Source organism: Prunus avium, chromosome 2 (assembly GCF_965620075.1).
Source record: "Prunus avium chromosome 2, drPruAviu1.hap1.1, whole genome shotgun sequence".
NCBI lineage: Eukaryota > Viridiplantae > Streptophyta > Magnoliopsida > Rosales > Rosaceae > Prunus > Prunus avium.
Genome location: NC_142285.1, coordinates 11,689,394 through 11,761,482, shown reverse-complemented (window position 1 = coordinate 11,761,482; position 72,089 = coordinate 11,689,394). Strand labels below are relative to the sequence as shown.

The 72,089-nt window shown below is 41.9% G+C and overlaps 3 protein-coding genes across 11 annotated transcripts in view; 2 read left to right on the top strand and 1 right to left on the bottom strand.

The window, feature by feature from the left end:
• Positions 1-34,051: 34,051 nt before the first annotated feature.
• On the bottom strand, positions 34,052-69,287 carry LOC110772695 (uncharacterized). 4 transcript variants are annotated; one of them, XM_088248048.1, is made up of 6 exons: positions 68,990-69,287; positions 68,613-68,824; positions 64,465-66,556; positions 63,030-63,166; positions 40,293-40,903; positions 34,052-40,200 (listed from the first exon to the last, which is right to left on the bottom strand). In XM_088248048.1, the coding sequence occupies exon 6, from the start codon at positions 38,277-38,279 to the stop codon at positions 37,197-37,199; it is 1,083 nt and encodes a 360-aa protein (XP_088104174.1). In that variant the 5' UTR covers positions 38,280-40,200; positions 40,293-40,903; positions 63,030-63,166; positions 64,465-66,556; positions 68,613-68,824; positions 68,990-69,287; the 3' UTR covers positions 34,052-37,196. The 4 variants fall into 4 exon arrangements, 3 of the variants coding, with proteins under 3 accessions (XP_088104174.1, XP_088104173.1, XP_088104175.1); XM_088248047.1 differs by having other exon boundaries at positions 63,030-66,556; XM_088248049.1 differs by having other exon boundaries at positions 63,030-66,556; positions 68,613-68,731.
• Positions 54,068-62,821, top strand: LOC110772693 (uncharacterized). 5 transcript variants are annotated; one of them, XM_088248046.1, is made up of 11 exons: positions 54,068-54,459; positions 56,107-56,159; positions 56,341-56,425; positions 56,959-57,051; positions 57,850-57,934; positions 58,118-58,190; positions 60,273-60,707; positions 61,489-61,752; positions 61,977-62,298; positions 62,375-62,407; positions 62,490-62,821. In XM_088248046.1, exons 7-11 carry the CDS (start codon positions 60,277-60,279, stop codon positions 62,595-62,597), a joined length of 1,158 nt encoding a protein of 385 aa, XP_088104172.1. In that variant the 5' UTR covers positions 54,068-54,459; positions 56,107-56,159; positions 56,341-56,425; positions 56,959-57,051; positions 57,850-57,934; positions 58,118-58,190; positions 60,273-60,276; the 3' UTR covers positions 62,598-62,821. The 5 variants fall into 5 exon arrangements, with proteins under 5 accessions (XP_088104172.1, XP_088104169.1, XP_088104171.1 ...); XM_088248043.1 differs by lacking the exon at positions 56,107-56,159; XM_088248045.1 differs by lacking the exon at positions 56,959-57,051.
• Positions 69,288-71,123: 1,836 nt separating the features above from the next.
• The window catches only part of LOC110772700 (protein FAR1-RELATED SEQUENCE 5-like), a 3,027-nt gene continuing 2,061 nt past the window's right edge, over positions 71,124-72,089 (top strand). For both annotated transcript variants that reach the window (XM_088248056.1, XM_088248057.1), the window contains exon 1: positions 71,124-71,611. In XM_088248056.1, coding sequence (XP_088104182.1) covers positions 71,477-71,611 — 135 coding nt within the window. In that variant the 5' untranslated portion in view covers positions 71,124-71,476. The remainder of the gene's footprint in view (positions 71,612-72,089) is intronic.

The following is a 72,089-nucleotide window of genomic DNA, read 5'->3' as shown; positions in this document are numbered from 1 at the left end:
TAGTGGATTTATTTTGGATTAAGGAGTCCCATGGATTTTCCCTGGACTAAGGAGTCCCATGGAGTTTCCCAGAGGTGGGGTTTTACCACGTAAAATAAATATCTGTGTGTTCCTTTACTTTAAGCTCTGCACATTTCAGGATTGACAAGCCATATCAATCCTGCTTCGAAAGTCTTTTTTTATTTATTGTTAATAATCTCGAATTAGACTATTCACCAGCTTCTAGGCATTTTTAGTCATCCTACAAGTAATTTCAATTGGAATCAGAGCAGGTTGCTAAACACACTCAGTGAGATCTGACATACTTTGGATGGATCGTGTCGCGGGCTCAATTGTACATCCACTATATTTCGATGGCAACAACTATGGCGCTTGGAAGGCTCAAATGAAGTCGTTTCTCTGGTCCTTAGACAAACGTGTATGGAATACAGTGGTTCATGGATTTCCTGAACCCACAAAGAAGATCAAAAAAGGAGATGAAGAAACCACTGTTCTCAAAACTAGAGAGGAGTTTACCACTGTAGAAGTCACACACAGCACTAATAATCAAAGGGGGTTAAATGCTATATTTACTGTTGTCTCTTCCAATCAATTTGAATATATATCTGGTTGTGATATTTCTAAGGAAGCTTGGGATATTTTATAGGTCACTCATGAAGGAACAGATACTGTCAAGGGAGCCAAGCTTCAAATGAACACTTTACAGTTTAAGACAATCATAATGGATGAGAATGAAACTTTTTCTGAAATTTATGCTAAACTTTGCATCATTGTGAATGCATGTTCAAGTTTAGGTGAAAAAATTCCAAAAGATAGGGTGGTGAAAAAGATTTTAAGGTCCTTGCCTCAACATTTTCAACCAAAGATCACAGCCATTGAAGAGATTTGTGACTTGAACACTTTGAAAGTTCGTGAACTCATACGATCGCTTCAAACCTACGAGATGAAGCACCTAGCTTCTAAAAAGAGTAAAAGTGTTGCTCTCAAAGTGGTTGACAAAGAAGATGGTGAACACCAATCAAAAGAATTCAATGGAGAGGAATTTGCCTATCTTTCACGACAATTCAATAAGTTTTTCAAAAATCAAAATTCCAGAAGTCACGAATCGAGAAATCACTCAGGTATAATTTAAAATCTCGTAGGTTCATTGAGAAGAAAAACACTAAAGAAAGAGTCAAGTGGTTTGAATGCGAAGGATATGGACATATTGCGTCTGAATGTGCCAACACACAAAAGAAGCAAAATGGTAAAGCCAAAGCATTGAATGTAACCTGGAGGGATAGTGACTCAGAATCAGAAAGTGAAGAAAATACCATTGTGTTAATCACCACAATCAGCTTGGATGAGGCACAACAAAACAATGCGAATGATGAAGGACCAAATATTGACTATGTGCTGGAAAAGTATGATGATCTGTTGGCTACCTCTTATAAACTCAACAAACATAATAGAGAGCTTGCAAAAAGAGTTGCTGTGCTGGAGCTTGAAAATAGTAGGACTGCCAGGATGTTGCAATCCTCTGATGCTGAACCAGAAATAGTTGGTAAAGATATGTATGAGAAATTGGAAACATTACAGAAAAACTGCATTGATCAAAACAAATTAATTGTTTCTTTGACTTCTGACAACTAAGCCCTTGAAATTGAGCTTAAAAGTTCAAAGGATAGGATTATTGCTTTGACAATTGGTGCATAAAAGGTTGCAAAATGATTAGCATGGGTCGAAGTGATGGAGACAAACGTGGCCTAGGATTTGATTCAATCAACAAGTCTCCTGCTGTATCCGTCACAAAGTTTGTCAGATCATCACTTCCTACTAGTGCTCCAACTTCTCAAACAACTTGGAGATTCATACCCACGTGTCATTTTTGCAGAGCTCTTGGGCACATCCAACCAAAATGCAAACTGCTCCAACATATTTCAGTAAGTCTAAAATCCACCAAGGAAGGACAGGTAAGAATCCAACACAAGATTGCATATCTTGTAAAAGAGGCAAACAGGTTGTCAAAACTCTCTCATTCCTTATCTTTACCAAGTTCAAATCTAGTGTGGAGAGAAAGGAAAATCAAAATTGCTTGCTAGCACTTTCAAGTGATGTATATCAAACTAATATTGGTGGATTTAGCTTTATGCTTATGCACTCTATATATGAAGGGGGAAAAATAATATAATGAACTAAATAAATAACATAATTTTGGAGATGTGAAGCCCGAAGGCTACACAGAGCTCCTAGACAAACTTACTTGACACAAACTTCAATAAGATTGATACTCTTGATACTCACTTGATACACACGATACGCACACAATACACACACTACATAGAGTGGATACAACGCCTATTTATAGGCTGTAATATTAACCCAACATTAAACATAATCATAAACATTTTACCCACTAAACCTCACATTAACATCCACCCATAAACTAGACTTAATAGCTAAACCCTTTAGATTCTAACCTTTTATTTCCTTAACTCCTAACCTTTGAAATTACCCCAACAATCTCTCCCGTAATTTCAAAGCTTATTAACATAGATATTTTCCCCCTTACTCTTCTTCCATGTCGCTTATGTTCTCAATAATTTGTGGCTGGTCAATACCATTTTCTTCTAGATTTTCATCTTGTGTTAGCATTCCAATCTCTAGCTCTAGATCCATCACTTGATCTTGTAGCGTCTCAATATCTTCCTGCAGCTTTCCACATTCGATCTTGAAATTCATCAACGCATTAAAGTTGACATCGAGCACTCTAATGATGCCCTGTTCAATCCAATAATTCAGACAAAAATATGCCGCCAAGTGTTCTGCCTCCTTCTTTGTATTTTTCCATTTGCTTGAAAAATTCGGATGTGCGCCTCCATCAAAAACTAATATGACACATGAATTGCATTGCATGAGCTGGTCCCTTGGTTACAAAATTAAGATGTGGTTCAACATTAAGGTTGCGTGCAGCTTCAATCATAATGGGCTTGAATGGCACAACAACTGATATACTCATCTTTTTCTTTTTTCTGGCTGCAAGAGAGAATGCAATTAATAACCAAACAATTTCCTTCATGAATCAAACAACACTCCATTTTCTATCTTTCTTTTTTCTTATGGGTGCACATTTGCCCCAATCTTCAAAGGAACCATTGTCCCTTTTTTTCTTTCGGCATCCTTGTGCCCTTCTCTCTTCCTTCAGCATCCATGTGCCTTTCTCTCTTCCTTTCGGCATCCTTGTGCCTTTCTCTCTTCATTTGGCATCCATGTGCCTTTTTCTCATTGGCATCAATATGCCTCTCACTTACAGCCAACACACAAAAAAAACATTTTTTTTTCTACACATCTCAAGCCCACGGTAAAACTTTTAATAACAACAAAAACCATTTTCATCATGCCAACACAATTAAAAAAATAGAACCACAACCAACGCTTCATGCTACATGCCAAAAACATTTTTAAAAAAGTAATTGGACCATGCTCCAAACGCCACATCTCTTATATCAATATAGGTCCACATGACCGTATTAGCTCTGATACCACTTATTGGTGGATTTAGCTTTATGCTTATGCACTCTATATATGAAGGGGGAAAAATAATATAATGAACTAAATAAATAACATAATTTTGGAGATGTGAAGCCCGAAGGCTACACAGAGCTCCTAGACAAACTTACTTGACACAAACTTCAATAAGATTGATACTCTTGATACTCACTTGATACACACGATACGCACACAATACACACACTACATAGAGTGGATACAACGCCTATTTATAGGCCGTAATATTAACCCAACATTAAACATAATCATAAACATTTTACCCACTAAACCTCACATTAACATCCACCCATAAACTAGACTTAATAGCTAAACCCTTTAGATTCTAACCTTTTATTTCCTTAACTCCTAACCTTTGAAATTACCCCAACAACTAATGCTCCTGAAATCTTAGATGTGAAATGTTTTGTTGCTCTTTCTACTCTTTCTGACTCTAAATCTAAGTCTTGGTATTTTGACAGTGGGTGTTCGAGACACTTGATCGGTGACAAATCATGTTTTTCAGAAATCTCTACAGAATGTGTGAGTGGAATGGTCACTTTTGGAGATGGAAGAAAATCCAAAATTTTGGGCAAAGGAAAGATTATGGCAACTGGTACACCTAGCTTGGACAATGTTTTACTAGTTGAAAATCTTCAAGAAAATCTCATTAGTGTAAGTCAACTTTGTGATGAAATAGGTGAGGTAAGTTTTACTAAAACATAATGCATTGTCACTAATAAAGACAGATCAAATGTGATGATTGGAAAAAGGTCACCTGAAAATTGCTATCGTTTTTCACTAATGAAGTTTCTCAAGTTTGTTTTAGGACAATTGAACTATCAAGACTTAATTAAATTGTCCAAACATGAATCTATAAGAGGATTGCCTAATCTTTCAAGTAAACGTGAGGGGGTTTGTGAAGGGTGCGCACTCTTTTCTTTGTAGTACCTTGAATATCTCCTCTCTTGCACTTGTCTCTTTTTGGATTGCCATCACACTATTGTATGTAAGTATTGTATGTAAGTTGTTGATATGTTTAAACAAGAAAAGAAAAAAAGGTGGTGACTTATCATTGCTCAGTAACCGGGCCTCTTGAATATCTCCTCTCTCGCACTTGTCTCTCTTTTCGAGTCAACAGGCTGTGATGGTTTGCTATCGTTGTTTATCTTTGGAGCCTTCATGATTCGGATCATCTGGCTTGAGCACACTGATTGACCATCCGCTACATGGATCATGTCGAAAGCTCAATAAAGTGAGCCATCAAATAAATAAACAAAAAATAAAAATAAAAAAATAAAAAAATAAAATTCAAACCCCAAATAAACTGATCATCATATACTTACTATGCACTCAGTGGATGTGCTATCTTAGGTGGGATCAGTCTTGGGTAGACGTATTCTTTGTGCTTAATTGAAAAAAGTTCACTTCACACCTTTGCTTCTTGATGGTAGACTCATTTGGTGTCTTTTATCTTTCACCATGATTGTGGTATGCCTCCTCTTTTATCTGTGAGTTTGTGCATCTCGTGTGCTATCATGCTTTTGTCCTCATATGCTTTGCTTCACATACGTTTAAGACAGCGATGGGTCTGCTGCTTCTTTCTCTCCTCACCCACAAGCTTGGCATGTTTATGAATGGAAATTAAGTATATCTACAAGAGAGTTTTGGTTTGCATCTGCAGTTTGTTTTATGTGTTGATTGTTTAGCTTGTTTTTCTTTTCCCTTTTTTTTTTTCTTGTTCGTTGTTTTTTTTTTTCCAAATTTTCATTATTTTTAGTTTTTTTTCCTCACCAAAAAAAAAAGAAAAAAAGAACCGTACGGTGCGTTTTCACACTGGTTGTTTAAGTTGTGCAGCATAAGGTTGTCTTCCTCATTGGTCAGATTTGATCCCCAGCACCCATTGCCGCAACCCAAAGGTTCTCGTCTTCCACTACTCACTACTTCTTAGCTCTGTCACCTCACGATGGTCACCACATGAAACCGCTGGCCTTTGTCCTCCTCCTCTACTCCTAACCACAGCCCTTTTCGCTCTGTGCGCCGCCAATCTGCCGCTCATCCTTTATCTGTTGTCACGCTTGCTGCTTCCCAATCATAGCCTTCCTCCTCACGGCACTCATTTTCAAGCACTGACTCTCGTGCTTCCCACCATCCTCCTATCTCTCACTTCGTGTCTTCGGCGTGCTCTACTCGCTACACTACTATGGTTTGTCATCGTCCCTTGCGAATTGAAGAGGACTTCGATCTCTCTAGCTTTGGCTCCACATTCTTCAACTTTCTCACTCGGCATCCTTTCTTACCATTGGTTCGTGGTTTGCCGCTGCCCAACTTCCAGATTATTCGTTAATTTTATGCTAACTTTCCAATGTTTTCGCTGCCTCTACTTCTCTGTCTGAACTTGTTGTGCGTGTGCTTGGGATTTCTATTCTGCTTAGTTTCCACATTATTTCGGCTGCCCTTAGTCTGGCTCCTCGTGTGAGCCGATTTGTAACATCCCGACCCAAATTTAAGTATTCGTTTAATTTAATTAATTTTATAAATTATGAAATTACAATTTTGCCCTCGGGGATAGGGTTAATTTGGATATTTTTTAATTCGAAAGGATTTTGGAGAATTGAATGGTACTATTGTGTAAATCATGTCGATACGAGTTTGTAGACACGTAGTGGGCTCAAAATAGATTTGAAATGAAGAAGTTATGATCTACGGAAGCCCAGCGGCAAAACCGCAAATAATTCGAAGTCCAGTTTTTTAAATGAAAATTTTCTCCTCTCTCTCTCAATAAAGGGAATGAGAACATAAACACTACAAGTTCTCGTGGAGCTTCTTGAAAATCATTGTCAGACCCCTAAACCAATATAGCCTAAAGTAAAAAAAATCTAGAAATAAGCTTTAAATTACAGCTTTCACGTATGAAGTTATGATTGTTGTATATATAAAACTCATGTATCATTTTTCAATATTCAATTCAATTCATATACACAACATTAAATTATTTACACAGAGAGAGAGAGAGAAAGAAAGAAAAGAAGAGTGAAATTGCTTGAGAGAGAGAGAGTTGAGTAGGGGCCTGGGACCCCATTGGTCCCTACATGGCTCCGCCACTGCCCCCCCTCCCCCATTTGACAAACCGGCCACATTTTTGGCCACCACCACCTCATACAGCCACCAAATCAGGCGGGATCGGTACCACCACGACCATTGGCCACATTTTACGTAAAGTTTCCGACGTTCGTTCTAGCGATTCCGGCCACCAATTTCTTCAATCTAGGTATGCTTTCTCATTGTCTCAATGTGTTAGCTAATGGTTGGGTTGATTAGGATCGATGTTTGGGTTTTGGAACAAGTTTTATCGCTTGAAGTTTGGCCAGTTTTCAGCTCGTGTTTCCGACAAGTTCCAGTCACTTTTTGGGCATGGTCCAAGAACAAAAGCTGCTCCACTCGTTGTCCTGATCATATAGGTATAGGTATTGTTGGGTGTTCTGAGAATTTTCCAATAGCCGAAATTTCTCGAGGCACCCACGCATTGCCGGAGCGTGTGGCGGTGCGTGGGCGTTGTTAGGGTGACCCATTTGGTCCTAAAATGATCCTCATGTCATCCCAAGCATGACGGTATGCTCGGATTTGAATTTGGTTATCGTTTGATTGTCGGTCGAATTTCGCATATTAGGCGTTATCCGGGTTCGATTTGTTCGGACCGTTGGATTGACTCCAATTTCAAATATGTTGATATAGGCACCTTTAGGATTGTGTACGAATTCGCGGATCGTGAATCGGAGTCCCGGATGCGTCAATTCAATAATTCAAACTTGAGGTTTAACGATAACCATCCGACTGTTCGATTCTGACCAAACCTGCAAGACATGAATAATAAACGTTGTTGAACCCATAGGAACTTTCAGATGGGAAATCGAAGGCCGTGGGCCTCGTGGGCCTGGTTGACCGAACTGTTGACCAACTGTTGACCATAGGTCATGTGAGACCGTTTCATCTTTTGGAAAGGTACTAGAATGGCTTTGGGACCTTTCGAAGGTTGTGTACACACGTTAAGTTTCTGGGAGTCATGGGTTAGGGTGTACATTTTGATTGTAGTCTTACTGTAACAAATAGTAATACTGAGGTTGTATGCCAATGATAAATACATAGGATTTTGAATGGTGGTTATGGCATATTGTCGGGAATGCTTATTATTATTATTAGTAGTAGTAGTAGTGGTATTATTATTATTATTATTATTATTATTATTATTATTATCATTATCGTTTTATCATTTCTATTATTGTGTATATGGTTTTTGGGTACCTTCATAAACCCACAGACTACTCCCGCTAAGGGTCTATAGTAACACCCCGTCAAGGGTGCCCAGGTTCTGATAAATCCAAACCTGGGCACCCTTAACGGGGTGTTACTATAGAACCTTAGCGGGAGTAGTCTGTGGGCGTAGGACTTGTCACAGGCGCACAAGTATTGAGGATTCTGTCGTGCGTGCTGGTGAGCTCAGTCCCCTAGTTGTACGGCTTGTCCCCGGCCACACGGTTGTTGAGGATTCCTCTGTGTGGTTCAGCCAAACGATTCCCACGTTGGATTGTTTTCCCCGGTGCATGATGTATACTATCATATGTACCTTCCCTTGGATACTAATACTTGGAAATAGTGGACATGGATACTTGGATACATGGAAATGGATAGCTGGGTAGTCTGCGCTCGCAGGACTTGTCACAGGCGCAGAGTATTGAGGATTCTACTGTGCGTGCTGGTTAGCCCAGTCCCCTGGATGGACGGCTCGTCCCTGGCCACATGGTTGTTGAGGATTCCTCCATGTGGTCTAGTCAAGCGATCCCCGGATGGGATTGTCTTCCCGTGGTACACGATGATGGTGTGAGGTGTGATATATATATATATATATGTGTGTGTGTGTGTGTGTGTGTGTGTGTGTGTGTGTGTGTGTGGATTTGTTTTCGGCTTAGATTCTTGAACTTGTGCTTCGTGAGTACTCTACACAGGTATGAATGTTTAATTCATGGTTTGGAAAGTGTTGTTCAGCAACATACGCCTTGGATAGGGTATGGTTGCAGGAGGGAACTGATAAAAAGGAAAGGAACTAATAAAGTGTTCGGTGTGTGCCTTGTCGAATTTGAAGTTGTAGATGAATCTAAATATAATCGTTGGTATTACTTTAAATAATCGTATATTGTCTGAATTGTGATTGTTGATGTAAGAACTATGTGTGGCTTGATCCCTCACCAAGGGGTACGTAGGTAGCCTGGGGTTTCACCTAGGTGCAGCCATGACTTAAGCTATTACTTCAGTTGGGCATTTCTATTTGTTAATTTTCATCGAACTTCATTTCGGTTGTAAACTAAAGTCTTGCTTACAATTGCTCTATTATAACCCCTGTTAGGGATGAATGTAAGGCCGGAGGCCTATTATGTAAATTGTGTGCTATTGTATTATGCCCGCTGCTGGTTGAGCTTATAACTGTGTTTTAACAAGTTGAAAATTTTGGGAAATGTCCATTTTTTAGGAGAGACTCTGCTGAAATTTCGGCAGAATGTCTCGAACTTCTTTTCCTTTGATTTGGAGAAGAGGTTTTGGTTAATAGGTGGTCCCGGCATCAGATTGATGTCGGAAATACTATAGGATTCATCGCGGATTCCAAGGAGTTCGGGGCGGGTCCTGTCACGGTTCCAGATTTCCTTCCCTGTCATTAGCTGGTGAATCGACTCTATGTGTCTCCACCCGAGGTGCTTCCCACCGAGCTCTCATCCGATATGATGTCCTAGTGGACCTGTTCTCTCTATATGCTTGTGCGCAACTATTTGAATCCCACTTCCCATAATGGGAAAGTGAGTTGGAAGGCTACTCATATTCTCTTCCAGCTTGTGATTGAGCACTCTGTCAGTGTCGAGTTCTACATCCGTGAAAGCCTCATCGTCGTTGGTGCAGCAAATGCCACTATTCTGACAACAAGTCTTGTTCTACCTCGGATTATCATAGCTTTGGCTGCTCATGCTGGTGTCCCTGCACTGTCTATCGATGATATTGGCTCTTCCGACACCATCAAAGTCAACAATCAGGTTACTTTACATCGCAGCGATGCTCACTATGCAACATGCCCTTTTGGATTTGCTCTCTGCATCCCATCAAGTGACGCATGCGCTTCGCCGCATTTGGGATCGTCTTGACACCTATGGTGAGTTGTTCCTGACACTTGTTGGGCATATTCAGCCACCTGATCCTCCTTGTCCTACTCGGGCTCACAACCTCTAAGGTTCATATGTTCTGCTTCTGGATTTGTTCATCTTTTATAGTTATCTCTGTGTTCCTTTGGATTTCCTAAACAAAAAGGGGGAGAATATTTTGTGTTACATATGGGATTTAGGGGGAGTAACTTGACTGTTGAAAGTAGAAACATGATATTTAGGGGGAGATAACTTTCTGTTTTGTTTATGGGATCAGAACTTGTAGTGACTTGCTTAACCTCCTAACATATGAAGGATTGTTGTTTAATTGTGTCAAGTTCTATTTCTTATTTTTCAATTCTATTATGCTTCACTGGTAGTCTGTTTGTTGGTGTGTAGAAGTTACAAGAATTGGATGTGTAGGTTCTTTTTGTAAACGTGTCTGCAATGTAATCTGGTGTTTTGTCTAGGAAATGCCAAAGGGGGAGATTGTTAGTACAAAAATTGTGTTGGCATTTCCTAGACTCTAGCATAGGTTGGGAATTAGTGTGTGAATATTATTTACTGGACGTTTTGGCACAACACATTCAATCCCATACTTTCGAAGCATGACTTGACCGATATGAGAAACTTGATTTCAGGTAAATCATGACATAATCATGCATTCACAATAGGATTCCTAGTTGAAGTTATTTTCAATGCCATTGTGATTTAAGTTAAAATATTAGCATTTCCTATAGTGACATGCACCGTGCTCATCTCCTAATTAACTTGTTTTAGGAGATAAATGTTTCTTCATAAAAGTGGTTGTTTGGTGTCATCACTTAGAGTCCATATTGAATCCAAACTAATATCCATAATTGAACAGTATTTGGCTCCATGTTTTGACGTCTTTCACTAGTCCTTGTTGGATTAAATTTGGAGTCATAATTGAAGAGTGCTTGTGGACTCTTTGGTCTCTGTCTTACTAGGAGAGTGAGTTTTGAATAAAAGAAGTGTGCCTCTCTTTTGAGAAGACACAGCTTTCGACATATTGTTTTTTGAGCATATTGAAATTTTAAGAGAAAGTTGTTGTGCAAATTTTTAAGATAAGTGATCAAGTGTTCTTTGTTTACTTGGTGATTTATCAAATCCTTTCATCATTCATATTGCATTCATATGCATGTCGGTGACTCATACGGTTGAGGGCACCAAGACCGTTGTGGCATTTATCCTCCGGCGAGCTTGAAGCAATCGCGACCAATATTGCGTTCAACATAAGGAGTGTCGAAGATCACTAGTGACAGAAGTTGAGTTACGAAGAAGTCGGTATACTTTATCTAGATTGTGTCTAGGATAAGTGTGTGAGTACTTCTTGTAGTCTTCATTCTATAGTGGATTTGCTTTGGACTAAGGAGTCCCGTGGATTTTTCCTAGAGGTGAGGTTTTACCATGTAAAATAAATATCTGTGTGTTCCTTTACTTCAAGCTCTGCACATTTCAAGATTGATAAGCCATATCAATCCTACTTCGAAAGTCTATTTTTATTTATTGTTAATAATCTCGAATTAGCCTATTCAACCCCTTCTAGGCATTTTTAGTCATCCTACAGGTAATTTCAAGATATATAAGATAGTTTGTACAACAAGTAAAATAAACAACAGTAACTAAACTATCTAAATCGTCATGGTATTTAACTCCAAACGACGGTTCCTTGCAAAACCCGACGTAGTAAAGGATTTTAGACGATGGTAAATAGACACCGTCGTCTAAATCAAATGCAAAATTCAGAGAAATACAAAGCGCAGAGAAAACCAGCATTATTTGGCAAAATTACACAGAGAGAGAGAGAGAGAGAGAGAGTGAAGATAGCTTGTAAAACAAGTAAAATAAAACCGTCGTCTAACTTAACCATCTAAAGCGTCGTGGTATTTCACTCCCAACGACGATTTCTTGACAACACCGACGTACTATTCCATTTCAAACGACAGTAAATAAATACCATCGTTGTTTGAGATTTCTAACGACGGTGACAAAAAATAGCAACGTCTAAATAAAATTCAAAAAGCAGAAAAACAAAAAGTTCAGAGAATTTACCTTTTCATCTTGTTGTGCGTCAGCAGGATCAAGCTTGGGATTTTCATCCTCTAAAACAAGGGTTCTCACATGGGTAGCACCCGAGCAACTTGCTTTGTCAAACATTGGATTTTTGGGACTTTGCTCTTGAGCCATTATTAGAATTGGGGTAATTGGTTGTTTGAGCATGCTGGGATCAAAATTGGGAATTAGTTGACTGAAATGTTTCATCAAATAATCCCTCTCAGCTTGTAGCAATTCCTTGGTTCGAGCCTCCATCGTGGTGCCTTGTTTACACCTTCCTCGTATTGTAACGGTTGAGTTGCAAATTATTAACTTTGTATAAATTACTGTCAACTGGATGTGTGCGTATTGTATGTTTATTGCCCTCATATTGGCACCATAATGTACGTATTTTACGGTTTTATTGCTACTTTATTGTGTGGGGAGCCATTGCTTTTACAAAAGGATTTAAGAGATTCACAACTCTAACAGCAGCATTATCATTATTTCATAAAGCTCTTCGCTTCCTTATATCCGGTTATCCGAACATAACTACATATGAAAGCGATGGTTATATCAACTTCATACATAAACTTAGGTATAAATAAAGTAATGAACATTAATACAATCTAGAATGCAAGGATGAAACTCTTTTTACCATGTTGCATTAACAAGGATGGGCGACTTTTGTACATCCATCAAAGATAACCTCTACATCTGTTTAAATATACAGCTGTAAAAACATGTGAAGTACAGAATGTCTAAAAAACGCATTGTAAGAAAGGAGAAGTGAGTACAGCCCTTGTGGTATGGATTACAAGTACTGGCGAATTACGTTAGACAAATGAACAAGTGGACCATATTCCTACTACAAAATGACAACACTTGATCTGCCATGTGTACAGAATGTCAAAAATGGTGGCATGTAAGGCAATACATCACATTAGGTTTCAGCATTTACAATATGACGAAACAGCCTGCAACTTCTTTCACGTAGGTCCACAGAATCAGTGAAGTCAATACGCGTATGAACCTGGAAGGACCACCAACATAATAAGGACACATGTGCCACATAAACATTCATATAAAGGGAAAATTGAACATCCAAAATTGTAACTAATAATTGTAATAAGTAATTGTATTAACCTTTCATAATGAACGTGAAACAAGTTTTGGATGATACACAGTCGGAGTTCACAACATATGAGATACTTAAATGCCACTTGCAAAAGATGTACGTTACCATCTATAGTTTTCAATTCCCCAATACCCTAAACTTTGATGCACAAAATTAGGCGTTTTTGTTCATCAAAGTTGTATTAAATGAAGACTGAATTCACAACTCAGTACTTAAGACTTAATTGAAATGAGGTAAATTGATACTGAATTCCCAAGGAAGTACTTAACAGTGAATTGAAATGAGGTGAGATTTGGACTTTTACCTCAGACATAAGCCTCCCCCCTAAAAGCCTCGATTGCAAGCGTCAATCAATTGTAGCCAAACTTCGATGGGTCAATGGTATCAAAAGAAATACCGGCACTTAGATACTCAATGAATTTGACTGTTGTTGGCACTAAAACTGTACAGATAGAGATAGGTGCAACTTACAGGTGATGTGGACGATCAGGGATCGATTGAGTGCTTTGACGCAGGTTCTTTCCGTCCCGGGATGCCGATCTTGAATCAAAAGGAGCCGAGGCTCGTGAGGTCTATGGTACCGGTGTGGAACCAGCCTAAGACCCTCCGATGCCGAAGTAAGTTTCTTTCTAAGAACTCTGCCACTGACAATGTATTTAGCATAAAAATCAAGCTGAGAAGTCTTACCCCTTATCTATAGGGAAGGGGCTTATTTATAGAGGGCATTTGGGATGCTCTTAGCACTTAGTTTCGATGTGGGACTCGTGGGAGGGTCTTCTGAGGTCAACACGAGTCTGTGGATATCTAGGCGGGGCCTTCGAGGTTTGTACCGCAGAATCGCCGATGCATGCCGATTGTAGGCTTTTGCATGTTGATCGGTAGCCGATGCCGAATGTTGGGAGAGCTTACCATTCCACGTGTCACAAACAATTGTCATAAAGCCGCATGAGGTACTGCCCACCCAAGAAGTAGAGAAATTAGAAGTGCACGTATTTACAACGTCCACAAAGTCTACTAAATTAACACAGCTTACCCATCACTTTGTTGAGGAACATCTAGAATTCTGCAAATTGTGAATGGGTTAAACTTGGACATGTCAATCCCCTTTTTCTTCTCCGCTTCAACCTCTGATTTCTCATAAAACCGCATTTCGTAAAGCACCTGTACAAGTGTATGGGTAATAAGCTCCATAGATCTAACAAGCATCATGTTGGAGGTAAAAGCAGTATACAAGTCATACACAGTGAGAATATGTCTGATAAAGTCGATTTTTACAACCACCCAATGGCACTATCGAACATTATACAGGACATAGACCTTGCGCACTTTTGTCCATACTTGCACATACCCATGTTGCCATGAACCGTGGACAAAGTGTTGTATATTTCTGAGGTAGTTAGGTGGAGGGTCAATGGTCCTTGAAGCAACTTCTTTCCTCGTAACTCGTTTCGTAGGAGGCGTTGTTAACGGCCATAAAAATTGCTGCAAACAATTATGAATGTCACGTTACATAAATAGAAACCAATGCACCGAACACAGCCAATAACATTACTCCCACCAATGCAACAAATGCAATGAATTGATTATGTACATATTAATACCTGCAAACAAAAATCGGCAGTTGTCCACTCTGTTCCAAACACCAAAGGATGACAAAGTTGTCCTTTGTGTATTAGAAACATGGCTATGTCCAAGTGCTGACATTTCATGTCACAAAAACGACCTCAATATAACAACAAATGACACATACTCAAGGTCATAAAATAATAAAATCATAGAAATAAAGCAAGGTTTAAATTGTTATCCTGGAACTCATCCACGCAGTTTCATCTAAAAGTTTGTAAAAAAAATCTGCCCCAACTACAAGTGGTTCGAGCTCCAGCTCCGCACTACAAAAGCAAAACTTGCAAGGGTAAATTTTTTAATAATTCAACAATTGGAACAACTTGTATAATATGAGAAGGACACACACATGTATATTATAGCTACCTATATTTTGTTATTGTACACGACTGCATAGTACAAAAAACATGTATATTAGTTTTGCCAAGTTAAAAATCCAAACCTTATGTTAGTTTTCCAAGCCCTGCAAACCTGTATTACTGCCTTCACATCATCCATGGCCATCGGTTTTGTTGGATCAAAACGTGTCTCGGGTGCCAGTGCGTCTAAAACAATAAGTGTCCTCTTTTTCATGTAGGGATCAATGAATGGACTCAACAATGTTGTCGATGGCCGCTTCAGTTTGCACCATTTGCCTCCCGCATCTTCTTTCTGAACCGTAGCAGTAGCTTCCTTGTTTCCTTCATCACCACCCACAGCTAAATTGATTTTCATGGGAGGCCTCAGCTTGCCTCACACCACCTTAATTTCTGTCTAATTCCAATCCTCTAACAAATTTAAGAGTGTTTTCGAAATAACTCTATACCCATCCCCATCTTTCGGAGTAGGAAGGTTCGCATCTTCAAGAGTAGGAACCTTCACATCTTCAGAAGTAGGAACCTTGTGAGGTTGTTGGTGCACTTGTTTGTCCCCAACTGAAGTGTCAATTTCAGCGCCTTCGACTTCCATGGCTGGGAAGGCTTCCACTCCATCACCAGGGACTTCTGCTTCCATTTCAGCCCCTTCTGTATGCACAGCTGGGAAGGCTTCCACTCCAACACCAGGGACTTGTGCTTCCATTTCAGCTTCTGCTGAAGTTAAACTAATAGGTTCATTTAAGGGTGACATCTCATTTTGCCCTTCTTCATTCATCTGAGGAGTACACACTTCCTCATGCCCTTCTCCACCATATTGTTTTTTTAACTCCTCCATCTCCACCTTAAAATAGTGTTTGACTGAAGCAATTGTGTGGGTCAAATCCCAAATAGCCTTTTTATTTTTTTCACACTCTATTCCTAAGTCCTCGATTTGAAGTACCTAGCTTTGCCAACTCATCCTTAGTGGTTTGTAATTGATGCTTCAAACTGCGCAACTCAATAAAAGACACTTTGCCCTGCATAAAGTTATAATGCAACAGTTAGAAAGCTTAGAAAATATAACACAAATATTTCCACTTCATTCCTATTGTATTCTCTAAATTTTCATAACATACTGATTTTATATGACCACCTTTAATTCAATAATTGCCAAAATATTGGAAAAAGATCATTCTCAACTTAGAAGAGGAGGGAAGGGTAGCTGTTTCCTCAACTTCCTCATTTTTCGCTTCATTGGAAGTGCTGGTATTTTCTTGGGCCTCATCCCCAAACAATTGAACAATTTCTTCATTGTTCTCAGCATCACCCCAACTCCAGTAAGGTTGTTGCTTCTCAATATCAGTGGGACGGAGAAGTTGCACATCAACTTCCAATTTAAACAGAAATAATAAATCAGTGAACTTATTACTTTTTCCTATGCATAACATGATCCTTACGAACTTAACTAACCTCAACGTTTTCAAAAACTTGACTCATAACCTCGCGAAAACAAGGCACCGTGTTGCTCCTCCAATGTAATATTCGGGGATGTGCCCATTGTCTTCATGCACCACGAAATGCAATGCTTCCAATGCTGGGAACTTCAAATGCCCAAATTTGTTTACAACAATCAAACATCAATCTCTGTAAATGTATTTAAATGAACTAAAACATTTTTCGATATTTGTTCACCTGAAGAGCCAAGCCAAACCCCCTTATGTTGTACTCCCTTAGTCTACCACTTGTCATTCTTGTCTGCACTCTTTTTCCACTTCTTTTGGTAATTTTTCTATTTTGGGGCACTTTAACTCTTTGGTAATTTGCAGAAACTGCCCTCAAAAGTGAAGCATTTGTCAACGCATATGACACGGCGCCCCATGGATACTTGTCAAACTCGTCTAGGTCTTCGGCCAACTTCAAATAGCGCATGTCAATGTTCACATGCTTTTCAGTACCCATAGCACAAAAACGGCAAAATAGACCATTCCAAGCTTTACCGCATCCTCATCATCTGTGCAGTCGATGTGTGCAGTGTGTAGGTCCGAAAGGGTGGTAGGTTTATTGGTGCTGAAGTATTTTCGTTTCAAAGAGTAGTTTTCATTTGTTGCCTTCAGAATGAAAGGGAGCTTTTCGAACCTTAGCCCCGTGATGAGGCAAAAGTGTTGGGCAGTGAATTGTATCAACTTGTTACCCACAATGAATTTTATCTCATTCACCTGTGTAATAGTCTTAGGATCAGCCTTCCTCATCAACAACCCGTGGAAAATTTGTGAAGCCCACTTTAGGTCCTCTATTAGTAATAGATGACCAAAACAACTGCCCTCGAACCTCTGTAACTGCTGCCTACTGAACTTCGCCTTTATTGTTGTAATGGCGGTTCTTGCGTGTGAAAGGGCTAACGGCTTTCCTTGATACTTGTCATCCTCACGAATCATAAGCTTTGCTTTACAAGCCATTCTTGATTTCCCTGCACAACAACATCATACATATGGATAATTAGTTACCCATATTTCATACGTACATTACTCAAACCAATCCTTTTAAGCCATTTAAATATATGTATGTACATATGACAAAACCAAATTTTAGTTTCTTTTCTACTCTCCAACTCTCTCCACACTCTACTATTATCTACATTCCCTTCTACCAAATGTACATTCCATTCCATTCCATCTTGAAACCAAAGACCACCCAAGTGTGAAAAGAATTTCATGACCCAGGGATCCACTTGATATAGGGTTTGGGTGAAATGGCTAAACCAACTGCCCCAACTGCATCAATGCCTCGTAAAATCTACTCATCACCATAGTCATATACATGTCTAGTCATATGAAATGCAGTAGGACACATGGAACATCAATATTGACAGTTATGGACTCTGTGTACAAACTAGACACATCAAAATGTTACTGCAACTGCAACTGCAAAACCAAGATGGATGAACATGAAATTTCAAAACAGATAATGAAGCCCAATAAAATACAAATTTCAGACAAAACCCACACAAAGTAACAAAATCACCATCAACACTAAATGAAGGAAACCAAACCAATCAAACTATAAAAGAAGACAAGTTTTTGGACCTCGACAATGGAGTTCACCTTCGTGGTTGGAAAATGTGCGACTGTAGCCGCTTCGAAACAAAGGCCTAAATGATGGAGTTGATGCTGGCTGTTGAGGCCCAAAAAAATCCATGGTCGGGCCCGAATAAATCACCGGCCCAATACGACACATTATTAAGAAAAGACCCGATTTGGAGTACGCAAAAGTCTACCATGCACGAATCACAGTCCACATGCCGCACCAAATAAACAATCTGTCATGCTAGGAATCAAGATAAAAATATATTAACTCCACAAGCCCATGCTAATTACCCCGTCAAGCACTACGATAAAAAGCATGGCATGCCAAGTGAAAATTATTATTTCACACCCAATCACACTACAAGCATAAGTGGGCCCAAGCCACTCAAATGTCCGGGGCTTGCTTGAGTGGGTTGTGGTATGGATGGTAATAAGTTGTCATGAGGCCCATTGATGGGCCGAAAAATGGAAGTCCCGGGTTGCTTGGGAGCCTCGGGACTCAAGCCCATTTCTTAGGCCCAAACGTGGATAAGCACAAGGGAGAAAATAGCCCATTACTTCAACCACAATAGCCCAACCAAAAATAGCCCATTACTTCAACCACCATAGCCCAACCAAGAGTAGCCCATTGCTTCAATCAAGACGGCCCAACACTTGATAGGGATAGCCCATTTATTTAAGGGTTAATTACAATTTAGTACCCTGTACTTACACCGTTAAGGCATGTTAGTCCCTGTCTTTTCAATTTTTACAATCGCATACCCTTAGTTTGTAAATTTTTTGCAATGTGGTTCCGCCGTTAGGGTTTCTGTTAGATCTCTCTGTTAACTGCCTACGTGTCATTGTGGGTCCCACATTTTTTAATTTTAAATTGATTAAAATATGAATAAAATATTAAAAATCAAAAAAATCAAAAAATCAAAAAATTTCTCTCTCTCTCTCTCTCTCTCTCTCTCTCTCTCTCTCTCTGCGTTCTCTCTCTGCAACGAACCCAGAAACCCAGCCTGCAATCTCTCTCTCTCTTGCTTCCATTGTTTCCTTCGATCTTGGCTGGTCTTTCTGCTGTCAGAAACCTGTTTGAACCATTTGGATCTTTCATCATCTTAGCTTTTGTCCCATTTTTCTGTTAAAGTTGGGATTTTGGGGTCAAAATTCACAAACCCATCTTGAAATCCAGCTGCTCTCTCTCTCTCTCTCTCCATGACCAAAGCTCGGAACCCCAGCCCCCATAACCCACAGAACCCATCCCCCCTCCCCCCTCTCTTTCTCCCTGCATTCCCCATGACTACCACCCTTCAAACCCCACGAACCCAGAACCCACGACCTCAGCCCCCACGAACCCATAACCCATAACCCATATATCTCAAAAGTAGGGTTTGAGATGAGCCACTCGTTAAACCCTATAACTGCCCGGCCGGCATCAGGGGACAGATTGAGCACGGACTGGACCAGGGAAGGAGTCGGGGTGATATGGGAGAAGCTCAATTGTAGGCGTTGGGTGACAGAGAGAGGATCGGAGCTAGGGTCTATGAGGAGTTCAGAGGAGAGAAACTGAGCTAATTGGGATTGATCTGAGTCTTGGGCTTGTGAGGTTGAGGAAGAAAAGGGTTTAGAGACACAGAAATGAAGAGGAGAGAGAAAGTGAGAGCTTGCTGTTGTGGTAATGACAGGTTGGGCATAGTGGAAATGGGTGGGTTTTCTTGAGTGAAACAGAATGTGGGTTTGTATAGTTGGAGAAGAAGATGGTGATGAAGAAGAGGTAGAGAGGTAGCGGAGCAAGAGTCTCCGGAGTTACAGAGGCTGTAAAGGCCGCATTTTGACAGAGACGGAGGTGAAGAATCTCACTGTGAGAGGAGAGGTTTTGATTCTTGAAGGAGGAGAAAGCAAGAGAGAGAGAGATTGCAGGCTGGGTTTCTGGGTTCGTTGCAGAGAGAGAACGCAGAGAGAGAGAGAGAGAGAGAGAGAGAGAGAGAGAGAGAAATTTTTTGATTTTTTGATTTTTTGATTTTTAATATTTTATTCATATTTAAAATTAAAAAATGTGGAACCCACAATGACACGTAGGCAGTTAACAGAGAGATCTAACAGAAACCCTAACGGCGGAACCACATTGTAAAAAATTTACAAACTAAGGGTATGCGATTGTAAAAATTGAAAAGACGGGGACTAACATGCCTTAACGGTGTAAGTACAGGGTACTAAATTGTAATTAACCCTTTATTTAATAAATCATATTGTTGTCTTAAGAGGCCCATACAATTAGAATAAGGGGAGCAAGAGCCTCAACACTTGGCTGGAGAACAAAAGCCACGAAAGGGGGCTGGGAGGACCACATGTGCAGAGCTGCTGGGAATCTCCAACACATAGAAAAGGAACAAGTTTCAAGCAAAGACATCCAAAAGACCCAGGGACCTTGGCGCGCAGACTGCTAGGAGGGAAATCACCCTTTGAACCAGCATGCATACCCATTTCTTTCCCTCATCAGATCTGGCCATAGAAGAAGGAAGGAAAGAAGGAAAGGAGATAGCTAGAAATAAGAAGTTCTCCCCTGTGGCAGCTGCGGGAAGAGCATTGAGCTCCCAAAATCCCTGATTTTGTGAGATTGGACAGAGGAGATTTTTCCAAGATAAGATAAGTCAAAAGAGGGGAGGAGAAAGGAGGGGAAGAGCTCGGCCAAATTGGATTGAACCAATTAGGGTTTCTTGGGAAATGACAGCTTCCAGCGGCTATAAAATGAGACCTCTTCAACCCAGCAAGCATCATCCACATCTGGAGAGCAAGCTTCCTCTCTTACCTGCAAAACTCAGCAAATTCGTGCTCTACTCACCCTTCTCCCTCATTTTCTCCCTTTTGGCAGATTGTCATAACACTTGACAGAGCCTCTGTCAAGCTGCCAGAAAAACACTTAAGCCACCCATTCCCATCTCTCTCCACCAAACCCTCCTACAAACTCCTTCTCTTCTACCTTAATACCTCCCCTTTTTCCCAGAAACACATAGCTTTCTCTTTAGTGCTAAACTCATGACAATTTTGCTTTCATGCTACAAGCCTTTCATGCCAAGCTAGAAAATCTATCTGTAAGTTATTGTTATTTTCATTGGTGAAGGTAACCGAGGTGTTTCCTAAGGCTTTACTACCCTTTTGAAGCATTCTTGGGGCTTAATCTTCGAACTCATACACAAGGGGGTAATTCCACCAAATCGCTCCTTACGGCGGCCCAGCTCATTTGTAGCTGCCAGAAGAAAAAGACCCTTACATAAATTGGCGACTTTGCTGGGGATTAGGCCATTATCTGCACTAATGCCTCCAAAGAAGAAGACAAGAAGCAATAACATGACTTCCCAAGATGGGCCAAACCATGGTGATTCGGAATCAAGGCAAAATGCATCTTCTAGAGAGGAAGAACATGCAAGTGAGGGAGCTTTCACCCTCTCATACCTCATTGCTGCCATCCATGCCATGGGAGAAACTCATAAGGAGATGGCAGACACGATCAAGGAGTTGAAAAGCTCAGTCTCCAAGCCAAGCGAAGAAAACGAGAGACACCTGCAAGAGGAGTCTGCTGCTGCTGGAAAGGGGTCTAAACAAAAGGGACCATCTTTTGTCACCCAAGAGGATGTCATCGCTATGCTGGAAAAAGAACTAAGCCGAAGCCAGGAGGATTGGAAGTATATTCCTCAACCACCGTATCCATCAAGCTTTGTCCTCTTCGATGGGAGGAAAGGGAGCCCGAATGAGCACGTCAACCATTTCCTTGATGCCTTAGGACCACATGCTGGCAACCATAATCTCCGACTCTGTGAGTTCTCAAAGAGCCTTACCGACCGTGCTTATACATGGTACACGATGCTGGCACCAGGCTCTGTTCGTTCGTGGGAAGATTTGGCAAGCAGGTTCTGCAAGAAGTATTTCCAGCATGAGGAGAGAGTTACGACCACTCAACTCAACAACACTAGCCAAAAACATGGGGAGGATCCCGTGGACTTTGTACGCAGGTTACGGGGACCTAGCCTTAGACTGCTATGATGAGAAGGATGAGGAGGCGTAGGTCTAAATTTGCATCAGCAACATCGTGACAGATTATAGAGTTTATTTGGAAAACATTGGCATCAGTCAATTTTCTCGGCTGTTGGAAGAAGTAAGAAAGACAAGTATGTCTATCAAACCAGCTGGGCAAAGAAGTTGGAGGAGTGAGAAGAAGGAGGCGCATCAAACATTGGCTGTGGATGACAAGCCATCCGATGATTACAACTCACGCAAAGGAAAGGATAGAGACATATCCACCGTTACCAGGCAAAGATGAAGAATTCCACGCTATCCTTGACACCATGATTGCTAACGGTGCAATCAAACCTCTTAGACCCTACAAGGTTCCTACTAGAGAAGAAAGGAATGATCCTAGGTATTTCCGTTACCACCAATTTGTGGGGCATCCAACCACTGCCTGCCAAACTTTAAGGAGGATCTTACATGCTAAGATACATGAAGGAGTCCTTGAGCTTCCCTCTAGGAAGCAAGCCATTGATGATGATCCCTTGCCAAAACGAAGGGGAAAAGAGATAGCCGCTGTCATCACATGCTCCGGCGACTTGCTCGACGATAACAAGTTGTGCCGCCCATTGAGGAATGACCCAAAGCCACCGAAGGCTATTTGGGAAACTTGTGGAAATATGGAGAAGGCTTACTAGTGCAAATATTCGAAACCTTCAAGCTATAATACCCCATGGACACTTGTTGATGGATGGGATGATAGCACAGGTAATGAAGTATTCTCGATGAATATGCCGGAAGGATGCTACTTGGGAGCCTCGTCTGTGCAGCAGGAAACCGCTGCTGTAACGTTTCACAATCTTACGGAGGCCGAAACAAGTGTGATGGAGCGTTACCTAGGTCTGAAGCAGGTACCCACAGCCTCACAAGTCCTCCAAAGGAATCCAAAGTTCAAGTCACTCTTTGACCAACTTGGCTTTGGACCACAAGCAAGGGAAGCAACTGTTGTAGCTCTCATAAATATCTCTGCAGAGTCTAATCCTCATTGCTTCGCTGCCCAACCACAGAGATCGTTCTTGGAGAATGACAATGTTATTGTCTTCATGGATGAAGACATGGAGGTCCCATACCCGGATCATAGGAGGCCACTTTACTTGGAGGGACAAATCAACGATGTGTTTATAAGGAGAGCTTTGGTGGATACGGGCTCTTCTGTCAACATATTGCCTCTATCTGTGCTTGCACCAACTGGCATCCCATTATCCAAACTTGTGCAGTCCCAAACAAGTATCAGTGGATTCGGGAATAAAAGCGAGGTCACCATTGGCTACATACAGGTAAACTTGAAGGTGGGGCCGATCCGGTCACTTACCAAGTTCTACGTGGTAGATGTGGATGTAGCTTATCATGCTTTACTTGGGAAGCCATGGCTCAACAAACACAAACTCGTGGTTTCTACTTACCACCAATGCGTGAAGGGGAGGATTGGGCTGAGACCACTTCGCATACTAGGGAATCAAGCACCGTTCAACCAAAACGAAGCCCATTATTCAGAGGCGGAGTTCTACACCGAATGCACAGGTGCTGGAAGCAACCCATCTAAGGCTTTTGGAACTCACCTACCCTCTTGGACTGAAGTCCGTGATCTTAGCAAAGAGGAACTCATAACAATTGTTGATCGAGAAAGGAAGAGATACTCGGAGGTCAGCAACCATGCTTATGATCCACCGCAATGCTCAAAAGTGACGTTGCCCGATGGACGCACAGTATATCGATTATGACAGGTTCGGGGGCTCGACCGTATTCTACGGGAAAGCCCCAAGTATGGAGGAGAAGTGATATAGACGGACGGCCACAAAGGTCCAGATGGCGAAGCACCCATGCCTTGCGCTTTCCAGGAGCCTATGACGGCACCAAGGCACATGTAAGATGGTTCAATGGCAGTTGTTGAGCAGCTGGAAATGATCAATTTGAGTGATGACCCATCTGTCCAAAACCTCATCTCCATCAACGTGCACCTAGCAAACCAAGAGAAGGAAGCCTTGACCTCTTCGCTTGGAGCTACAAGGAAATGCCTGGCCTAAATCCAAACTAAGTAAGTCATACTTTGAATATTGAGCTTGGTACAAAACCTGTTGTGCAGCCAAGAAGGAATTTCCATCCTGAAATTGAAAAACAAATCAAAGTGGAAGTTGAAAAACTACTAGCTGCTGGGTTCATCAAACCAATCAAGCATCCAACGTGGCTAGCAAATATTGTCCCTGTGAAAAAGAAGACCGCTGTAATTAGAGTGTGCACGGACTATCGGGACCTCAACCGAGCATGCCCGCAGGATGAGCTCCCGCTACCCAACATGGATATTTTGATCGACTCAACCTCGGGGCCAGGTTTGTTGTCATTCATGGATGGTTTTAGTGGCTACAATCAGATAAAGATGTCACCCAAAGATGCTGAAAAGACAGCTTTTCGAATGCCATACGGGAATTTCTACTACACGGTCATGCCGTTTGGCCTTAAAAATGCCGGAGCCACTTACCAAAGGGCTATGACAGCTGTGTTCCATGACATGATGGGGAAGGAAGTCAAAGACTATATGGATGATCTTGTGGTGAAGTCAAAAACTAGAGAAGGCCATCAAGAGGTGTTAAGGAAGGTGCTGGAAAGGTGCCGGCTGTACGGATTAAAGATGAACCCAAAGAAATGAGCGTTCGGGGTTTCATCCGGTAAATTCTTGGGGTTTCAAGTACACCAACGTGGCATAGATGTGGATCCTGAAAAAACTAGAGCCATAAACTCTCTTGCACCGCCTAGAAATCCAAAGGAATTGAAAAGCTTCATGGGAAGATCCCAGGCCTTGCTGCCACAATGAGTGTTTTTACTCCCTTACTCAAGAAGGGCAAGCCGTATGAATGGAGCAAGGAGTGTCAAAAGGCCTATCTGCAAGTGCAACAAATAATCACCAAGCTGCCCACCATGAGAGCGCCCATTCTAGGACTTCCACCCAAACTTTATTTGGTTGCAACGAACGCAGCGGTTGGGGCCTTGCTTGCCCAAGACAACCACGGTGGGGAGGAAAGCCCTATTCACTATGTGAGCAGGCAATTAAGGGGAACTGAAACAAGATATCCAAAGACCGAGCTCTTGTGCCTTGCCCTTGTCTATTCTGCGCAGCGCTTGCATCATTACTTTCTCGTTCATAAGCTACAGCTCATAGTAAAGTCTAACCCCGTAGGCCCCGTTTGGTAGGCTAGACTGGACTGGATTGGATTAACCTTTCTTTACTAGACTGGACTGGTTGGGATATGACTGGATTTTAAGCAGTTGTTTGGTGCAGTAACACCAAGTTGAGATTCTCTGGACTGATACAAAATTTGCAGAATAAAAAAATTACAAATAAATGTTTAAAAATTATAATAATGCATACAAATCTACCCAATTCGCATATCCAAGAACAATCATAATTTTCACAAAATCGACACAAACAATGACATGCAAAATATTTCATTTACAAAAACAAAACAGAAGAAATATATTATTTGCGTTGAGATATGATACTGAACTGCTGAGAAATCACAAGAAATGAAAACAAAAATATATCTCAACTCAATGTTTCCTTTAGATTGTCTTTTCATAGCAATTGTTTTTTTTTTTTTGGTCATATCATAGCAATTGTTTCTCAGGAAACAAACAGAGAGAGAGAGAGAGAGCATACGCAAAGCGATTCTTATAATGGAAAAGCTTGGCCAGATTGATGGGAAGCGGCGACGATTTGCGCGACGCCCTCTTGTTGCAGTTCCTCCATGCCTTGGTCTGCGCGACGCCGCTGTTGCTGCAATTCTCAAAGAGGAGGCGTCAAACCAGAGGAGGCGCTCGCTCGAGCAAGACGACGCGGCTTCTAAACCCACGTCTGGGCTTGGGTTTCATAACCTTAGTTATTTAGGACTTGGATCCAAAGGTCCATATCCAGTCTAAGATACATTTAAGCCCACCAAACAATGGTTTGGATCCATGTCCATTTTAATTGAAAATATCCCATCCAGTCCTGCCCACCAAACAGGGCCGTAAGGTACTTGCTCACAAGACCGGTGCTATCTGGACGTCTTGCACGTTGGCTATTACAACTGTCCGAATTTGATATCACATGCACAACTCCTAGGGCTATCAAAGGACAGGCCGTGATTGACATGCTGGCTCTATTTCCCGATGTAGAAGAATCAATTCTTTCTGAAGAGGTTCTGGGAGAGCTGCCGGAAATGGCAGCTGTTGTTACAAAGGAAGAACCATGGACCTTCTACTTTGATGGTTCTTCTACAGATCCCTGCCAGGAAAAGTTGAGCAAGGGAAGTGACATCAAAGACTTGAAGGACTATGCAATTATCTTCAGGGAGCTTTACAGATGCCTGCCATGAAGTATTTTGACCCGCTGCTTAGGAATGACAGAAGCACGGAGAAGGCTCCAAGAGGTACATGAAGTCACTTGCAATTTGGAGCCGGTAGTCAGCTTATATCGACGCCTGCAACGCAAGGGTTATTATTGGCCAAAAATGAAGAAACAAGCAACTGAAATTCAAGCCAATTGTCCCAAGTGTTCAACAATACCCCCCACCAAAGAATCCTTCACCGTTTCATTCGTTGGAGATTAGAGGGTGCCGTATTTAGCATTTTTTATTGAGGGAATTCTACCAAGCAGCACCAAGCATGCTTACAAGCTCAAAAAGACACTAAAGAGATACTTCATAGACGGTTCCACTCTCTATCGCAAAGGGTTTAATGGTGAACCATTAAAATGCTTAGGAGAAACGGAAGCGCAGCAAGTGATGCAGGAAATTCATGCTGGAGAATGTGGTGAACACCAAGGGATGAAGAGGCTCTATCGGCAGCTGCTGAATGTTGGGTATTACTGGCCTACCATGAAGAATGATGCATACAATTTCGTGAAGAAATGCCATACGTGCCAAGTCCATGCCAATTTAAGTCACAAGCCTCCCACGTTATTACAGGACATGCGCACTCCTTGGCCTTTTCATACTTGGGCGCTTGACTTGATCGGGACTATCCATCCACCTTCCGACGGCTATATATGGATCCTCACAGCCACTGAGTATTTCACAAAGTGGGTCGAAGTCATCCCTCTTCGGAAGGCCATGGGGGCTGCCATTTCAAATTTCATTCGTGAGTACATCGTGTGCAGGTTTGGAATCCCATACAAGATTGTCACTGATAATGGCACTTTGTTTGTTAACAAGCAAGTAAGCTCGACACTTAGTGGCTATGGTATCAAGCATCGTCCCTCCACGCCATATTACCCGCAAGGAAATGGTCAAGCGAAGGCCACAAATAAAACTTTGTTGAGAATTCTAAGCAAAATGGTGTATGAGTATGGAGGCTGGAGTGTCCACCTGCCGGATGCCTTATGGGCTTACCGCACCTCTCCAAGAAGTGACATGAGCTTCTCGCCCTATTCGCTTGTATACGGGTCCGATGTCATATCGCCCGTCGAGATCACTATCCCCACTGCTAGGGTATCAGCTGTTAACGACCTTGAATGGGATGCCAAGACATGCTCGGAGTGGCTGTTTGTGCCTAATAAATCACGGCCATAAACTGACCGAAGGAGCCCTTTGTCTCGGCCCTAGCACTTGCTCGAGGAGCTAAAACGCGGCGTTTCACCAAGATGTTTGGCCTTCCTGAAAACAAAAGAAAAATTGCTAAGGCATGATAATCTCGGCCTCGATTATAGGCCAAGGCCGAAGCCGAACAAAATCATGGCCAAAGGTGTTAAGGTCACATCGTCACATGGCAACAGGGTCCCACGCTTCATTTAATGAAGTAATGCCTCTGTTTAATGCAGCAAACCCACTGGCCACGAATAAACATTTAATGCACGAGGGAAGGTGGGAAGTGACTGAAGTCAGGATTTGGTGATGGGAATCAGAGTGATTAGACACAAACATTCTCACAAGAACTCTTGCAGCTTGAGAGATTAGGTCACCAGCTATCAGAGCAATAAATGCGTCCCCACGGCCAGAAGCACAAAACCCACGATCAGGGCGGCGGCCGAAGATTTACCAGGATTTATGGGGTCACACCACCATACTTCACAATCCCAAATGTCGATTGGACTACCCACTTGCTCTAATCAGGCTCCACTATGCAGATTTTCAGCCTCGATTACTCCTCCAAGAACTCTTCCTATAAATACAAAACTCAAGCTACATTTAAAGGGTTCAAACACCAAACAAAAGCCTCCCACGAAGCAAATTATATTTTCCTCTAATGCACTTTCAATATCTTTACTTGCTTTCCTAGGAGTAGCGTTAGATTTTAAAGAAAATCCATTCATCAATATATCATACGACCCTTGATTTTCAAGGCGCCGGAGCATCATCCCTGTTACCATCTCATTCACCCCATATATCATACGACCGTCGCTCCCTGAGCAGCGTGCCGGAGCACCGCCCAAAAACCCCCCATTTTCACCACCCCTAAACGGCCTTGTAGCTCAGGCCGTGAACCCAACAGCCGAGATCAGTTCCTCTCTCGGCTACAATCGTTTGATTAGAAGACGAGTTCAAACAGGCGCACCACTTGACCATTCTATCCACATCAACAACTCGACGCACGGTAGACCGTGCTGGCACGCCCGTGCACAACCACACCGCATCCAAAAGCAGGAAGCCACGTGTTAACGCACATCCCCTCGGCCCGGAGCACCAGGGCGTGAGATTTGCGCAGCCAACAGTGGCACTTGTTAGACATCGAGGCTTTGGATGAGAAAAGAGCGGAAGCCGAAAGGAGAACAGCACTTTACCACAAAACCGTTGTCCAATCCTACAACAGGACAATCAAGCCTCAAGCCTTCAAGCAAGGAGACCTCGTGCTAAAAGTTGTCGAGCATGTGAGAAGGCAAATATCGGGACCTTCCAAGTTTGCCCCGCAATGGGAAGGGCCGTTTGCAGTCAAAGAAGTCCACAACAGCGGCTATTATCGCTTGGTTTCTGTCAAAGAAGGCACGCTAACGGATCCTATCAACAGAAAGTGGCTTAAACCTTACGACTGCTAAGTTAATCCTACGTCTTGCACTTTCGTTATCGTGTTTCTTTTCATTTTGGACATGAGCTCCTTCTATGTTCTTATTTGGTATTTTGGAAAACTTTTGTATAATGCACCACTATGGTAGCATGGGATTTAAAATGAAAGAGAAGGAGTATTTTGGAAACGGAAAATCTATCCTGTTACTTCTCCTTTCTGTATCCCAAACTTACTTTGCACTAAACAATATATATATATATATATATATATGTAAGATAAAAAATAAAAATAAAAACACGCTACTTAGCAGTAAAACATGCCAAGCAAAGCCACTTGGATGGGGTCCCGAACTGTCAACAAGCAATGTGCCTAAGCAAAATAATATGGGGTATGCAAAACCAAGCCATTACAAAGAGACATGCATTTTTGAGATGCTGGAACAACAAAATCGTTATTCTCTTTTGGTAAACAATCAGAATATGTGAGATATCTTGGAATTTTACGAAACCCTAGTGAAAATCATGCACACTAGTCTGGCCCTTTCAAGGCATGACAAAAAGGTGTTTTTCAAGCCTAGTAGTTAGACAAGCCATGTGAAGAAAATTTAGGAATTCTGCTTCTACCAAAATTTTGGCAGCATATGTCTTGTTTTTAAGGGTATCCAACTTGTCAGAAAATCTCAAGAAGCTCACAAAAACGAATTTTCCCAACCAAGCAATATATAAAACATATGGATTACACCATGTCTCAAGCATTCAGAAATCAATGCAAGTTCCAGCGGTTCAGCAATACATTGCAAAGTCATAGCGACATAGTCATTAGATTATCCAATAAATACATAGCCACAGCAAAAAATAAAAAATAAAGCTATGCATGCTGTAAAATTGGTACATGCTATGGTCTTGAGAGGGATGCGCCAAGTCAATTGACCCCAAGCCAAAGGAAACAACCTGCAAAATAAAATAAGGGCATGTGTTAAGACCAAGTGGCAATGGAAGAGGTGTCCCGGAAATAAGGGAAACGGGATGGCAACAAGAAGAAAAACGAAGAAATGAAGAAGCAGAAAAAGTACGTACCTAGAAATTATGGAGAACCCCCAAAGAGGACGAAGGACGCCCTATGTGACAACCTAGCTGCTGCTTCCGCCATGCACTCTGCACCATCGACAGAGACACCTCTAGCAAGGAGAAGATCATGCAATTACTGACGTTGAGCCTCCAATTCTCGCCGCTTAAGGTTTAGGGCGTCAGCTGCAGTTTTCACTTCATCAGAACCCAGTATCAATCCCATGCCATGAAGAGCTCACGCCCCAAATACGGCACGTGCTAGATTCCTCACCAAGTTGAGGAGAAAGTCCACATGAAACCCCAGTGGCCTCACAGATGGCGTCTCGCCAACAAAGGAGCTTGTGATCTGTGATATCCATGAGCTGCATGGTGTCTATCTCGTAAAGCACCAAGCCAAGGGCCCAGAGGGCAGCGCTCCTGGAAAAAGAGAAAGTGATGCCTGTAATGTCCATAAAGCCTCCTGTCTGCCGCGCAAATCTCACGGCCTGGAGTTCCGGGCCGAGGGGATATGCGTTAACACGCGGTTTCCTGCTTTTGGGTGCGGTGCGGTTTGGGCGCGGGCGTGCCAGCACGGTCTACCGTGCGTCGATGTGTTGATGAGTGTTGGATGGTTGAGTGGTGCGCCTATTTGAACTCGTCTTCCTAATCAAACGATTGTAGCCGAGAGAGGAACTGGTCTCGGCTGTTAGGTTCACGGCCTGAACTACAAGGCCGTTGAGTGATGGTGTAGGTGGTGGGTTTTGGGCGGTGCTCCGGCGCATTGCTCAGGGAGCGACGGTCGTATGATATATGGGGTGAGTGAACGAACAACAAGGATGGTGCTCCGGCGCCTTGAAAATCAAGGGTCGTATGATATATTGATGAATGGATTTTCCTTACAATCTACCACTACTCCTAGGAAAGCAAGTAAAGATATTGAAAGTGCATTACAGGAAAAAATAAGTTGCTCCGTGGGAGGCTTTGTTTTGGTGTTGAACCCTTTGAATGTAGCTCGAGTCTTGTATTTATAGGAAGAGTCCCTGCAGGAGTAATCGAGGCTAAAAATCTGCATGGTGGAGCTGGATTGGAGCAAGTGGGCAGTCCAATCGACATTTGGGATCGTGAAGTAAGGTGGTGTGACCCCGGAAATCCCGGTGAATCTCGGCCGCCGCTCTTGATCGTGGGTTCTAAGCTTCTGGCCGTGGAGACGCATTTATGGCCTGGATAGCTGGTGAACCAATATCTCAGGCTGTCAGAATTCTTGTGAGAATGTCCACGTCTAATCACTCTGATCCCCATCACCAAATTCTGACTTCAGTCACTTCCCACCTTCCCTCATGCATTAAATGCTTCTTTGTGGCCAATGGGTTTGCTGCATTAAACAGGCACTACTTCATTAAATGAAGCCTGGGTCCCTGTTATCACGTGATGATCTGACTTTAATATTCCTGGCCGCGACTTTGCTTGGCCTCGGCCTCGGCCTGTGCTTGAGGCCGAGATGATCATGCCTTAGCATTTCTTCTTTTGTCTTTAGGAAGGCGAAGTACCCTGGCGAAACGCTGCGTTTCAGCTTTTACGAACAAGTGCCAGCGCCGAGAGAAGGGGCTCCTTCGGCCAACTTATGGCCGTGATTTATCAGGCACAAACATTGCCCCCACATCCCTGGATTCTTCGGCCTCGACATGGGTAGGGGCCGAATGGATTCCAAGGGATGGACCCTTTGCATTCCTATCTGAAGTGATTGACAACTGGGGCATTAAATACGCAGGCCAGTCGGCGCATTTAATGCCTCAAGCACGTCGCGTAGGCCATCATTGCCCAGGGCGTCGCTTCGCTTTGTCAGAGGAAGCGACGGCCTCTGGGCTTTTGACACGTCATTGCGCCTGTTGAGCGTGCTGACAGAACGTTACGTCTCTCGAGAGAGACACACCCTTTCGTTTCGAATTCTAACGCCAATATAAAAACCCAGACTTCCTTGCTTCCTCCTTACGCTTTCAGAATCCTCAGACGCCCAAGCTTTGTCAAAAACCCATTTCTCCAACCTTCAAAACCCAGAAAAAATCTTCGAACCTCCAAGGTTACTAGAGAGCTCCTCCTGAACTCGCGACTTTCCAGACCCTACAAACTTTATTCCTTTTTTTTTTCCAAGCTTTTCCTCCTTAAACACTCACCTTAAACCTGCTCTAATGGCCTCCAGTACCCCCACATATGTTGAAGTTCGGTCCCAAACCTTCCAAACTGAATTCGAGGCTATTTGCCAAGATATTCACGGCTCGATCCTCCCTGACATCATCAAGCCCTGGGCTGATGACGATGGCGCCTCCACTGATTCCTGCGTGCTCGGCCCTTCCATTAATGGCGGAATGCCAGAGAGGCTTGTGGCCCATTTGAAGAACAACCTAGTGGATCTCTCGGCCTTTGACGGGGGAGACTTCCAGGACTGGAATGTCCTCAGGCCGCAGCAGCAATGGCCAACCGTGACCCCAGACTGGGAAAAATGGCTACCGAGGATGGAGCATTTCTTCGGTCAACAATGGAAGGATCAAGGCATCTACCACTTGATCAAGCTATTCGATCGGCCGCTCGTCATGGATCGGTCGCTCTTGGCCGCGGCCCTGTGCTTCTGGTCGTCGGCCACCAACACCATGAACTTTCGGTTCGGCATGATGACGCCGACCGTTCTAGACATGGCCGCTCTGTTCGGCCTGTCCCCCCTCGGCGTGGAAGTAAACGCCGCCCTTGTTGCTCCCGAGGTAGAAGGGAGCTTTAAGGCTACTTGGCCTACTCTTGCGAGAGTTGCTGGGAGCAAGGCGAAGAACATGCTCAACTACTCTAGTTTCTACAGCAACTTCGGCGTAGAAGACAGCGCTGAAGACGATGCCATTGCCCCTCTTGGCGAGGTTGAACACGCCGCGTTCTTGCTTTACTGGTTGTGCAAATTCGTGTTTTGCACCCAGGCGAACAAGGTTACCCTGGAGTTCGCCCACCTGGCCGATTACCTAGCACAGGGCGGCAGGTTAGCACTCGGCCCGTTCCTACTCGGCCACATCTACCGCACGCTTCATGACATCGTTACTGATGGGATGAAGCCGAAGCACGGTGGTCCACTGTGGGCCTTCCAGTTCTGGCTGCAGGCCTACTTCCCAGAGCTGAGGGGGGTGGCCGCTTCCTAAGACAACGAGCCGCTAGCCAACGCATTTGCTCGAGCCCCCAAGAAGCATAACGCCACGGCCTTCTGCTATAAATTCTTCTACGGCTTGGCCGAGAGAACTGGAACGCAGTTCCGAGTCTGCCTTGCTCGGCCGGGCCGCCCCGGCCAAGTGCCCCGGCCGTAGTCGCCCCCAGGGTGCCGGCCCCTCCCCTGGCTAGGTCAGCGGCCGTGGCCTCCACCGCGGCCCCATCATCGACCGTGGCCCCAGCTCCCAGGGCGACACCTGCGGTGGGGGGACGAAAGACGCTGGCGCATGGGACCGTGTCAGCCTCCTGTTGTGTAGATACAGCTGCACCAAAATGGATTAAGCTGCATCCTCAACTTGTGATACTCGCAAGTGCACGAACCGTTGGTAGTATAGCATATGTAAGTGCGAGGTCGATTCCACAGGGATTGGTGATTGAATGATCCAATTTAGTTTCCCTACACAAAATAGAAACAAAAACAAAGAACATAAAACAAGGAAGAAAGAAATAAGTAACTCAAGCAAATAAGTTCCCAAGTTCAATTAGATTAACGGATTGATTCTAGCTAAAGTATGATTAAGCCATGGTGTGTGGTCATAACCTTGTGTTCCTAATTCCCTAATTTGATCATTTGTTGTCTAACCTAAAATTAAGCATTAGGAACCCATTAAGCATAGAAGAACATTTTAAACAACCAAGTATGTATCTAATCCCTGTTGTCGAATGTCCATACATACTCTTCCTATTCATAGTTCAATTCGAATTAAAGCATGGTGTATACTCTTAATTCAAACCAAGATAGCTAACATGCAAGCCTAAATGGTGATCAATCATTCAAACTAGCATATTAACTTATAAGCATAATGAATAAGAACAAAAACCATAATTGAAACTTGGAAACTAATTCAACTTGAAAACTTAAGAAAAGAATTTACATTACAAAGAAAAATAAACTACAACTAAGAAGCAAAAGGAAAGCTAGAATTGAGAACTAGAAAGCAAAATTAAGAGAATTTGAGGGAGAGAAGGGAGGGGAGCTCTAGAGAAGTGTTTGAGAGCTCCCCCCCTTGGGGTGTGTTTACAAGCTTAGAGAACATCCCTATTTATAGGCCTAAGGGAAGAGAAAATCTGAATTCAATATGGCTAATGCATACAACACTTGTATTATAAAATCTTGAATTGGTTGATGCACTTGTATTAGAAAATTTGAATTGGTTGCTGCACTTCACCAATAAATCCCACCAGCAGCCCTAGCTCATCTTCATGTCACCATGACCAAGCTTCCAACCAGCTACAATAGCTCATGCCTAGCTCACCATGACCAAGCTTCCAACCAGCTCATCCTGAGGTCAGCATGACCAGCAACTTCAAGGGCTTACAATTTGGGCTTCTCTTACGCAAATGACGACTTTCAGTACTCCAAATTGAATTTCAGAATGTCTTCTTTCCAGCCATATATCATTTGGGCCAATCCAAGGTCGGAGGAGGAAGTTAAGGCCAAAACAAATTGCTAACTCATTTTGCGCGCTGATAAAATCCATCCTGAGCATGGCTCTGTGTTTGCTAGGTAACAGACTCCATATTTATCCAATGGGGCTGAATTTTGGATATGTTATAGTACACACCCATTGGAACAACTTTCATGACGAATTCTGCCTCATCCGAGCTGTGTAGGTTGCTGAAACAAAGCTTGCAATATGACCTACGGAACTGGACTGGCAGGGGGCTGTAGCCAAAATGAGTTTGTCTTTTAAGCTCTTCATCCATTCATCCAAATTAGGCCTTAACATGCTTGAATTGCATGAATTATGCTCTCTTGCTCTATTTGCCTACAAAACACACAAAGGGAGGCAAATAACTTAGAAATCTAAGAAACTAAGCAAAAGAAGTAAGTAAATAGGGCATGTATATGTATGAAATTATGAGCTTAACACCTCCCCAACGTCTCGACCATCCACTGCTGCGGGTAACCCTCGCCTAATTTTTCTCTTTATCGTTTATTCCTCACCGGCCTTTTTAAACCAGTTTGTCTCTGGTCATCTTACTCTTGTCTCTTTTCTTTGTATACGCAGCCTCGGGTCGCAAGAGGAGTTGAGAGGCGTCGGGCACTGAGGCCGCAACAGCCCAAAGTGCCGCGGCCGAAATGGCTGCCCCGCAGCGGCCGAGGAAGAGGACCCTTTTTACCTCCTCGGAGGGCAGAGGTAAAGAGGAGGCTCCTCCTGCGACTGTGAGTGAGGCCCCCTCTGCGATCGTAAGTACCACCCCCTGGCGTCCTTTTTCCTCTTTTGTGCATTCTGATAATCTGGTTCCTTCCTCAGGATATGGTAATAGTCAAGGAGGAGGCTACGGTCGAGGTGCCGTTCGTAAAGGAGGCGGCCGTTGCCCACATGGTGGTCGAGGAGGCGGGGGCCGCAGAGGCGACGGTTGAGGGGGCGGCCGCCGTCGAGGAAGTGGCTGAGGCGCTCGATGCTGAGATCGCGCCCGCAGAGGTGACGCCTGCCGAGGAGGCTGCAGAGGGGACGGCCGAGGAGATCGCCGAGGAAGTCGCCGAAGAGGCCGCTGAGGGAGCTGCCGAAGAAGCCGCTGAGGGAGCTGCCGAAGAGGCCGTCGACGAGGGCGACGAGGAGGCTAATGAAGAGGCCGCTGAGGAGGCAACTGACGAGGCCACCGAAGAGCCTGCTGTGGACGTGCCAAGTGGGCCTTTGACGTCCACCCCTCGTCGCCCAAGCGGCATCTCCTTTTGCTCGGTAAGAATTTGCCTTCAATATACTTGGCTTTTATTGTTCTCTTTTGATATGTTCTATACTTCTGACCGAATTTTTGTCTCTAGCCTCCCCAATCGTCACCGTCGCTAGCCATGGTTGCCGCGACCATGCCTCCGATGCCGTCGTTCCAGGACTCCACGGTCGTGGCCGAGCCGGTGATGACTGGAGCCACGGTCGTGAGTGTGCCGAGTCTCCTGCGGACTCCTTCGGCGGTGATGACCGACCTTTCACTCCCCGTGAGTATTCGACCTCCTTTTTTGTTTATCCCTTTATGTCCTAGTTAACTATCTCTTACCCCTTCTCCCTCTTATGTTCAGGAGGCCACCTCCTCCGATGATCTCGAGGAGCTATACGCCAGCCTCCATGAGGAAGGGGGAAGCTCGGCCTCGGCTCCCTTGGACGAGGATTCCAAGACCGTTATTGAACGGCTCCGGGAGTTCCTTCTCTTTGATGTTCGGCAAATGACTGCCGCCGGGGCGATTACGGAGTTTAGGTCCTGCCTGGATACGGCCATGGCGCTCGGTCTGCTCGACTCGGCTCAACTGGATGAACTGCAAGCTCGTCTGGCCGAAGGCGAAGAGATGATTGGCCGGTATGCTGAAGCTATCACGCGGATGGCCGAGGGGAGCTCGCTTGAGCAGGATCTGGAGGTGATTAAAGAACAAGTTCATCCTGCAATGGCCCGACTGAAAGAAAATGACCTCGTCATCCAACGAGAGAATGAAGAGCTTGCGCAGGTTGAGGCCCAGATTACCGAGCTCCAGGCTCACCGAGATCTCATCCTCCAACGCCGAGATGGCGCGGTCACAGCCGGGAGCGAGCTGAAATCCTCGGCCAAATGAATCCTCAAGGCAGCGACCGAGACGAAGAAGGCCCTGGCCGAGCAGAAGCTGATTCGAGCGAGATGGCAGGCGGACATCAACGGTGGGGACATTGCTTGGAGAAGGATCACCTGCCTGATCTGGGGAATGTTCAGCGAAGGGGTCTAGGCGGGCGAAGAGCGGCCATCTCAACTATTTTTTTTTTTTTTTTTTTTGGGATGTAATAAATATTCACATACATTTTTAAATTATCTATACATATAGTTTATCTTCTGTTTTATGACTTCACATAGACAGATATATATATTATTTCGGCCGTGACTGGCCGTTCTTTTTTTTTTTTTTTGTAAGTAATGCCCCTTCTAACTAAATGTAGGCAAGGGCCTTCTTTTCTGAAAAACGAAACGTATACTTTCCTTTTCTATTTGACGGCCGCGCCCTTTGTTCGGCATGTCTGCCTACTTCCCCTTTTTTTCTTTTTCTTGACTTTTTTGTCGTAGGTTCTCGGCGCCATTTTCTTTTGAACTTGCGCCAAGTCGTAGGCGTCGAGTTCCAACTGTTTTGAACTCCCTGAACTCCTGGGCATTATTCGCGAGCAGCCCTCTTTCTTTTTGTGGTGTTGCCTGATATCTCGAAGAAATCGAACCATCAACCTTAGTAACTCACTAGTGTCTTGGCTCTTGGCCGAGGCATAAGTAGGTGTGCCCACGGCCGAGTTTTCCGAAATGCGGCGCGCCCAAAAAACTTTAGGAGATAAATCATGCCGAACCATGGGCTCGCTTAATAGGCGCGGCTTTGCGCACCCTAGCACCCTCGGCTCCCCTCGTATTGACACACCTTTCAAGGTAGATCGGATGTCTTCGATCCCAAACCCTCGAAAAGACTCGCCCTGTTGCGCATCTTTTCGCGGCTTTTCCTGCTGGGTCTTTTGAGCAGGGGGCTCGGTCATTTCGACCGAGCCGGGTACTTTCAGAGGAGCGTCGTGGGTTTGGCCGAGATAATCTCGGTCAGCCGGCCATCGAGGTATAGTCACCTGGTTCTGCTGATCTGTATCGTAAAGGGAACCCAAGCGCGTTTGCATTGTCGTCTGACTGGCCGAATCGTGTATTTGCAATGATAGTGCAACAGTCATGCCTTTTTGCTCGCATTGTTGTGGTAACGCTTCGGTCATACTGCTTTGGCCGAACTGTGCTTGATTGGCCATAGTATGGGTTGGGCCGAATTGCTCGGCCGTAGACACCGTAGGACTCCTCCTGAATGCTTTGGCTAGAGCGTGGAGTGGGCTACATGCTTTCTTTGCCGGTTGGTTTGGCCCGGGATTCGCCCTTGTGGGTTGGGCCTGCCCCCAGCTGTTGGTCGGCGGCAAAGGATGCTGGCCGTAGCCTAACGCTTGGGTACGGGAAAAGACGCCGAGGCTGCTGCTTTCGCCGTATGGCTCAATCCTTTCACATTCCTGACTTCTATGTCCGGCTCCAGGGAGTGTTGCGGGCGAAGTCATCGGCATTTTCTCCTGGAAAAGCGTTCATAGCTCTGAAGTGAATCTGTCCACTGTGGCCATGAAGGATGTCTCCATCCTGTAAGCCTGCCTGGATATCAAATCCTCCATTACTGCTTGTTCCTGTATGGACTCGGCCGTACGATCCGTCATTACTGGAAAGCTGGCCGAGATCCCGACCGTATGTTCGGTCTCGGTAAATGGTGAAGTGGACTCAGGAGTCTCAGAAGTCATTTCGACGGTTTTGTTTTTTAGCTTTGCCTGTGCCCTAGTTTCCACCATAAATTTTTGACAAGAATCCCACCGGGCGTGCCAAAAGTGTCTGCCGCGCAAATCTCACGGCCTGGAGTTCCGGGCCGAGGGGATATGCGTTAACACGCGGTTTCCTGCTTTTGGGTGCGGTGCGGTTTGTGCGCGGGCGTGCCAGCACGGTCTACCGTGCGTCGATGTGTTGATGAGTGTTGGATGGTTGAGTGGTGCGCCTGTTTGAACTCGTCTTCCTAATCAAACGATTGTAGCCGAGAGAGGAACTGGTCTCGGCTGTTAGGTTCACGGCCTGAACTACAAGGTCGTTGAGTGATGGTGTAGGTGGTGGGTTTTGGGCGGTGCTCCGGCGCGCTGCTCAGGAGCGACGGTCGTATGATATATGGGGTGAGTGAACGAACAACAAGGATGGTGCTCCGGCGCCTTGAAAATCAAGGGTCGTATGATATATTGATGAATGGATTTTCCTTACAATCTACCACTACTCCTAGGAAAGCAAGTAAAGATATTGAAAGTGCATTATAGGAAAAAATAAATTGCTCCGTGGGAGGCTTTATTTTGGTGTTGAACCCTTTGAATGTAGCTCGAGTCTTGTATTTATAGGAAGAGTCCCTGCAGGAGTAATCGAGGCTAAAAATCTGCATGGTGGAGCTGGATTGGAGCAAGTGGGCAGTCCAATCGACATTTGGGATCGTGAAGTAAGGTGGTGTGACCCCGGAAATCTCGGTGAATCTCGGCCGCCGCTCTTGATCGTGGGTTCTGAGCTTCTGGCCGTGGAGACGCATTTATGGCTTGGATAGCTGGTGAACCAATATCTCAGGCTGTCAGAATTCTTGTGAGAATGTCCACATCTAATCACTCTGATCCCCATCACCAAATTCTGACTTCAGTCACTTCCCACCTTCCCTCATGCATTAAATGCTTCTTTGTGGCCAATGGGTTTGCTGCATTAAACAGGCACTACTTCATTAAATGAAGCCTGGGTCCCTGTTATAACGTGATGATCTGACTTTAATATTCCTGGCCGTGATTTTGCTTGGCCTTGGCCTCGGCCTGCGCTTGAGGCTGAGATGATCATGCCTTAGCATTTCTTCTTTTGTCTTTAGGAAGGCGAAGTACCCTGGCGAAACGCTGTGTTTCAGCTTTTACGAACAAGTGTCAGGGCCGAGAGAAGGGGCTCCTTCGGCCAACTTATGGCCGTGATTTATCAAGCACAAACACCTCCGTATTTGTCCATGAATTTCTTCAAAACTTCAACTGTTTTCGGGAATACGAAAGCACCCTGGAACGTCGCATATCCATCAAATTTGTAGCAAAGTGGAAGAAGCTCATCGACGGACCGAAGAATTTTGACGCCACCATCAAAGAAGGCTTTGAACGCAGTGAAAGAATTCTCCCAATCCTGCCAGGATAGATTTCCCTCTAATAAATGCCCCATGGGGGCACTCTTGGTGGGAACATCACCAACCTGCAGACTCTCGCTAGTAGCTTCACCACGAGGCGATGCTGCTGGAAGGTTCAGAGTCCTGCCAGCAGCTGTGTCAGATGTTCTAGGAAGAGGAGAAGTAGGAGGCGGCACCGCTGGGAGGTGCAGGGCGGCATCAGCAGCTGCGTCAATTGGAGGAGTATAAGGTGTACCCTCTGCGCCTTGTGGAGCACCCTCAATCTAATAAAAGAAACAAAAACAAGTCAAGATGACAGATGGCACGAGAGGAGGCAAAACCAAAGCATAGAGGAGGAAAAACATACGATGAATACCTTGTTGGTAGCTTGTGTGGTGTCGGTGACAGCAGCAGGAAGACTAGAGCCAGCCTATGTGGAATGGCATGTCATGTCTTTAGCGGTAAGGACAATCTGCAGAAGAGGAGCGGAGCATGAATTGTGAGTTAAAGCAGGCAGTGCGCGACATATATATGTAAATAAAACAAGCAGGAAGGGTGTCCGATACTGGTTCAACGTTAATGCGTCGCCCGTGGCTGCTAGCAAATCCGAGAGGCATGTTTGAGGCATCTGGCTCCTTCGAGTGAGTGTTGGGATCCAGGTAGGTGCCTTCATCAAGGCAGTAATATTGGTCTTTGTCCAGGTCCTCATCCATGCCACTTGTGTCGTGAATCCTCTCTTGCTCATGGGTGCTAATCCCAGGTTCTACAGCATCATCTTCGTCACTTCCATCATCATCAACTGCCACCACTACCTTAGGTCCCGAGCTTTTAGTCCTGCCTTTGTGGGCGTCAGCAAACCTTTTTTGAAGTATGCGCATGCTTCGGTGCTTTGGAATCGCGTCAGCAAACCTTAGTCTCTTGGTTAAGTAAAAAACAAACTAGTGTCGCCCTTTCCTCCACTGAATCTGAATATATTGCTGCAGGAAACTGTTGCACTCAATTAATGTGGATGAAACAAATGCTAAGAGATTACGGTGTCATTGAGAACACCTTCCTTGTCTACTGCGATAATATTTCTGCCATGTGCCTTGCTAAAAATCTCATACAACATACAAGAACCAAACATATTGATATTCGACATCATTTTATCAGGGATCTTGTAGAAGATGGAATTTTAAAACTTACTTATTGTCCCACTGAGCATCAACTTGCAGATTTGTTAACCAAACCACTTGATTCTCCCAGATTTGAGTTCCTACGAAAATCTATAGGTATTGGACCAAAAGAGTAAAAACTGCACTGCGCATTTGTTCTTAATTTTCCCAACAAAAAAAACGGTGTTTCTACTTTTTTTTCTGTTGCGGTGCAGTTCTTATTCTTTTCCTTATCTAACTCAGTGTTTCGTATGTTTTCCATTGGGCTTCATATCAAAAGTTCAATTCTAGCTAGTATGGGATTAATACAAGAGATGTTGTATTAATACTTCCACCAGGATTGGCACATTCGCACCCTTTCTGTGGTTGTTTGTTTATTTGTTTTTTTTCCCTTGTAATTTTCCTTTTTTATTGTGTGTCAGCTTGTTGTTCCCAAGGGTAAGTTCTCTCTCTCTTACTGGCGTTGTTTTTTTTTTCTGACAGTTTGTTGTTTCCTAGGGCACACACTCTCTCTCTCTCTCAAGACGTGTTCTTGTGCCTCCTCTCCTCAGTTTCTCCGCCCCTCCTCTCAGTTTCTCTAACTCTCTCTCTCTCTCATCTCTTCGCATCCCATCTCTCATCTCTCTGCTTCAATGGAAGAAACCGCCTCTGGCTCCTCTCACGTCACTAACCCGACTCCTTCAGGCACTCAAGGGCCACCTCCTGCTGGTCCATCTTTTCATCCTTCATCTCCGGGCGATCAACCCTCTCTGTTTGTCAAAAGGTTCTCTTCCTCCTCTGAGCAATCTCGTTTCGATTCTGTCACTATTTTTTGAAAAATTCTGTCTGAATGTGTGTTTAGTCTACGCTCTATGCCTAAGGAATTTCTAGCACTTGTCCATAGGCTCTCTCTCAAACCTCTGTGCACACACATTCAACAGTATAATGAACACATTGTGAAGGAAGTTTTTGCAAACATTCCATCTGATATTGACATAGTGTTTGTGCCTGATAAATCACGGCCATAAGCTGGCCGAAGGAGCCCCTTCTCTCGGCCCTAGCACTTGTTCGTAAAAACTGAAACACAGCGTTTCGCCAGGGTACTTCGCCGTTCTAAAGACAAAAGAAGAAATGCTAAGGCATGATCATCTCGGCCTCAAGCGCAAGCCTAGGCCGAGGCCGAACAAAATCACTTCCAAGGCATTAAAGGCAAATCATCACGTGACAGCAGGGTCCCAGGCTTCATTTAATGAAGTAGTGCCTGTTTAATGCAGCAAACCCACTGGCCACAAAGAAGCATTTAATGCATGAGGGAAGGTGGGAAGTGACTGAAGTCAGGATTTGGTGATGAGGATCAGAGTGATTAGACGTGGACATTCTCACAAGAATTCTGACAGCCTGAGATATTGGTTCACCGGCTATCCAGGCCATAAATGCGTCTCCACGGCCAGAAGCTCAGAACCCACGATCAAGAGCGGCGGCCGAGATTCATCGGGATTTCTGGGGTCACACCACCATACTTCACGATCCCAAATGTCGATTGGACTGCCCACTTGCTCCAATCAAGCTCCACCATGCAGATTTTTAGCCTCTATTACTCCTCTAGAGACTCTTTCTATAAATACAAGACTCGAGCTACATTCAAAGGGTTCAACACCAAAACAAAGCCTCCCACGGAGCAACTTATTTTTTCCTGTAATGCACTTTCAATATCTTTACTTGCTTTTCTAGGAGTAGTGTTAGATTGTAAGGAAAATCCATTCATCAATATATCATACGACCCTTGATTTTCAAGGCGCCGGAGCACCATCCTTGTTGTTCGTTCACTCACCCCATATATCACACGACCGTCGATCCCTGAGCAGCGCGCCGGAGCACCGCCCAAAACCCACCACCAACACCATCATTCAACGGCCTTGTAGTTCAGGCCGTGAACCTAACAGCCGAGACCATTTCCTCTCTCGGCTACAATCGTTTGATTAGGAAGACGAGTTCAAACAGGCGCACCACTTATCCATCCAACACTCATCAACACATCGACGCACAGTAGACCGTGCTGGCACGCCCGCGCACAACCGCAATGCACCCAAAAGCAGGAAACCGCGTGTTAACGCATATCCCCTCGGCCCGGAACTCCAGGCCATGAGATTTGCGCGGCAAACACTTTTGGCACGCCCGGTGGGACACTTGTCAAAAAATTTATGGTGGAAACTAGGGCACAGGCAAAGCTCAAAAACAAAGCCGTCGAAATGACTTCTGAGACTCCTGAGTCCACTTCACCAATTACCGAGACCGAACATACGGTCGGGATCTCGGCCAGCGTTCCAGTGACGACGGATCATACAGCCGAGTCCATGCAGGAACAGGCAGTGGTGGAGGAACTGATGTCCAAGCAGGCCTACAGGATAGAAACATCCTTCATGGCCGCGATGGACAGGTTCTCCTCAGAACTGCGAACGCTCTTTCAAGAGAGGATGCCGGTGGCCTCGCCCGCGACACCTCCCAGAGCCGGACCGAGGGGCCAAGAGCACGACAGAATCGAGCCTTACGGCGAAAGCAGCAGCCTCGGCGTCTCGGCCCACACCCAAGCGTTAGGCTACGGCCAGCATTCTTTGCCGCCGACCGACAGCTGGGGGCAATCCCAGCCCACAAGGGCGAGTCCCGGACCAAACCAATCGGCAAAGACAGCATGCGGCCCACTACACGCCTTAGCCAAAGCATTAGGGCGGGGTAGCCCCGCGTTGTCTACAGTCAAGCATCTCGGCCCAACCCATACTTTGGCCGACCAGGCACAGCCCGGCCAGAGCGATGTAACCGAGGCGTCACCACGACAATGCAATCAGAAAGGCTCAACCGCTGCACTACTATTACAAATACACGGTCCGGCCATTCAGACGACAATGCAAACGCGCCAAGATTTCCATTATGATGCGGTTCAGCAGAACCAGGCGGCCATACCTCGATGGCCGCACCCAAGCGTCCCCTTGAAATTGCCCGGTTCGGTCGCAGCGACCGAGCTTTATGCTCAAATGACCCAGCAGGAATGGCCGCGAAGCAATGCGCAGCGAAGCAGGCCTTTTCAAGGGTTTCAGATCGAAGACATCCGATCTGTCTTGAAAGACGTTTCAGTACAGGGGGAGCCGGGGGCACCAGGGTGCACAAAGCCGTGCCTATTAAGCAAGCTCATGGTTTGGCGCAATTTATTTCCTAAAGTTTTTTGGGCACGCCGCGCCTCAAAAAACTCGGCCGTGGGCACATCTCCTTATATCTTGGCCGACGGCCACGACACTAATAAACCACTAAAGCGGATGACGCCCGGGAATTTAGAAGATCTGAAAGAGTCGAGACTTGACGTCTACAACTCGGCGCAAGTTCAAAAGAAAATGGCGCCAAGGACCTACGACAAGAAAGTCAAGAAGAAGAAAAAAGGAAGGTAGGCGGACGGGCTAAAGCGAAAGGCCCGGCCGTCATATAGAAAAGGAAAGTACACATTTCGTTTTTCAAAAAAGAAGGCCCTTGCCTTACATATAGTTAAAAGGGTCGTTACTTACGGAAAAAAAAGAGAACGGCCAGTCACGGCCGAAATAACATATACATATATCTGTATATCTGTCCGTGGTCGTAAACAAAAAAAATATATATATATATATATATATATGTGTGTGAATAAAATAATGTATGTATATGGTTAATTATTACATCCCAAAATATGTCCGAAACAAGTCACTCGCCACTCGCCTATACCCCTTCGCTGAACATCCCCCAGATCAGGCAGGTGATCCTTCTCCAAGCAATGTCCCCGCCGTCGATGTCTGCCTACCATCTAGCTCGGATCAGCTTCCTTTCGGCCAGGGCCTTCTTCGTCTCGGTCGCTCCCTTGAGGATTTGCTTGGCCGAGGACTTCAGTCCTTTCCCGGTCGCAACCGCGCCATCTCGGCGCTGGAGTATGAGAGCTCGACGAGCCTGGAGCTCGGCGATCTGAGCCTCGACCTGCGCAAGTTCTTCAGTTTCCCGTTGGACCGCGAGGTCATTCTCTTTCAATCGGGCCATTGCTGGCAGAACTTGTTCTTTGATCGCCTCCAGATCCTGCTCAAGCGAGCTCCCTTCGGCCATCCTCGTGACGGCTTCAGCATACCGGCCGATCATTTCTTTGCCTTCAGCTAGGCGGGCTTGCAGTTCATCCAGCTGAGCCGAGTCGAGCAGACCGAGTGCCATGGCCGTATCCAAGCAAGACCTGAACTCCATAATTGCTCCGGCAGCGGTCATTTGTTGAAACCCAAGGAGAAGGAATGCAAAGGGTCCATCCCTTGGAATCCATTCGGCCCCTACCCATGCCGAGGTCGAAGAATCCAGGGATGTGGGGGCAATGTTTGTGCCTGATAAATCACGGCCATAAGCTGGCCGAAGGAGCCCCTTCTCTCGGCCCTGGCACTTGTTCGTAAAAACTGAAACGCAGCGTTTCGGCAGGGTACTTCGCCGTCCTAAAGACAAAAGAAGAAATGCTAAGGCATGATCATCTCGGCCTCAAGCGCAGGCCGAGGCCGAGGCCGAACAAAATCACGGCCAAGGCATTAAAGGCAAATCATCACGTGACAACAGGGTCCCAGGCTTCATTTAATGAAGTAGAGCCTATTTAATGCAGCAAACCCACTGGCCACAAAGAAGCATTTAATGCATGAGGGAAAGTGGGAAGTGACTGAAGTCAGGATTTGGTGATGAGGATCAGAGTGATTAGACGTGGACATTCTCACAAGAATTCTGACAGCCTGAGATATTGGTTCACCGGCTATCCAGGCCATAAATGCGTCTCCACGGCCAGAAGCTCAGAACCCACGATCAAGAGCGGCGGCCGAGATTCACCGGGATTTCCGGGGTCACACCACCATACTTCACGATCCCAAATGTCGATTGGACTGCCCACTTGCTCCAATCAAGCTCCACCATGCAGATTTTTAGCCTCGATTACTCCTCCAGAGACTCTTCCTATAAATACAAGACTCGAGCTACATTCAAAGGGTTCAACACCAAAACAAAGCCTCCCACGGAGCAACTTATTTTTTCCTGTAATGCACTTTCAATATCTTTACTTGCTTTCCTAGGAGTAGTGTTAGATTGTAAGGAAAATCCATTCATCAATATATCATACGACCCTTGATTTTCAAGGCGCCGGAGCACCATCCTTGTTGTTCGTTCACTCACCCCATATATCACACGACCATCGCTCCCTGAGCAGCGCGCCGGAGCACCGCCCAAAACCCACCACCAACACCATCACTCAACGGCCTTGTAGTTCAGGCCGTGAACCTAACAGCCGAGACCATTTCCTCTCTCGGCTACAATCGTTTGATTAGGAAGACGAGTTCAAATAGGCGCACCACTTATCCATCCAACACTCATCAACACATCGACGCACGGTAGACCGTGCTGGCACGCCCGCGCACAACCGCACCGCACCCAAAAGCAGGAAACCGCGTGTTAACGCATATCCCCTCGGCCCAGAACTCCAGGCCGTGAGATTTGCGCGGCAGACACATAGATGATCAAGATCAATCCATTTATGTCCTTTGTAGAGGAAAGTATGTCTCTCTCAGTGTCAAAATCATAGATTCCTTCTTCAAATTACCATACACCTCTGCTGCCCAATATGTTCTGTTCTGGAACAAAGCTGAGTCCGTATCCCTAGAGCAAATCAATTCCACTCTCTTCTTACCCGAGAGTCCTGTCAAACCTAAAGGTTCCTTCACCATTGGCAACATGACTCCTCTAGGTAGATGTCTCTGCTATTTGCTCAAATCCAATGTTTTTGCTCCCACCAACAAATCCAGAATTCCCAAATCCCTTGTTGGCATGGCGTGTCTCATGATTTCCTCCTCTGATCCTGTGCCCATCAGTCGGCTAATTTTTTACAGTATCTTACATGCCGGAGTACAGAACAAGGATGACAAATCCACTTGGCTTGTCTTTCCCTCCTTGATCACCTCTCTTGCTCTTCAAGAAGGTTGTCTTGTGTTCTTTTCTGACTCCAGACATCTTCCTCTAACTGTGGATGCAACCACCTTCAAACGTAGTGATGCGGCCTCTACCAAGTCAAAACACACTCCTCCGACTGCTCTTGCATCCAGCTCCTCCTCTGATACTGCAATTCTTGCACTTCACTCCAAACTGGACACCATGCATGAACTGTTAACAGAAATGTCAAAAGCCATTTTTGCCAACCAAGCCTCTATCATTGCAATTCAAAACTTATTGGTATCTCACGGTATTACAGGTACTTTTTCCTCCTCGAAGAATGATGACCCTCCTGCTTCTCCACTTGTTTCCTCTGATCCTAACAACTCTGCTGAGGAAGCCTGTGCTGATTCAATCTCAGATGAGGACCTGATTAGCACACTTCTCAAATCTCGCAAAAGCAAATCTGCTGCAGAATTTCCTTGTGGCTCTGGTAATCCGTCACCAACTCCTGTTGTTTCTCTAGCCATTCCTACTGTACGGAGAAAGCTTCCGGTTAGGAGGTGTCGGAATTGACACTGTTGAGGGGGAGCTATGAGCTTCTGTTGGGGGGGAGTTGTTGTCCTTTTGTGTGTTTTATTTTTGCTGTTCCTTTGCTGTACTCAGTTGGTCTGTGATCCCTTTGTCTTTTCTAAGACAAAAAAGGGGACAATTTTGGGGGACAATTTCAATTCCGTGTTGCTTTTGTAAAAATATCTGTTAAACTTATATTAAATGGCTTCTATGAATTGTGTGTATCTGTTGGAATCATTTAACTCTTCTTGTGAAGGTTGTGCAAGTACTTTGTCAAAAGCAATAGGTTATTACTGTTGTACTAGAATTGAATCTTATGGTTTTGTTTAAGAAAAGACCAAAGGGGGAGATTGTAAGTATTGTATTTTTAAGTTTGGCTCTTCTCTTGTAAATTCACAAAGCCATTGTATTAATTCTTGGTTTCCTAGATAGATTAGAGGTTAAGATTGAAATAGATTGAAGATCATCACAGTCCTCACGTTGTTGCCAAAGGTAAAACTCATATGCATTTTCACTGGATTAATACATGTTCACGTGTATTGATCCAACTTTCAATTTTGCCTGTTTGCTGCAACATTTCTCTTTATTTCAGCCTTAACGATTTTTTAATTCCTTCCCTTCCAAAAAGGCTGACAAACACGTGAGAATAATTTACTTACTCTCAAACGGTTTTGTTTTCTAAAAGATTCAAGCATTTCATTTGTTTATTAGTTTTAAACCCATACCTCTTGGCTGTTATCTTCTTGTCTACCACCTTCTCCAAGTGATGGGTTATAAACTAGTTTTTAAATTCCACTCTTCAAACCTTGATTCAAAGTGCAGCTCCTTGGGTTTATTAAAAAGACAAACACATGCCTTCTGTTTCATTCCCTAAACTTTGTCAGCTCACTTTGTCTACAAAAGGAATAAAACTTTCTTTATTCTTTTTTTCTGTCTTGAACCGCTCCCTTGCTCAAAGTATGTGGCTTGGTAACAAAGTGTTTGGTCAAAAGCTCTATATATATTCTTCCGAACAGACTTGCTAGGTGAGCTGGAACTCATGCATTTTTAATAAAATGTCTTCTGCCTTCTCTCTAGATATATGTTGGACATGAAAACCGAGTGGGTGGAAAAACTCTGAAAAGAGTTTTTTTCTTCAGCCAACAGCTCTCACTCTTGAGGGTTATGAGAATGATTGCATTCACATAAGTGCTTCCCCAAGATGACCTTAAATCTTTAATGGCTGGCTGCTTTTTTCCTTACTTCAATCTTTATAATTGTTTCAGCTAGTATATGTTACTTGAGAGTATACGATTGATAGTATACATATAAACTTCTCCAAGTATACATTTACAAGATTTCGACTGTAAACTATTTTTGTGTAGTTGTTATGTTGAAATAAACTTTATGCTTCAAATACATTATTTCTAGTTTATTCATCACAACACTTATGTTTCATTCGTCTAGCTCAATCATGCTCTATGATTGAGATAGATGAATTTGTGAAACCATAACTCACTCCATACATCAAATTACATACAACTAGAGCTTGGTGCTCTTGAGAGGATTTGCTGCTAAGAGATGAAGAAATGGTGCTTGCTGAAAGGTTGATTGAAGCTGCCTATAGGTGATAGATTGAGCTAAGTCTTCCTTCATTTTCTTGTATTTCTTAATGAGTGGATTGGATCTCTCCTAGCTTGGTGCTCCCAGTTTTTTACCCACTTGGGTTTTCTGGGTCAACAACTCTTGTGTGTTGTTTACTTTCAGCTATTAATTGTCTTACCTTGTTAATCACTTAATTGTTTGTATGTGTGTGTGTATGAATTAACAAGAACTTTTTAAATTGGTTGGTCCTTGACCTGTAGCCTACTTCACCCCCCCCCCCCCCCCCTCTGTAGGCTTTTAGAGCTTAGGGCTGGTTTTACACCATGCCAAGCGAAAATTATTATTTCACACCCAATCACACTACAAGCATAAGTGGGCCTAAGCCACTCAAATGTCCGGGGCTTGCTTGAGTGGGTTGTGGTATGGATGGTAATAAGTTGTCATGAGGCCCGTTGATGGGCCGAAAAATGGAAGTCACGGGTTGCTTGGGAGCCTCGGGACTCAAGCCCATTTCTTAGGCCCAAACGTGGGTAAGCACAATGGAGAAAATAGCCCATTACTTCAACCACAATAGCCCAACCAAAAATAGCCCATTACTTCAACCACCATAGCCCAACCAAGAGTAGCCCATTGCTTCAATCAAGACGACCCAACACTTGATAGAGATAGCCCATTTATTTAATAAATCATATTGTTGTCTTAAGAGGCCCATACAATTAGAATAAGGGGAGCAAGAGCCTCAACACTTGGCTAGAGAACAAAAGCCATGAAAGGGGGTTGGGAGGACCACATGTGCAGAGCTGCTGGGAATCTCCAACACATAGAAAAGGAACAAGTTTCAAGCAAAGACATCCAAAAGACCCAGGGATCTTGGCGCGCAGACTGCTAGGAGGGAAATCACCCTTTGAACCAGCATGCATACCCATTTCTTTCCCTCATCAGATCTGGCCATAGAAGAAGGAAGGAAAGAAGGAAAGGAGATAGTTGGAAATAAGAAGTTCTCCCCTGTGGCAGTTGCGGGAAGAGCATTGAGCTCCCAAAATCCCTAATTTTGTGAGATTGGACAGAGGAGATTTTGCCAAGATAAGATAAATCAAAAGAGGGGAGGAGAAAGGAGGGGAAGAGCTCGGCCAAATTGGATTGAACCAATTAGGGTTTCTTGGGAAATGACAGCTTCCAGCGGCTATAAAATGAGACCTCTTCAACCCAGCAAGCATCATCCACATCTGGAGAGCAAGCTTCCTCTCTCACCTACAAAACTCACCCTTCTCCCTCATTTTCTCCCTTTTGGCAGATTGTTATAACACTTGACAGAGCCTCTGTCAAGCTGCCAGAAAAACACTTAAGCCACCCATTCCCATCTCTCTCCACCAAACCCTCCTACAAACTCCTTCTCTTCTACCTTAATACCTCCCTTTTTTCCCAGAAACACATAGCTTTCTCTTCAGTGCTAAACTCATGACAACTTTGCTTCCCTGCCACAAGCCTCTCATGCCAAGCTAGAAAATTTATCTGTAAGTTATTGTTATTTTCATTGGTGAAGGTAACCGAGGTGTTTCCTAAGGCTATACTACCCTTTCGAAGCATTCTTGGGGCTTAATCTTCGAACTCAGACACAAGGGGGTAATTCCACCAAATCGCTCCTTACGGTGGCCCAGCCCATTTATAGCTGCCAGAAGAAAAAGACCCCTACACTGGGTTTTGCTATTAACAAAAGAGAGATGGGAGAATGAGATGGCTTTCGCGACAAAGGGAGAAAGAGAGTGGTGTTGCTCGTTGACCGTCGATGGAGAGATAAACCGCTCATAGAGGAAGAGAGAACTGTGAGAGAGAGCTGAGACAGAGAGAGAAGTCAGAAGTGTTAGGTCGTCAATCAATGGCCAATGCGTCGACACGTGTCTCGCCCTGTCTGTTGGTCCCTTACACTGAACCGAGACATCATGACCCATGTTAAAATCCCGCTCTTTGTGTTGCTAATCTCGGTTCGATAGTTTGTTTTTACAAAACTAAATAATAATAAAAAGCTGGAAATGAAAACAAATTGTGGGTCGGGTTTCACTTTAGTTTGGATTTATTTTTCAAGCTAAGTTTGGATGTATTTTTCAAGCTAAGTTTGGGAAGGGATATTACATCAAGAAAAAAAAAATCACACAATTGGTGAAAGAAAAGAGAAAGTTGTGATTAAGTGGCGGTTGTTTGAAAATTCATTTTTGGGCCTTCAAAATAATTTGGTGTTTGGAAAGGAGTTTGAATCAATGTAAATGAAGGTATAAGGAGTTTTGATCATGTAAAAGAAAAAAAAATCTAATCGTGATGATTCGAAGTCTTGTAAACAATTGTTTTATGCTCTTACATTGCGAGTTCCTTGGACTTTGTATTATCCATACCTTTCATTTCTTACTCACCTTACACCCTTGGCCCCATTACAACCTATACTAAAGACCTAAATTGATCTTAAATGTCATGTGGTTGAATTGCATCCATTTTTCTACTTTTAAGTGTTTGGCATCCTTCTTGAGATCATATTAATGCAAGTTCTTCATCTTCCTATTTTGAGTTAAGTCCCTTATGATTTAACTCTAATCTCATGTTTATAATTGAGTGTTGCATTGTAGCCCTCTTCTGAGTGATTCATTTGTGAGAGGACAACTTCGGTGAGATTTGAAGTTGCATTTGTGCTTGGTATGATTTTTGAAATTGTGTGAAAACTAAGATTGGGGAATTTGTTGCATTTGGCTATCACACTAATACACTTTGAACATGTTATGTTTTGAACTTTGCCGCCTTGTAAATAATGTCTAAAATTGAGCTTTTAAACTTTTGAGTCATGTGCATGAGTCATTTCTCTTCATAAAATGTTCGGAAAGATTGTTTTGAGTTTTTATTTATTTATTTTTATTTTTATTTTGTTTTGTTTTTGTAATTATTTTTGTTTTTGTGTTTCTTTTATTTTTGCTTAAGGACTAACAAATTTAATAAGTTTTCTAACCACTTTGTTTTGTAGAGTTAGTAAAACGTTTGTGGGTATCGTTTCTGTTAAACCCTCAGGAGACACAACTCCTCCTACTAGGGATGCCTAGAGGTTTAAAGGCTTGTTGCATACGCTCAATGCAATCGAGTTACCTACGAAAGTGGTCTAGTTAACTTCTTGTTTTGTTTTTAACTTTGTTTTGTGTTGTTTTGCTCGAGGACTAGCAAAATCTAGGTTTGGGGGTATTTGATCGGTTCATAATTGTATATCATTTTGTACCCTTCTAGCTTATGATTTGGTTATGTTTTTGAGTTAAACTTGTGCTTTTAATCCTTTTTGTATTTATCTTTCAGCTTTAGGTAACAATGATGGCTTTGGATATGAAATGATGTAATCCATGCATGTTAAAGCCTGATTTGGATAAAGGGAAGAAGTGCTTAAAGACAAACTCATTTTTGCTACAGCCCCCTGCCAGTCCAGTTCCGTAGGTCATATTGCAAGCTTTGTTTCAGCAACCTACACAGCTCAGATGAGGCAGCATTCTTCATGAAAGTTGTTCCAATTGGTGTATACTATAACATATCCAAAATTCAGCCCCATTGGATAAATATGGAGTCTGTCACCTAGCAAACACAGAGCCATGCTCAGGATGGATTTTATCAGCGCGCAAAATGAGTTAGCAATTTGTTTTGGCCTTAACTTCCTCCTCCGACCTTGGATTGGCCCAAATGATGCTGGAAAGAAGACATTCTGAACTTCAAGTTTGAGTGCTTAAATTCTTAATTTGCTTAAGGGAAGCCCAATTCGTAAGCCCTTGAAGTTGCTAGTCATGCTGACCTCAGGATGAGCTATTGTTTCTGGTTGGAAGCTTGGTCATGGTGACATGAAGATGAGCTAGGGCTGCTGGTGGGATTTATTGGTGAAGTGCATCAACCAATTCAAATTTTCTAATACAAGTGCATCAACCATTTCAAATTTTATAAAACAAGTGTTGTATGCATTAGCCATATTGAATTCAGATTTTTCACTTCCTTAGGCCTATAAATAGGGAGGTTCTCTAAGCTTGTAAACACACCCCAAGGGGGGAGCTCTCAAACACTTCTCTAGAGCTCCCTTCCCTTCTCTCCCTCAAATTCTCTTAGTTTCTCTTTCTTGTTTTCAATTGTTGTAATGAAATCTTTTGTGTTGAAATTTTCCTTAAGTTTTTCTTAGTTCCACTTTACTTTTCATTATGTAAATTCTTTTCTTTAGTCTCAAGTTTGATTAGTTTCCAAGTTTCAATTATGGTTCATGTTCTTATTCATTATGCTTATAAGTTAATATGCTAGTTTGAATGATTGATCACCATTAAGGCTTGCTGGTCCTATTGTGATGGTCTTGTTCTCCTTTATCACCTACTGCACTTTAACTCTTCTTGCTGCCTGTTACCGTGATCCAATCACTGGAAACATGAAAGAAGTGTTCTTTCTTTTTCTTTTTCTTTTTGTCCAAAGGTCTAAAGCTCAATCTTTGTTATGCTAATTTCAATTTTTCAAGTGCACTTCAGGTCAAATTCTGTGGATCTGTTCAGAACGCAGCCCTTTTTGGAATTTCTACTAGCGATGGGTTTCGGTTGGGGCTTGGAATGTATCTCTCGTGGGGATGAGTTTTGGCTAGGATTTTAGAGTTTAGGGTTGATGGGGTTGCTGAATGAGATATAGCTGGGGGAGAGGGGTTGGTGATAGGGTTGCTTAATGATTTAGACGGTAGGGGGAAAATTGACGAAAAAAAGAAGTTCATATTCTTAATTTTCTTAAAAAAGAGAATATGGGATAAATCGAAAGTTATGTACAAGTTCAGGGGCAAATCACTAGTATACCATTTTATTAAATGAGTCGTGCCACCGCTCGTGTCAACCCTCTTAAAATCCAATAACCCGTTTAAGTTGAAACTTAGAAAAACACACGCATATATAAAGTAAACTTGTTCTCTTGCTCATCTCATTAACCTAATTCTGAATCTCAGTCTCTCCATCTCTGCATTCTCAAGTTTAACCAAGATCTCACTGGTTATTCGTTCCCAAGTTCTCCACAGAACCCTCACCCCCAATAGTCTTCAAATCCCTATCAGTAACAAAAGACTCCCTGACCACATCCTCAGCCCCCAAAACATCATATTTCGAATTCCCAGCATCATCCTCGCCATCATCATCATCCACTGATACCTTGGCAGAAAGCTTGGAGTCGTCCATGGAGGCTGTGACTGAGAGAAGAGAAAGAAAAGGGGTTTTGAGTTTTGTTTCGCTGCACTCTCAAGAGTGAAGAACCAGAAATCACTCTATTTGTCTCTCTCAGGTTATTTCTCCCCCTTCATCTCTCTATTTATCTTTTGTTTCTTGGATTTCTTTGTCTCTGTTGTGATTAATTTTCTGTTTTGCTTGATCTTTTTGTTTCTATTTTGCTGGATTTCTTTGTTTTTGTTTTTGTTTTTGTTTCTGTTTTGACTAACGTAAAATTCTGCATAAGCTTTGGGCTGAATCCTCTCGGGTTCGTGTCGTCCGTTATAGTTACCATATGTATGCTTTGCATTTATATATCCTGGGTGGTACTAGAGTTCTCTTGACTGCTTAATTTGATGGCTTTATCTCTCCCTTGTAAGAAGCTCCTATCAGGGGGGTATGGCTCCCCTTGGGGAAGGTTATGTATGTATTGTATATCTGTCTGTTTATGACTTCATGGTGATGCATGATTTGAGTCTCAGGAAAATTTATTACATTTTTGTCCTTTAATTTTTCATTTTAACCTCCTTGAGTAAATGCATCTATATACATGTATGAATGTTGCTGGAATGCATCTTATCTGTCACATTCTTCTGTTAATTACTTATAATTGCACTGTACTAAAAAAATTCATTACATTGTGCTAGCTGTTCATATGTTTAAATCTGGAAATGGGGATAGTTGGTGGTCCAAGACTCCAAGGTGGCACCATATATTCTTACCATTCCCCCGTAACATGGATAATATGCTTGTTTTTGAACTAAACACTGAATGCTCCTTGATTTGTTTGGCATGTTAGCTACTTAAGAATTCAATCCCTTATAATATTCTGCTTGTCGACTAGAGACATTAGGATATGTGATACATATGGATTTCTTTGTTTTACTGGATTTCTTTTTATAATCATCTAAAGTCTTATAGTTTGAAATGTAGAAAATCTCACTTTAGCACCCAACTTGGAAGAATTGACTGAGGATATTGTTGGTGGATGAATATTTGAGCTGGGAACGCGATTTTGTATTATATGTTGTAATTTAATCAAAGTGTTTTTGTTTTTGTTTGATTTGGATTTTAGAGTGACTTTGAAGTTTTTAAATTTCATTGTGATTTTGGAATGTCTGAGCTGGAATGTTTGATCTAACCATACTAGGGAAAGCAGTCACCTCCATCTCTCTCTCTCTCTCTCTTCTTGCTTCATCCTCTCTCTTTTTCTTCCTTCTCTTTTCCTTCTCTTTCTCTGGTGGTGCGGTTTTCTTCTTCTGCTTCAGTTTTCTCCTTCTCTCTCTTCTTGTAGATCTAAGTTTAGATCTGTGGGCTGATGTATTTTTCCTTGCAAGTCTGAGATATTTGAGACAAGTTCAACAAGTTAGATTTGCTCTTCAAATCAAATGTACAAAACTGCTCTAATATTTGTTCCTAATACAGTTTCTTTTATTATAATACAGTTTTTTTTTCAAAAATTTGTTCCTATGATTTGTTGGTTTTAGGCTTAATTGTTACAGTTCCTCCGAAAACATTGGTCAAATTCCATATTGGCCCTTGGACTTCATCACAAACTCTCTCCTACATTTCTTTCTTGCTTCATTCTTTCTCTTTTTCTTCCTTTTCTCTTTTCCTTCTCTTTCTCTGGTGTGGTTTTCTTCTCTTGCTCTAGTTTTCTCCTTCTCTCTCTTTTTGTAGATCTAAGTTTAGATCTGTGGGCTGATGTATTTTTCCTTGCTAGTCCGAGGTACTTGAGACAAGTTGAGCAAGTTAGATTTGTTCTTCAAATGAAATGTACGAAACTGCTCTAATATTATTTCCTAATACAGTTTCTTTTATTATTTCTGATACATTTTCTTTGATTACTTATGCTCTTTCTGTTTAATTTCATTTGAATTTTTCTTGAGATTTCAGTTCTGGGTTATCCCAAAGAATTCAGTTCGACTTTTTAATCTTGGTTCTACTGTGCTACCAGGTGTTCAGTTTAGCGCTGATAGTTGCATAACAAAGCCATGGCATCACTTCTTTGGGTTGAAGGGTTTGTGAGAATACAATTTTGGGTCAGTCATTTCTTCTTTCAATATCTGTAACACCCGTGTTTCAAAGAACAAAAAAATAAAAGAATCAAAACACCCTTTGATAATTGCCATTACTTATTACTTGTGTTTATACATCATTGGTTTGTCATGAATTTATTGTCACAATTTTTTTTTCTTCATAAATTTGGTCTATGGCAGTCTTAATATCTCCCCAGCACTTCTCGCATTCCTCAATCGTTTCTCAGTTCATGAAGTGAATTTCACTTTCAAGTTAAATATCCACAAACTATTCATGAAATTTTCTTTTGAATCACCAATTCTTTTGTGATATTAGCCGTTGATGATATTCTTTATAATATATCCATCTTCAACAACCCATTGAAGCCCATAATAGGAAATCCTTAAATGATATTTTGCTTTCTTTGTTCCGATTTTGTTTGATTGCTGAAGAAATTTGGAGATCTTTTTTCACATTTAACCCATTGAAGCCCATAATAGGAAATCCTTAAATGATATTTTGCTTTCTTTGTTCCGATTTTGTTTGATTGCTGAAGAAATTTGGAGATCTTTTTTCACATTTGGTTGTGATGATGATGAAAAGGAGTTGATTTTTGGTGCCAATGGATTGGGTAGACTTCAAAACATTGGTCAGCTTTTCTTTTCCTTCTTGCTATTTAAGATGATTAATTATGATTTTAGGAAGTCACAGTTACTTTTTGTGTGTGCCTCCCACTTTGGTTAGGAATGTATAATTAATTCAAGGAATTGTATGTACACGAAGCAACTGTTATATCTATAAAATGATTAATATTATGTAGCCAAATCAATAGTGGTTTGACATGTTATGTGATATGAATCTAGATTGCACATTCAAATAAAAACTTATTGCCAAGTAACATGTCAAATTAGTTGGAATTGAATCAATCTGATGAGGTAATGCTCTTAAAACCATTGTATATGATATTTTCCTTACAATTTTCCTATGATTTCTTGGTTTTAGGCTTAATTGTTACAGTTCCTCCGAAAACATTGGTCAAATTCCATATTGGCCGTTGGACTTCATCACAAACTCTCCCACTTTTCTTTCTTGCTTCATCCTTTCTCTTTTTCTTCCTTTTCTCTTTTCCTTCTCTTTCTCTGGTGATGTTTGCTTTTCTTGCTCCAGTTTTCTCCTCTCTCTTTTTGTAGATCTAAGTTTAGATCTGTGGGCTGAGCCTTGCAAGTCTGAGATACTTAAGACAAATTTAGCAAGTTAGATTTGTTCTTCAAATGAAATGTATGAAACTGCTCTAATATTTGTTCCTAATACAGTTTATTTTATTATTTCTGATACATTTTCTTTGATTACTTATGCTCTTTCTGTTTAATTTCATTTGAATTTTTCTTGAGATTTCAGTTCTGGGTTATCTCAAAGAAACTTTTCTATCTTACTACTGTGCTACCAGGTGTTCAGTTTAGCGCTGATAGTTGCATAACAAAGCCATGGCATCACTTCTCTGGGTTGCTGTGTCTGTGAGAATACAATTTTGGGTCAGTAATTTCTTCTTTCTATATCTGTCTTTTTGTAACACCCATGTGTGAAAGGAGAAAAAATTAAAAGAAACAAAACACCCTTTGATATTTGCCATTACTTATTACTTTTGTTTATACATCATTGGTTTGTCATGAATTTATTCACAATTTTTTTTTGTTCATAAATTTGGTGTATGGCAGTCTTAATATCTCTCCAGCACTGCTCGCATTCCTCAATCGTTTCTCAGTTCATGCAGTGAATTTCACTCTCAAGGTAAATCTCCACAAACTAGTCATGAAATTTTCTTTTGAATCACCAATTCTTTTGTGATATTAGCCTCTTGGTTGTCCTCCACTTCACCTCTATTGTGCTACGTATTGCTTGATACTCATAATGCTTTTCTTTTACACCCTTTCTCTCTTTATTTTCATTTCTTAATTTCTGGTGCATAACTTAATCAATTAATTTTCTGCTGATGATAAGCAAAAGGCTGGGGAACCTGGCATGGCTGCTTTGACTGGCATTTGTCTAAAAAGTTGTTGCTAAACTGCAAAGAAAAAAAAATAACTGTAACTGATTGAACGGTTCAGTGAAGAAGAATTTACCCAATAAGAAATAAAGAAAGTGGGTTGTGAAAGAGATGAATGCCATTATTCTAAATATAATATTTTGTTAACAAATCGAAAAAGGAGAAAATACATTGAATTCTTGATCAGTTCCCACGTGGATGGGCCACACAGTAGCCCTTTTTAAGCTTCCTTTGGCCACTTATTTAGTAATATTTATTTAGTACTTGGAACTTGGAACCTAGAACCTGTCGAATGCGTCACATATAATATTGGGGCCACACAGTATTATATATATGGTTCTATTCTATGAGTCTCTTTTTGTATGTAGAGGTAGTGGGTGGCCATAAAAATCGAACCGAACAAATCGAATAATTGAATGGAAAGTAACCGAAAAAAATAGAATTGACCAAAAAAGTCAAAACCTGACTGAAAATCGTACAAAAAAAGTCGGGAGCACTAGCAGGGGACTCATTTGAATGGATCGGAAAGGGGACTTTGGAGGGCTTAGTCATAGGGAGCTTCTAGTTCTACTAAAAAACATATCACACCCAACAGAGTTTGAATTTCACATTCTACCCCCAAGACAAAATAAAAAACAATATCAGTTATTAAATATATTAAGCCAACTTTTTATGTATTTAAACCAACTATTTTTATATATTAAGCCCAATCTCCTTCAAATATATTAAGCCCAACTTAAAGCCCAATGTCCAATGTCCTCAAAATATATTAAGCCCGTCAATTATTAAATCACCCTAAACCCTAAACCTACCCCCCTCTCATCTATACTACTACTACCTCTTATCTCTCCCCTTTTATAGAGAAAGCACCCACCTCCATCTCTCCCTCTCTTATCTCTCTCATCTTTTCTTCTTCCTTCTACTTCCCACTCTCTCTCTCTCTCTCTCTCTCTCTCTCTCTCTATGTGGAGCTGCTTCAATGTCTCTGTATCTGCTACTGTTCCGAGTGCAAGAAATTGAAATTGGAGCATCTGATAAAGGGACTGAAAGTCTTGCTGTGAGACCGAAGGAATTCTTGCTGGAGTGGCTGATTTTGATTGTTGTGATTTAAATTTTTTGCAATTATCTGAGTTGATTTGAAATAATTGTGCGTCTTTTAATTTTTTTTTCCCAAAATAAATTGGTCTTTCCTAGATATCTTCTTAGGATTACCAAACATGGGAGAGCGAAGGAATTCTTCAATTTCCCATCGCTTAGGAAATGACATGGGAAATGACGTCACATCAAATCCTTTCAGCCTGTGCTCTAAATTTTTATCTCTTATAATTTACATGCTATATTTTTTTTTTGTAAAATTGTTTTGTGTTAGCACATGGGGTGGCACCATGGTGTGTGGGCCAAAATCTCCCCCACCCCTTAAGTCAACCGGGTTCGATTCACGTAATAGAAAATTTTGAGGTAACCAAATATAATACTTCCCCCTCCCCTCCCTAGAGAATGACAAAACAAAACTTGTTTTGTGGGGCTCAGTTAGGTTTCATGGGCTTCAACCAGCTCCTTATATTTATATTCAGTGAGCAAAAATTGAAGTTCCAAGAAAGCTTAATCACGCCTAAACAAAACTTAATAAAGATGTAAATTTGGTAGAAACAACTACTAGAAGATCTTGATTTACTCTTATGGAACGGTTTAGTTTTCAAGCAAACCACTTATTCTGTTTGACAGGTTTAACTAAATTGGTGAACATGTTTGCATGTTTTTCTTTTGTTTATTATTAAATTATTATATATCTAGTACTAATATGATACGACGTACCTTTACCTCAGATTAATGGCCAACAAGAGGTCAAGAAACAAAGCATCGATGTGTGCCAATCCTTCTTCAGCACAAGGCCCATTATCATCGGCACAACGAGATCCACATACTGGTGTATCAGCAGCATGTGCCAAGCCAGTAGCTCTGCAAGCTGATCCTGGTCCTTTATCAGCACAGATAGCTGCTACTTCAACGGAACGTACATGGGTAAGTCTTTTCAAACCTGTACTGCAAGCTGATCCTGGTCCTTTATCAGCACAACAAGGGTCATCCTCATCGGCACAGACAGCTGCTGCTTATGTGGCAAGTCCATCAGTGGCCAACACAACTGCTGCTCCAGCACCTGCACAACGATTGTACGCTGAATGTCTCTTAAAAGAGTTCTTGGAGAATTGTTATCAATGGGATGAGGAGCAGTTCAAGCGTGGGAGTCAAAACATACTTAGGTCAGTTGCATTTACCATTAACTTTTCTATTATATATGAAATTTTATTTAGGGGAATGCTAGCAACCTTCTAGAACCTTCTCCCTTTTTCTCATGACATGTGTCACTTTCCTTACTCTTAAAACCATGTCATCAATGCATCACACAAAGCTAATTTTTGTTTACCAAGTTTACCCTTATTAAATGTGTTAGATTTTTTTTTTTTACAACAAGCTAGTATTTTACAACTTTTTTTCCACGTTATTACAAAATAAAATACAAAAAAACATAGGTTTTTTTATATATAAAAAAGTGCTTACTTTTTGTTTTTCCAAACAATGCATACGTTGCTAATAAAATCTTCAGTCCTAGAATAACTTTCTTTCCACCATATTACAAAATTAAATAAGAACAGCGTAGGTTTTTTTTTATAAAAAAGGCTTTTCGTTTTTCCAAAGGATACAGACTATGATCATAAATTTCTGTCCTAGCATAGCATGAACTTCTTTCATGCTTAAAGAAAAAAATTTCTGTCCTAGCATAGCATTAATTTTTTAATTTTTTTTAATAAGGTGGTAAGAAAGTTGTAAAAGAAAATCAATACATTTAATAAGGGTAAACTTGGAAACAAAAATTATCTTGTGTGATGCATAAATGACACCATTGATGACATTGTGTTAAGTGTAAGAAAAGTGACGCATGTCATGAGGAAAAGGGAGAAGGTTCAAAGGAGAAAGTTAAAGAGAAGGTTGCTAGCATTCCCCTTTCATTTAATGCTATTATTAACCTTATTCCCTTTTCAGAAGTCTCACAGGGAAAGTTGCTCATTTGGGGTCTAAAGGCATAACACATGGGCCCTTGACTGGTGAAAATATCTTAGTTATTGGCAATGAGGCTGAGAATCTGGAGGTTGAGATTTTGGATACCCCACATAAATACAACCCAGCCATGCCAAGCTATCGCGAACAATTTCGAACATTAGCATCAAAAATGATTGATGCTTGGGAAGCTACTTGTCCCCTGGCGTCAAAGCATTTTCTCAAAATGATAGAATATTGCATACCTTGGTAAGCAAGCTCCTGATAACTTATTTTATTCGTATAGGGTCATGCATTAAGAAAGCCAATTCACACACCCACAGATGAAATAATACAACATAAAAAGAAATGCAGACTTAGTTCAACTTAAACATGTTCAATATAAAAACCCAAATCAGGGCACACGAAATATGTAGTGTGAATTACTTGGAAAGCCAATATTCTCATCTCTTACTCTCTTTCATTAAGTGCAGGTTCTATTTTAAGCAACTACAGTGGCATCCCCTACTGTTATCGTCTAACGAAGGAGCCATGTTTATAATCCATCTCTATACACATCTTGACATTGAGAAAAAAGGTTGGAAAAAGGATTACAAAAAGGTTATAGCGAGAGAAAAGGTTGACTTTGGTAAAATTGTTTCTGGAACTTTTCGCGGTGCCTTTGCTTTCTCTAAGGTTTACAGTTATCCACGAGTTGTATACGACCCAAATGCGCTAGGAGCACTCATGTTTTTCAGACATGCACTCGTTCATGTTAATGATTATATCTACGAGGCCCTCGAGAAGGAAAATGCGGTATACACATGACCTGAAAGTGCTTTTTAATTTATGTTAAACTACTCTAACGTTTATTATTATTCAATTATTGCAGAAACCAGAGAAAATAGCAGCAGATGCAGTTTTGGTATTAACATGACCTAAATTTGATTTTTAGATTTTTTAAATATTATTATTCTCTAAAACATGTTTGTATTCAATTTTTGCAGACAATAGAGGAAATAGTGAATACGCTCGCTCACTTCTTCCCAGAAGTGCCCCTAGAGTTATTCAATTACATGCTTTATAAGGGCATTGACATAAATGCTGTAATTTGAGAGGATGCGATACATAGAGAGCTTCCAATCTGGTAAACGTATTATTTTGTATTCTCCGAATTCATACTCCAGATCCAATGTCACAAACACATACAATAGAGCTTCAACTTTTGGACCTGTAGACTCTGTTAAGAAATCTATCAGCTTAAGACTTTGTTTAGTTGAGTGGTTTACTGTAATTTGCGTACGGCTCTTTCATTTTCTAGTAATTTCTATCATTTTCAGTTTTGGGTGTTGAATTTCATATTGCGTTGCTCTATTTAATTTTTTTTTTATTTTTCTGAGTGAAGTAGTATTACATATCATTTATTGGTATATCCTATACTCACAAACCAGCTACAAATTAAGCCCAAGTAATTACTGTATTATTATTGTACCATGCAACTATAAGTTGTACCATGCTAACACGAAATAGGTTGACTTGGAACTTACCTAGCCAATAGCCATTGTGGTGGTTGATTTACGCTTCAAGTTGGTGTAGTTTGTAAAAGTAACTAATGGTATGGTATTGGTGCTATGTGCTGCATGTTTCTCTTTGCAGTGTCAAATTCCCCAAAATACACTACTTCCTGCAAAGTTCTCAGAAGACAAGAAGCAAATAATTAGCTCATAGGTAAAAAGACTGAATCCCTCAAAGAAGAGAAACAATCGTATAGCAGCATGTATGTATATATGTTATCTCCGAAACGTGCTTGGGTTAAGTGTAAAAACAATTTGGGCCATTTTGTGAATAAGATTGGATTGAATTATGAGGTAGAATTGAAGATGCACAAAATACATCACTTGAAATATTTTGAAATTCCTAAAATTATATTCCATATCTGTAAGAAATTAAAAGATTATAAACAAACTGGATGAATGAAAGCTTCCCCCTTTTCCGTCCCACCCTCCTGCAATGGCAGATCAAACATCTTGGTGTGCCAACCAATTAAAAAGTGTAAGTAAGCTGGTGGGTATGGAGCCTTGCATATACGTTCTAACCAAGGATTTAAATATCTAAGGGTTTTGGAAATATTGGTGGTCTAAAAACACAAAATATCGATATCGATAAAAATCGAATAAAAATGACGGAAAGTGGTAGAAAAACATGGAGATTTGTGATGAAACTTTAGAAGATGTTCAATTAGTCAATTATCTATTGTTTTGACACTATTTTTTGAGAAAAATGCATTGTATTAGGGGTGGGCACGGTATGGAATGAAACGGGATGGAGGTTATTCCGGTGTCAATCCCGGATAGGGAAATCGAGATGGGATGACACGGGATGAGAGTTTTTGAGAACATGTTCAAACCATACCAGACCCAAACGAGACCGGTATGATTCAGTATCAATGTTGATACCGTAAAAAATCTTGCAAAAATTCAGAAATCTTGCAATTTTTATAAATCAAGTCTGATACAAAGTTTACAAACAATCAAGATTCAAGAGTCTTGTTCAAGACTTGCCAAATTATACGATACATTGAATACATTCACATTGGCTTTCACAAATCAAGCCTAATACAACAAAACAAACAATCAAGAGTCTTGATTCAAGACCAACCAAGAAATGGAAATCAAATCTCACATAGACTTTTACAACAAATCATGCCTAATACAAACAAAACAAACAATCAATCAAGAGTTCAAATTCAAGACTTGTCAAATTACAAAGCAAGAAATGGAAATTTCACATAGGCTTTTACAAAACAAATCAAGCCAAATTAAGTACAAACAAAGACAAAGATGAGTTTCGGGGCCTCTTACCATTCCAAATTCCCAAATTCAATCAGAACAATTTCTATAAACACAAAACCAAAATAAAAACAATTTCTCAATTTTGAAAACAAATTATTGCAAACCAAAACAACTTTTCATATATGAATACCTGAGATCGGACTAAAATAGCGGTAGCAGAGGGAAACAGGTTTGAAGAAGATGCCGCCTCCCAAAGCTCCGGTACCAACAATACGATCTTCAACCCCCTGATTTTTCTACACAAAAACTCGGACAAACTTTGTGGCTTTCCTTTTCCACCGATTTTATACACTTTGGAGAGAGAGAGAGAGAGAGAGAGAGAGAGAGAGAGGAGGAGGAGGAGGAGGAGGAGGAGAATAGAGGTAAGGAAAGGAGAAGAGAAGGGAGACAGAGGAAACAAAGCTGGAGTCGAAATGTTCGTGGGAGAGGAGGAATTTGAAATTGGGGTTTATTATATACCTGGTACTGTTCGGTACGGTATAGCACCAAACAGGATCACAAATCTAGAACCGGTGTTGTGCCAAACAATAATGGGATAACATGGTATCATCCCGTTTACACTTCAACACTAAATGGGACGACACGAGACTGACACGATTTCAGGACGGTTTCGGTATTCTGGTTTTGATGCCCACCCCTACATTGTATGATGAGTTTGAGTGATTTAAGTTGAGCATAGTGCGAGCTAACAAACACTATAACTTAAAATGCAAGTAATAAGAGGGGTTTATATATTATTATGTAGGTTAAGAATAACAAATGTAAAGATACATAATAATAATAAATAAGAGAGATTTATGTAAATATATAACAAAATTATATGTATATATTCAGTAATAAAAGGGCTTTATATATAGTAAAAATATTAGCAATATGTGTAAGTTTATTAAATTATATATTATATATATGATAATTTCTTTGATAAAGTAAAGGAATATATATATATATATATATATATATATATATATATATATATATATATTAGAAATAAGTAAGGAATTTTTAAATCAATTGAAAATTAAGACAAACAAATCTTAAAGAACAAAAAAAATTAAAAACAACTCTCCCATCCAGCTCCAGCAACGTAGGCCACTGCAGCATCCGAAACATCACCAAAAAGTCCACAGCCCCACAACCCCTCTCTCTCTCTATCTCTCTCTCTCTCCAACTCCCTCCTTTCCTCTCACGCCACTGCACAGGCCAGTTCTACATCCCTCCCCCACCCCACCGCCTTCCCCGCGCCAGCTTCACATGAAAACCGCCACCACACCACCACCTTTCTCTTTCTCTCTCTCTTCCACCCAACCCAAAAATCCTGCCATAAACACAGCCGCATCCCAGAATCTTAACAAATTTCTTAGATCTGCATCTCACGGGGGAGGGAGGTTATGGCGAGGTGGGTGAGTTTATGGTGTTGGTGGGGCTGGCTGGGTGTCTGATTCTGAACGGGGGAGGGAGTTTCAATTCTGTGTGTGAAAAATGATAAGGGTAAATCGCGTCATTTTCGAAATGCATCCACAGCAGCTTTTAAAACCTCCGCATGATTCCATCCACAGCAGCTTTTAAAAGCACCGCTCTAGCTGCTTCCGAAATCTGCTGCCAATGAGCCCTAATTTTGAAAAAAAAAGCAGCTTTGTCTTGTTTTACCAAACAGCTTTGGGTTCATAATTTTTAAAATAAGCTGCTTCTTTTTAAAGCACCGCAACCCCAAACTGAACCTTCTCTTTAAATCAATATACCATATAAATAAAATACAGATACCAAATATACCATTAGTTTGTAAAAGTAACTAATGGTATGGTATTGGTGCTATGTGCTGCATGTTTCTCTTTGCAGTTTCAAATTCCCCAAAATACACTACTACTTCCTGCAAAGTTCTCACAAGATACAAGAAGCAAATAATTAGCTCATAACTGATATATCAAAAGCTAAATTAAGAATATACCAACAGCTAAGTAATAGGTAAAAAGACTGAATCCCTCAAAGAAGAGAAACAATGTAAAAACAATTTGGGCCATTTTGTGAATAGGATTGGATTGAATTACGAGGTAGAATTGAAGATACACAAAATACATCACTTGAAATATTTTGAAATTCCTAAAATTATATTCCATATATCTGTAAGAAATTAAATGATGATAAACAAACAGGATGAATGAAAGCTTCCCCCTTTTCCTTCCCACCCTTCTGCAGTGGCGGATCAAACATCTTGGTGTGCCAACCTATCAAAAAGTGTAAGCAAGCTGGTAGGTATGGAGCCTTGCATATACGTTCTAACCAAGGATTTAAATATCTATGGTTTTGGAAATATCGATAAAAATGGAATAAAAATGATGGAAAGTGGTAGAAAAGCATGGAAATTTGTGATGAAACTTTAGAAAATGAATAATATGCAAGTAATAAAAGGGGTTTATATATTATTATGTAGGTTAAGAATAACAAATGTAAAAGATACATCACAATAATAAATAAAAGGGATTTGTGTAAATATGTATAAAAAAATTATATGTATATATTCAGTAATAAAAGGGCTTTATATAGTAAAAATAGTAGCAATATGTGTAAGTTTATTAAATTATATATTATATATATGATAATTTCTTTGATCAAGTAAAGGAATATATATATTTTTTACGAAACATATATATATATATAACCAACTCTTCCATCCAGCTCCAGCAACGGAGCCCACAGCAACATCCGAAACATCACCAAAAAAGTCCACAGCCCCACCACCCCTCTCTCTCTTCTCTCTCTCTCTCTCTCTCTCTCCAACTCCCTCCTTTCCTCTCACGCCACTGCAGAGGCCAGTTCTACATCCCTCCCCCACCCCACCCCCTACTCACCACACCCACACCCACACCCACCCCCTTCCCCCCGCCAGCCCCACATGAAAACAACCACCACGCCACCACCCTTCTCTCTCTCTCTCTCTCTCTCTCTCTCTCTCTCCCACCCAACCCAAAAATCCTGCCATAAACACAGCCACATCCCAGAATCTGAACAAATTTCTTAGATCTGCATCTCACGGGGGAGGGAGGTTATGGCGAGGTGGGTGAGTTTGTGGTGTTGGAGGGGCTGGGTGGGTGTGTGATTCTGAACGGGTGAGGGAGTTTCAATTCTGTTTGTGAAAAATGATAAGGGTAAATCGCGTCATTTTCGAAAACAAATGAGGACAATACGGGTATATCGAAATATTCATTAAAACCTTCGCATGCTTCCTTCCATCCACAGCAGCTTTTAAAAGTACCCCTCCAGCTGCTTCCGAAATCTGCTGCCAATGACCCCCAATTTTGAAAAAACGCAGCTTTGTCTTGTTTTACCAAACAGCTTTGGGTTCAAAAATTTTAAAATAAGCTGCTTCTTTTTAAAGCAACGTAACCCCAAACTGAACCTTCTCGTTAAATCAACATACCATATAAATAAAAAGACAACGCTTGGCTCCTGATGTATGACGACCCATTCCTCCTCAACCATGACGTGGGCTTCTTAAAAAACCAACACGTGTGTTTTTTTTTTTTAATCCTCTTTCCTCTTCCCCCAACCTTTTGGCTGGTTTTAACCGCAGCTCCCCAAAGGCACAGCCACCCTTGTTCCGAATCCACCCTCATCACCAACCTCGCCGTCTCCAAAAGCCTCTCACTTTATCTTTTTTTATTGTTCATCATCTTATATATGTGGGTTGTTGTTCATCTATCATGAGCAATATTCTAAGATCTCTAACCGACTCCGCCCTCACCCTCTTCAATCTTGCAATCTCTGCTTCTGATCCTTGGCCTTTTTCTTTCGTCTTCTTATAACCCATCAAGAAAATTCAAAAACCAATGAACCGATAAGGCAGGCCACTGAACTGATAAGGCAGCCCACCGAATTTCTTTTTTCTTCTCTCTCTCTCTCTCTCTCTCTCATTTCTCCATCACTTCTGCTCTGGCTGCAAATTCAAAAACAATTGAAAGCACATAATGATTTCAATCCAGGGTCTTGGGCTCCAAAATTGACCGGAGGTTTACATGGCGAGGTTGGTGATGAGGGTGGATTTGGAACAGGGGTGGCGGTGCCTTTGGGGAGTCAGCAGTTAAAACCAGCCAAAAGGTTGGGGGAAGAGGAGAGAGGAAGGGAAAAAAAAAAAAAAACGTGTTGGTTTTTTAAGAAGCCCACGTCATGGTTGAGGAGGAATGGCTCCTGATACATCAGGAGCCAAGCATTGTCCTAAATAAATGGACAATTGTCCTAAATAAAATACAGATACCAAATTGACAAGGAGAAATTGCGACAGACCAGGTGGAGGAGAGATCAAGATTGTGGTCTTTAAGCTGCGTTCGAAACCAGCGGGTGCCATATCCAAGAAAATTCTACCTTAATACAAATAATTTTGGATACGTTGTCCCGACGCCTTCCTGCACAGAACGAAAGAAGTCGACAAGAAAATTCTACCTTCATACAGATACTTTTGGTTCCTCGCATGAGTTAGTATAGGATATATGATGAACCTGAGATCCAATCCAAGAGCACAGAAAAGATGAAATGACGATGAAATAGATCAACAAGAAAAAAAAAAAAAAACTTAAAGGAAGAGCACTCTCTTGTGCAATCTCAATCCAAGAGCACAGAAAAGATGAAATGACGATGAAATAGATCAACAAGAGAAAAAAAACCTTAAAGAAAGAGCACTCTCTTGTTGAATGATTGCACGGGTCGACTGCTAATTCGTCTCCATGGGTTTGTTAGGTGGTTGTTCAGTCAATGTTTGAGCACACGCATAGGAAATATATGGCAACTTCAAGAGAACTTCATGGAATAGCAAAGCGAATGAAAATATATTGCACAAATTTCATATCTCTAACAAATCATGTTTCGAGAAAATTATCACACTCGACGGAACGTGATTGGTTAAAGATCTGTAATGTACAAGTTTATCAAAAACTTCGAATGCAAGTTAGAAGCTATCCTCCTAACCGAAGAGAGGCCATATTACTATAAAGCGTTTCAGTCGTGGGGTTGAGCTATGATTGTTTATTCTATGCAAGTTTTACTTAAAATCCCTGATATATTTTTCATTTTCACATAGCTCCTTGAGGTTTTGAAAATATTCCAAATAACTCCTTCTCTTATTTGACTGTTAATTAAATGCTGACATCAGCCTAAAAAAGTTTGAAAAATGAAAATCGCCCTTGTACCGCAACGAAAAAAGATTGAGACATCCCTTCTTTGTATCTAGGCTAAAAGTCACTTTTGGTCCACGTAGTTTGGTACTTCAATCACTTTTGACCCTGTAGTTTCAATTCCGTCAATTTTGACCCTGTAGTTTCGTATTTGTAGCAATTCAAGGACAAGTTAGTATTCCTGTCAATTTCTTTAACGATGCAAAGGGCAATTTCGTCAACCCAAAATCCTTGAGTGTAAAAACTCGTTTGAAACTCCTCTAATTTCATATTAGGTCTTGAAATTGGTCATTTAGGTTTAGGGTTCTTCAAAAATTAGGATTAATGGTTGAATTTCGAGCCCTAATATGAAATAGGGAGAATTTCAAAACAAGCTTTTACGCTCAAGGGTTTTGAGTTGACGAAATTGCCCATAGCATCGTTAAAGAAATTGACAAGAATACTAACATGTTCTTGAATTTCTACAAATACGAAACTACAATGGCAAAATTGACGGAATTAAAACTATATGGACCAAAAGTGACTTTTTACCTTATATCTAAGACACTATAACTTGGTCTAAAAAATACTTGTTATTCTTCTTATTTCTTTATCTTTAAACCACCTCCTTTAAACAAAGGGTTTCACTTACACCCCTGAGGTTATGTTGTACATGACAAACAATTTAACACCACGGTGTTTTATAGTAATTTTGATAATAAAGTTTATCAAAATCTCAGGGAGTAATAATGTTGTTGGTCAAAAAGAGACAACTTTGAAGCTTTCAAAGGCTGTTTTGAGTAAAATAACACGCGTAGTCTTTACCCAATAAGAAATAAGAAAGTAGGTTCAGAGTCGCTGCCAGTGATGAATTGCAACATATAATATATATATTTCGAGAAGAGGACTTTGCATTAAGAAACAAAGAAACAAACAGGTAATACTCGGTCATCCACATGGAGGCTTTTGCAAAAATAGGTGGAATTATTGACCTGTTCCGACGTAGATGGGCCCCGCATATAGTAGTCCTTTTCAAATTCCTTAGAGCATCTCCAAGGGATATGTCAAATACCAAATATCAAATTTAAATTTGATGGTTGATGTGGCAATTTGACATTTACACAGTTTTACACTCCACCCGATATGCCAAATAAATAATTAATGTAATTGTCAAATCATTCAAGATAAAGAATAAAAAAATAATAAAGGAAAATAATAAATGAAAATAACAACCAGTTGTCTTTAAAAAATAATAAAATATTCATTTGACATCTTGCTTTTGGGATGTCAAAAATAACAGCTGAACCTTCAGCCTTCATTCCACATCAGTTTTGACAATTCGGTTGGAGTGAGGTGATATGTTATTTCTAGCTGTTAAATATCTATATGGCACTTTTGACATATCGATTAGAGATGCTCTTAGGCCACCTATCCTATTTAGTAATATTTATTTATAGAACATATCGTATTCGTCACATATAAATAAACATTATCTCAAAAGTCAGGCCAAAAGTCGTTGTCGTAGACTTCACCAAAAACAAAATAAAAAAAATTCATACCTACCATGAAACGAACTGGCATCTAAAACTCACATGGGTATTGTCGTCTGTATTAATATTATCTCCCAATGTAGACGACAGCTAAATCTGGAGAATCGGACAATAATACAATCTAGCCGTCCCAATTAGGAGAAAAACTAAGTATCCTCATCCAATCAGTTCTCAACAACTGTCACCGCACTTTGAAAGAAATTTTTATTTGCCACGTCTGCTCCATCCTCCGCGAGCCCGTCGCTGCAACTCAAAACCCCTCTTCTTCTCTCTCATCTCTCACCAGCTCTCTCTCTCTCTCTCTTCGCATCGGAAATTCTAGAGGTTGGCCTCCAGATTTGATTTCAGCCACATGAAATTTGGACATTGGCAAGGTTATCGCCTCCATTGTTGCCGGTGTGAAGAGAGAAAAAGAGAAGGAGAGATGAAGTGAGAGAGTCGGCGAGGAGAGATGCTTATGACGATGAAGGAAGGACTCGGGGAGGATGGAGGGTGGTTGTGTCGACGTTGCCGCCAAGGCCAGCTTCCATGGCGGGGGAGAACGTCGACACCGAAGCTAGCGGGTTGTGGTGAGGGAGCAAATCGGGTGAGAAAAGACTCTTTATTTTTTGTCTAAAGGAGGAGAAAAACTTCCCTGGCACGGGTATGCCAGGGTCAGCTATCCACCTAAGTGTCCCAGCCCAATGAGATCACGCCAGCTGTCAACAACTTTGACTCTATCTTTTATTCTTTTTTTAAATGAAACTTTCCATTTAATATTTTATCAACACTTTTAGTGGGGACAAAATCTCCAGAATACCCTCCCACTCATTCCAATCTCCTCTTCTGACCAAAAACCCACGTGATTTCTCCATTTTTTGGTTAGGAACGAAAATTCTTTCTTTTGTTGGGATATCTCTCCCTAACAAACCAGCCACTTGGTTTCTTTGGTTTTTTTTTTTTTTTTTTTCTATTCTTAATCTTTTAAAGAATAAAAATTAATTTTTTTTTTTTTTTAATGAGCTGGGGGGCCAAGCCCTATAAACAACACTTAAACAAAAAACCCTCCCACCCATTCCCGCCTC

Coding starts and splice junctions, on each gene's coding strand:
- LOC110772695 (XM_088248047.1), bottom strand. CDS start 38,279: ATGCCGATGACTTCGCCCGCAACACTCCCTGGAGCCGGACATAGAAGT.
- LOC110772693 (XM_088248042.1), top strand. CDS start 60,277: ATGGCCAACAAGAGGTCAAGAAACAAAGCATCGATGTGTGCCAATCCT. Junction 60,708..61,488: donor GGGAGTCAAAACATACTTAG/GTCAGTTGCATT, acceptor TTCCCTTTTCAG/AAGTCTCACAGGGAAAGTTG. Junction 61,753..61,976: donor ATAGAATATTGCATACCTTG/GTAAGCAAGCTC, acceptor CATTAAGTGCAG/GTTCTATTTTAAGCAACTAC.